This window comes from Mesocricetus auratus, unplaced genomic scaffold, assembly GCF_017639785.1.
Source record: "Mesocricetus auratus isolate SY011 unplaced genomic scaffold, BCM_Maur_2.0 Super-Scaffold_6730, whole genome shotgun sequence".
Lineage (NCBI taxonomy): Eukaryota > Metazoa > Chordata > Mammalia > Rodentia > Cricetidae > Mesocricetus > Mesocricetus auratus.
In genome coordinates, this window is record NW_024429184.1 from 39,344,398 (window position 1) to 39,416,486 (window position 72,089).

The following is a 72,089-nucleotide window of genomic DNA, read 5'->3' on the forward strand; positions in this document are numbered from 1 at the left end:
TGTATGCATGTATGTATGTATGTATGTATGTATGTATGTATGTATCAAGCTAAACTACAGTGTTGGGCCTAATAGGAAACATGTGTCATCAGAATTTCTAAGAAGGAAAGCTTAATCGCTATTTCTTTTGATAATAGAGACTATGGAACAAAGTCTCAAGACAAGAATATCTAGTCCACAACTGACCCTAACACTTCTCTCTCATCTCTCCCAAAGCCCAAACAAGTCAATCATTCTTTACAAGAAATACATTCTTTAAAAAAAAAGTCCCCTTTCCTAGTATCTTGTGATAGGCTACTATTCATTTCAGAGCTTCACCCACACAGCCTAATACTGTAGCAAAATATATTCTGCAGCATCAAGAAGGAGAAGAAGAAAAAGGCCAAACACTTACTCACTAGTCATTTTGAGAGTGGCTCCCACATCACAGATGACCTGCATTCCAGGAGTCTGTGCCGAGGACATCGGCACAGTGAAGCAATGCCCTGAGATGGTAATGAAGTGCAGCCAAAATACAGATAATTATTTTAATTAATGGTAATGATTTTAACGGTTGAACATTTTAACTAATTAATTATGATTGATTGCTTGCTCCTAATCAAGGAATATGATTCAAAGTTGTAATTGAAAACCAGGAGAAATAGGTTCCACCGAGAGCATATCACGACGCTACTGAGAATAGGGGCATTATTTTTCTCTCAAAAATTATATTCTAGATCATCCCAGTACTTCCCCCAACCCCATGAATAACTTAAGGTAAACTGGTAGAGCTAGTTTCTTCTGGGTATTTGGGATCCTTTATGCTAATGTGAAATGAAAGCATATTCAAATAAATGTATGCTGTCTTTATAGTTCTAACTTTTAGTAGTGTATTATTCTTTAGAGTGTATCCTTGTTCACCTACAAGTCTAAGATTCTGGTCTTCAAGTAAAGACGTTGGGTATAAGAAGTCATTCCAATAAATTGCCTAGACAATGTTAAACTTATTTTAGTAAGCATATTAACTGAGATTTTGGCTTCCACGTGATTTATATGTAGCATTTTGGACATTGGTTGGTTAAGACTTTTAAATTATGACAAATTAAAAATACTACACAGGGAATGCTCAAGACTGAGAAACGCATGGCTTTACTCTGTATCCTATTACAATATGTTTATGCATGAAAGCAAGTCAGGATTTCAGTAAGACCTGGGACAGAAGAAATAGCAGATCAATATTAGGACACGATCAGTTTGGAGAAAAGGGGAACAATGTATCTATAGTACAGGCTGTGAAGATATGGCGGTGGTAAGAAATGAGGCTGAGGTAGGTGCAGGTTGACTTCAAACTGTAACGTCTCCTATTACCACACTAAAGAAACAACTGCACGAGAGAAGGACTAGAGCTGAAGAGACTCTTGAAACAGCTTACGGAAGACCCACTGTGGACCAAGTGTTGGAAGACTGATAGAACAAAGGGAAAAAACCGGAGGCTGTTCCTGCTGTGCAGGTGACAAGCCTGGACAAGGCCAGTGTCAGAGGGCATTTCCTGCATAAGATTATCTTATTTGATTAAAAATTAAGGAGAGGAAGGTAGAGGCTATCAGGCAGGCACAATCTGCTGGGGTCTCTGGGGAACAAAGGAAAGATGGACAACAGCTGTCAAAATAAATATCCATTTCCAAAAGCAAAGCAAAACCAGAAACTTCACAAAGCAAAACCGAAAAGTCCACAGTCCATCCCAAGGGAATCGGTGTGGTCTGGGCAGCTCTCTCCTCCCAGTGACAGGGAAAGCAACAACAGATTGCCTGGCTTAAGCCAGAAAGCCTCAGAAAATCTGTACAGTACTTTGAGCAACAGACATTTTAACAAACAGAAAAGGAGGGGAAAGAACCCAAAAGTGAGACATAGCAACATGCATATTTAGAAGACAGTTCAAATGTCTGATTTATTAAAATAATAGTTTTCCTATAGGCCTTGGAGCTCCCTAACTATGGGATTTTTTAATAGATTTATAGTACCAGACATACATTTACTCCCATGGAGCAGAATTTAAATCCAATAAGAAAATAGAGATTAGTAGTTTTTGGAGAAGTTGTGTTGTCTTGACCTGTTGTATTTCCTGAGTGTTTCCACTGGGATGTGTGCATCAGGGGTTAGGTTGTTGGTTAAATTGTTTTGTCCATGCCCTGATGCCTTATTTAAGGTTTCTATGCCTGTGACAAAACACCATGACCAAAAAAGCAAGATGGGAGAAAAGGGTTTATTTGTTGTACACTTCCACATCACAGTTCATCAACAAATAAAGTCAGAACAGGAAGTAAATGGCAGGAACCTGAGGCAGGAGCTGATGCAGAAACCATGGACGTGTGCTGTGCTCCTTACCGGCTTGCTCCACATGGTTTGCCTTCTTATACAACACAGGACCACCATTTCGGGGGTGTCCTACAAAATGGGATGGGCCCTCTCACATCAACTGCTAATTAACAAAATGCCCTACAGTCTTGCCTATGGCCAAATCTTTTTTTTTCTTTTTTTTTTTAATGGAGGCTTTTTCTCAATTGAAGCTCCCTCCTCTCCAATGATTCTGGCTTGTGTCAAACTGGCACAAACTGACAGTGAAACCAGTATTTATCCCTAACGCACGAATGGGCTTTGGGATTCAATTTCCTATGGAGGGATACTCTCTCAGTCTAGATACAGGGAGCAGAGCCTAGGTCCTGCCCCAAATGATGTGACAGACTTTGATAATCCCCCATGGGAGGCCTCATGCTCCCTGAGGATTGGATGGTGGTGGGATGGGGAGATGGTTGGGAGAGTGGGAGGGCAAGAGGAAGAGGGAACTGGGATTGGTATGTAAAATAGGATTATTTAATTTTAATTTAAGAGTTAATAAAAAATATATCCAAAAGATGCTTCATCATGACCAAATCTTCCCAGTTTACAAACTAAGGATAATTCAATACATGCAAATCAATAAACACAGAATGCTATGAACTGAACTAAACAGCAGAAACCATGAGATCATTTCAAATGACACAGAAAAGCTTTTGACAAAATATCACAGCCCTTCATGATAAAAGTCCTGCAGAAAATAGAAATATAAGAAAAATCCCTCTACACAATATACACTATAGACCAAAGACCAATAGCTAACACAATGCTGAAGAGAGGGCAAATTCAATGCATTTCCACTAAATTCATGATCAAGACAATTGAGTCAATATCTCCATTCTTACTCAATACACTGCTTGAAGTCTAAGCTTTAGCAATAAGACAAGAGAAGGAAATAAAAACAATATAAATAGCAATTAAGAAAGTCAATGCATCTTTATTTGCAGAAAATATGGCTAAGATTCTGTACGTATGAGACATTAGAAAGCCTCATTAGAAAAATTAGATATAATAAACATGTTCAGCTAAATAGCAAGACACAAAACAAGAATAAAAACCTGAGCTCTCCTATCCAAGTAACAAGCATGTTGAGAAAATCCAGAAAAGCAATCCTAGTCACAATTTCTACCTAGTTTTTGACAAAGATGCAAAAAAATATTTACTAAAGAAAAGACAAGTGAACAAATAGTGCTGAGAAAACTGGATATTACATGTAGAAAAATAAAATAAGATCCATATCTCATGGGTAAAAAGCCACTCCAAATAGACATGAGCCTGAATATAAGATCTGAAACATTAATGTTGCTTGAGGAAAAGTACACCTTTCAAGATAAAGGCATAGTTAAGGACTTTCTAATAGGACCAAGTTTGCTCAAGAAAAAGGCCAATAATTGGCAAATGGGAGATTAGGAAACTTTAGAGTTTATGTATAGCAAAGGCAAATGTTAACTGAGCAAAGAGAACAGGAGAAATTCTATCTCAACTATATATCTGAAAATAGATTAATATTTACGACATATAGAACTCACAAAACTAAACATTAAGAAGACAAACAATCCAATTATAAATGGGCTTTAGAACTGGGAGGGGATAGAGAGGAAGTTCTAATAAATATTTTTAAAGTGTTCAATACAGATGAAGATGGGAGGAGGGTCAAGGGAAGCAGAATACAAATGATAAAAAAGAAATGGGAAAGGGGGGCTCTTTAGGGAAATGGTAGGAAGGTAAGTACAGAAGAAGGAGAGAGATGGATAAAACAACAATAAAGATGACTGAGAAAAACACACAGGGAATCATTCTATTCATATATGCAAAAAATATAATACACTGAATTTTGTGTATTAATATGTATATAAATATACTTATATGTTAATATAATATTAATACAATCTATAACTGTGCCGTTTATGTTATATAATAAGTAATAATATTATTATATAACAATCTATTAATATAGCTATACAGATTAAAGAAATTTTTATCTTCTGGACTGATAGTGCTCCCTCCAAAAGTCAAAGACCATCTAGCAAAAACATGTGAAGTCCTTTTTTGAGTTGTTGGCCATGGCTATCCAGGAGACTCTAAAAACATACAACCATTGCTGTTGCCCTTGGGTACTCCATGGAGGTGGAAGGTAAGTCCCTATTGCTGAAGGCACCATGCCTTTCAGATACTGGGCCCAAAGACACCTGATCTGAAAATGACCGGAATGTTCCATCCATTGTGATTAGGTTTCATGACACCAGAAGGCACTATGCAAGCTTTCAAAGGAAGGAGGCAATCAGCAGGACTACGCAGCTATGATGCCTATGAACCACATCAAAGAATAGCATGGTACAATGAAGGCGGGGTTGAAATGAATTCACCAGACCAAAGATAAATGATAAATAGGTGTTTTATTAGGGAAGAATTTATACAGATAAGAGTAAATAACCACCGTGGCTTTCCTGCTCCAAAAGATGCAGTCTCTTCCCTTCCAATGCTCTCTGCAACCCAAGGGAGTGCAAACACTCAACTCCTCTACCTTAAAAGGGTCACATATTCACCTGAAAACATGCCCAAAGGATGTGACCCCCTACCACAAGTACACTGGCAAGGCAAGATGCCACTATCGTACAATAACTTTACAGATGTGGTAGTGACACCCATACCTTCTTGATCCCAATTGCTCTGTAACTGGACTTGAGACACACTCAATAAGAGGAAACAATTCCCAGAATTGAAAACCCAACTACTCAATGTAAGTGAAGTCATGAATATTGGAGGAGAATATATACTACCAATTTACTAAATCAGCATAATTCTTAACAACAGTCTGTAATCATTTGTCCTTATACCCACAGACAAATGTAATCTTCACCCCTTTTCAAGGAAACTTCTCTTTGCAACACCTGGAGACCACTACAGAAAATCACAACTAATCAAAATACAGAGTTGGGGATCCCAGTCCCAAAGGACACATCTACAAAAAATTTCCACCCTAAGACTCAAGGAACATTGTGGAATAAGAGATGGAAAGATTGTAAGATCCAGAGGATCAGGAAGTTTGCTGCAAGATTGTGTAGCCTAGGAATATCAGAAGCCATGGCCATAAACTCTCACCATCATGGCTGCACAAACATGAGCTGAACAAGGATGACACCAACTTAGCATGCCAAACTGGATGGAGAAAAGACCACAAGACCTCAAGTCTACACATAAACCATAGTCAAGTGAGAAAAATTGGGAATGGAAAAGATGGCCTTCCCTATGGAAGAATACACAAATTGGTTGTCTAATGCCAATTGGTCAGTCATGAAAACATACATACAAGTAATATTGAATAAACTGACAGGTTGTTGTTAAGAATGTATGTATGTATGTATGTACATATATACACATATATGTGTATTCAATCAACCTTTAGCAATAAAAAAGGCCAGGAATCTGAAGAAGAGTGAGGAAGGGTATACAGGAAGATATAGATGGAGGAACAGAAGGGATAAATGTTGCAATTAAACTCTAATCCCAAGGAGGAGACTGTCAACATCTTCAGTCATCAGAGGAAGGCAAATAAAAACTAGTTTGGGATCCCACCTCACCACAATCAAAATGGCTATTATGTTTTAAAATATGAGAGCAAATGCTTGCAAGGATGATAGAAAATGAGAATGCCTAATATACTGTTGGTGGGATACACTGATATAACTACTACCGAAATCATTGTGGAAGTTTCTCAAAAAGCTAAAAATAGAGTTGGCCATATGTCTCCTGCCATATCAGGCCTGAATACTTGCAGCCATGGTCATTGTTTCTTTCTTCACATTAGCCAAGAATTGCAAAACCTATATGTCAATCAAGTAATATGCCAGGCAGTTATAGTACACATCTTTAATCCCAGCACTAGGGAGACAGAGGCAAGCTGGATCTCTGTGAGTTCAAGGCCAGCATTATCTACAGGGGGAGTTCCAGGACATGAAGCTACAGAGAAACCCTGTCTTGCAAAACAAGCAAACAACAACAAAAAGAAACCAATTAACTGATGAACAATGAAATGGTGTTACATAAACACAATAGAATTTTATTCATCTGTAAAGAAAGTGAAGTTACAAAATTTAGAGGAAAATGGGTGATACTGGAAAAAACAAAATGAGAAAGGTAACACAGAGACACATACAAAGACTACATATTCTCTCATGTAGAAACCTTAGGTTCAAGTAGTTAAGATGTTTAATTAGGCAGGCCCCAACAACAACCAGAGCTACAAGGCCCACCTGTACTAACTAGAGGAAGAAATGGGTAGATGGAAGTGTAAGAATGCATCAACAACACAAAAAGCAATATGGCACCACCAGAAACCAGTGGACTTACATCAGCAAGATCTGAACATCCCGATGCAGATGAAGCAGAAGGAAACGATCTTAAAAACAACTTTATGAAAATGATAGAGGCCCTTCAAGAAGAAATGAAAAATTCCCTTAAAGAAATGAAGGAAAATACAAATAAAAATTGGAAGAAATCAATAAATCCCTTAAAGAAAGCCAAGAAAAAGCAATCAAACCAGTCGAAAAGTTGGAAATTGAAATAGAGACAAAAATGAAAACACAAACCAAGGGAATTCTGGAAATGGAAAAGTTGGGTAAATGAACAGTAACTACAGATGCAAGCATAACCAACAGGCTGCAAGAGATAGAATAGAGAATCTCAGGTATTGGAGATACAATAGAGGAAATCGATTCATTGGTCAAAGAAAATGTTAAATCTAACAATTTTAACGTGCAGGAAGTCTGGGTCACAATGGAAAGACAAAGCCTAAGAACGATAGGGATAGAAGAAGGTGAGGTCCAACTCAAAGGCACAGAAAATATATTCAACAAAATCCTAAAAGAAAACTTTCTCAACCTAAAGAAGGACATGCCTATGAAAGTACAAGAAACTTATAGAACACCACATAAGCTGGACCAAAAAAAAAAGGTCCTTCATATAAAAATCAAAACATTAAACATACAGAATAAATAAAGAATACTAACAGTTGCAAAGGAAAAGGCCAAGTAACATGTAAAGCCAGACCTATCAGAATTATACCCTACTTCTCAATGGAAACTCTGAAAGCAAGAAGGTCCTTGATAGATGTTCAACAGACACTAAGAGACCACAGATGCTATCCCAGACTATACCCAGAAAAGCTTTCAATCACTAAAGATGGAGAAAAGAAGATATTCCATGATAAAAATCAGATTTAAACAGTATCTATCCACAAATCCAGCCTTATAGAAGGTACTAGAAGGAACATTCCATATCAAGGAATTTAGCTGCACCCACGAAAGCACAGGCATTAGATGATCCCACACAAGCAAATCCCTAAGAGAAAGGCAGGAACACTACCACCATCATCATCAACAAGATCAATTATAACAGGAATTAACAATCACTGATCATTAATATCTCTTAATACCAGTGGTTTCAATTCATCTATTAAAAAGACATAAGCTATAAGAATGGATAAGAAAACAAGATACATCCTTCTGCTGCATACAAGAAAGACACTTCAACCTCAAATAAAGATATTACCTCAGAGTAAAGGGTTGAGAAAACATTTTCCAATCAAATGGACCTAAGAAACAAGCATGTGTAGCTATCTTAATATCTAAAAAAATAGACTTCAAACTAAAATTAATCAAAAGAGATGGAGAAGGTCATTTCATATTCATCACAGAGAAATTCATCAAAATGAAGTCTAAACATCTATGCCCCAAATACAAAGGCACCCACTTTTGTAAAAGAAACATTCCTAAAGCTTAACTTACACATCAAACCCCACACATTAATAGTGGAAAGCTTTAACACCCCACTCTTACTACTAGACAGGTGTGTCCAACAGAAACTTAACAGAGAAGTAAAGGCAAAAGCAGATTTATGACACAAATGAACTTAACAGTCATCTATTGAACATTTCACCCAAACACAAAAGTATATAACTTCTTTTCAGTACCTCATGGTACCTCCTCTAAAACTGACCACATAACCACATACTCAGTAACAAATTAAACCTCAACAGATACAAAAAAAATGGAATAACCCCCTGAATCCTATTAATTCACCATGGCTTAAAGTTAGAAATTCAACAACAACACTAAATGCAAAAAACCTAGAAACTCATGGAAATTGAACAAGGCTCAACTGAATCATCACTGGGTCAAGGAAGAAATAAAGAAATTAAAGACTTGCTAAAATTCAACAAAAGTGAAAGCACAATATACAACAATTTATGGGACACTGTGAATGCAGTTTTAATAGGAAAGTTCATAGCACTAAGTGCCTTTATAAAAACCGTGAAGCAATCTCACAGCACACATGCAAGCACTAGAACAAAACGAAGCAAACCCACCCAGGAGGAATAGAAATCAAACTGGGCATTAAAATCAATAAAACAGATACAAAGAGAACAATGTAAAGAATCGATAAAAGAAAGAGTTGGTTCTTTGAGAACATCAACAGGATAGATAAACCCTTAGCCAAACTAACCAAAACGCAGAGAGAGAATATCTGAATTAACAAAATTAGAAATGAAAAGGGGGACATAGCAATAGACATTGAGGAAATCCAGAGAATCATTAGATCATACTTCAAAAACCTACAATTCACAAAATTGGAAATTTTTCCAGATAGGTACCACATACCAGACAAACAATTTAAATAGACCTATAACCCTCAAGGAAATATAACTACTCATCAAAAGTCTCCCAACCAAGTAAAGGCCAGGGTCAGATGGTTTCAGTGAAGAATTCTAAAAAATTTCAAAGAAGACTTAATATCAACACTCCTAAAAGTATTCCATACAACCGGGAGGTGGTGGCACACGCCTTTAATACCAGCACTCGGGAGGCAGAAGCAGGTGGATCTCTATGAGTTTGAGGCCAGGCTGGACCGACAGCCTCCAAAACAATACAGAGAAACCCTGTCTCGAAAAACCAAAAAATAAAAAAATAAAAAAAGTATTCCATACAATAGAAACAGAAGGATCATTGCCAAACTCTTTTTACGAGGCTACCATTACCTTGATACCCAAACCACACAAAGACTCAGCTAAGAAAAAAAAATTACAATCTCCCTCATGAACATTGATGCAAAAATGTTCAATAAAACATTGGCAAACTGGATCAATAAAAAGTATCCACTATGACCAAGTAGTCTTCATCTCAGACATGTAGGGATAGTTCAACATATGAAAATCTGTCTATATAATCTACCACATCAATAAACTGAAAGAAAAAAACCCACATGTTCATCTCATTAGATACTGAAAGAATTTTTGACAAAATCAAACACCCCTTTATAATAAAGGTCTTGAAGATATCAGGGCTACAAGAAATATACCTAAACAAGATAATGCAAGCCAACAGCTAACATAAAACTTAATAGAGAGAAATTCAAAGTGATCCTGCTAAAATCAGGAAAAGACAAGACTGCCCACTCTCTCCATATCTCCATATCTACTCAATCAAGACAACAAAAAGAGATCAAGAGGATACAAAGTCAAAGGGAATAAATCAAACTTTCACTATTTGCAGGTGATATGATAATATACATAAGTGACCCCAAAAATTCTATCATGGAACTCCTACATGTGATTAATACCTTCAACAATGTGGCAGGATACAGGACTAACTAAAAAAAAATCAGTAGTCCTCCTATATACAAGTAACAAACAGGTTAAAAACAAATCAGATAAGTAACACCCTTTACAATGGCCACAAATAACATAAAAATATCTTGGGGTAAATCAAACCAAACATGTGAAAGACCTGTATGACAAGAACTTTAAGTCTTTAAAGAAAGAAATTGAAGAAGATATCAGAATGTGGAAAGATCTCCCATGCTCTTGGATAAGTAGGATCAACATAATAAAAATGGCAATCTTACCAAATGGAATCTACTGATTCAATGAAATTCCCATGAAAATCTCAACATAATACTTCACAGACCTTGAAAGAACAATACTCGACTTCAAATGGAAAAATGACAAGACAGGATAGCCAAAACAATCTTGTACAATAAGGGAATGTCTGTAGGCATCACCATCCCCAACTTCAAGCTTTTCTATAGAGCTACAATAATAAAAGTTGCTTGGTATAGGCATAAAAACAGACATGTGGGTGAATGGAATCAAATTGAAGACACTGATACTAATCCACACACAGATGAACACCTGATTTTTGACAAAGAAGCCAAAATTAAAAATGGAAAAAAGAAAGCATCTTTAAAAAAAGTGCTGGCATAACTGGAAGTCAACATATAGAAGAATGCAAATGGTTCCATATCTATCTCCCTGCACAAAACTCAAGTCCAAGTAGATCAAAGACCTCGGCATAATCTAGATACACTTTACATAATAGAAGAGAAAAAAAGGAACCCTGAGCACATTGGCAGGCCTGGCAGTGGTGACACGGTGACACACACCTTTAATCCCAGCACTAAGGAGGCAGAGACAGGTGGGACTCTGTGAGTTCAAAGCCATCCTGCTCTACTGAGAGAGTTCCAGGACAGCCTCCAAAGCTAAACCTTGTCTCAGAAAAAAAAAATGATGTCATGAAATTTGTAGGCAAATAGATGCACTAGGAAAGAAATCATCCTGAGTGAGGTAACCCAGACCCAGAAAGACAAACATGGCATACATTCACTTATACATGGATATTAGCTGTTAAATAAATGCTAATCTTGAGCTATAGTCCACAGACTAAGAGAGGTTAGGTAAAGAGGAGGCTTCTAGGAGGTACATGTGGACCTCCTTGGGAAGGAGAAATCCAATAAACTTTTGTGTGTAGACTGGGGATGCATGGGGACAGGAGATGGAATGATCAGGTGGCGGGGGAGGGATGGAAGGAGAGAGTTCAGGGAGAAATAGCTGGAATTGGGGAGCATTGGTGGGAGGTAGGAGTGGCAACAGTATAGTGGAAATTTCCTAGAATCTATGAGGGTGACCCTGGTGAGGACTACTAGTAATGGAGGATATAGAGTCTGAACTGGCCATTGCTGCTAGCCAGGCAAGAATTGTATTTGGTTGAGATGTTGGTCAAAGAGGTCTCTTAGAGATTCCTAAACAATCCAGGCTAATACTAGGACAGGGGGTCACTCTCTGAAAACTTGCAGCAGGGCCCTATTGCTGATAACAATATCCACACAGCTGATAGTAGAGAGGTAGAGCAGGTGTCCACTTGGAGCCTTCATCCCTTTGTTCAAGTTTCTTTGGCATGACATGGTACTCTGAATTCACAGAAAGAAATCTGGACAACAACCCAGCCTTACAAAATGTGATGGTTCACTAGTGGTGCAGAGTTTGTGGTAGTAGCCAACCAGTGTTTGGTTTAACTTGAGACCCATGCCATAAGAGGGAGCCCATGCCATACACTGCCTGGATGACCAGATACAGAAGACTGGACAATCCAGAGACCTAGGGTAGAACCAAACATGATTTGATTAGCAAAAAAAGCAATGAATGACTTCTAATGATATTCTGCTATAAACACAGATAGGTGCCTTTTCCAGTCGCTATAGGCCAGTCACAACTGATTCATGTTTGGGGAGTAAATGACTATTGAGTACTCCACCCAAAACAAGACATCTATATCATCCCTTCCCACAAAGAAGAAGCAGAATGAATAGGAGCCAGAGAAGTTGGGGGTGGAGATGCTGTGAGTGTCTTCTGGACATGGTCCAGCATTGCAGTCATGAACCCACTGCAGCTGTGGTACTTGCACAAGACTGGCACCATCAACATTTCATCATGCGTTGGGGAGGAGCTGATCAGACTCCACTCCTCATTTATTGTCTATGGGTGAAAATAAAAACTGACAAAGTAGGAGGTGGTTGTTGTTGTGAAGTTCTACAGCTGTCTGGCTGAGTCTGATAACCTAACTGGCAGCAAGTGGACATTAAGAAGGACAAACACAAAGTGATCAGAGTACATGACTTGCATGTTGGATGGAATGAATACTCGGTGTGTTTATCGCACACAGGGAAAACAAGAAATGGCCAGTTAATCTCACTAGGGGATTTCAGAAGGGGAACATGATCATGCAGTATTCTGCAAGCAAGGAAACTACCCTTCGAGAATTCTCCACTTAAGTTATCTTGTTAAAGGTCAGTTGTTATGCAAACATCTTCCTTCAGCAAACATCTCAGTCTTGAGCATGGAGAAGGCCATGTCATTTCCTTAGCCCTGAGACCCTTTATGGCTCTGTTCAGATCAAGAATGCACAGTCACACAGAGGCAATTCACTCCCTACAAAGAAGACGGGTTTCAATAGCAGAGAGGAATGAGAGGCTATAATACAGAGTGAAAATGTCCAAAACTCAATATGCATATGTTTTTAATTGTCAAAGTTATTTTAAATAACTTGGAATAAACCTAACTAAGGAAGTGAAGAACTCTACAATGGAAACTTCATAATATGAAAAAGAAACTGAAGAGGACAGTGAAAGATAGAAGCATCCCATGCCCATACATAGAAAGAATCTACAGTCCTGAAAACATATACAAGTTATTAAAATTTTATGGACTGAGAATGTTGTATTTATATATTTAGGAAAAATATACATATATATATATATATACATACATGTATATATATATGTATGTATACAATCAACAATTAAAGAAAAAGAGGCCATGAATTTTAAAGAGGCAAGACAGGGTTCATGAGGGGGATTAGATGGAGGGAAAGGAGATATGATGGAATTCTATTACAGTTTTAAAAAATGAACATCATAAGGAAGCACAATAAACTTTAGATAGCCAAAGCAGTCGTGACTAAAAAGACAGTGCTGCAAGTGTCACCACACTGTTGTACCTCAAGTTGTACTATAGAGACACAGCAGTGAAAACATGGAACCAGCATGAAAACAGACATATAGGTCAACAGAATACAAGTTCCAATTACAAACCCACACACCTACAGCCACTTGATTCTTTAAAAGGACATGTCAAAAATCTACTGTGATGATTAACGTTGGTTATCCATTTGACAAGACCTAGAATCACCTAGGAGACGGGCTTCTGTCTGCGATTGATTACCCAGATCAGTTAATTGAGGCAGGAAGGCCCACCCTGAAAGTAGGCATCACCATTCCCCGACTTGGGGTCACAGTGTGTATAAAAGCAAAAACAACCAAAGCACTGGATTTCTGCCCCTGTACTTCCCTACTTGACTGTGGAGGCACTGTGAAGAGCAATGTGAACATGCTGGCATCTGCAGCCAGCATGATGGATTTTATCCTGGAACTGTGAACAAAAATCCTTGCTTCCTTAAATTGCTTCCATAGGTATCTTGCTACCACAAGACAAATAACTAGTGCATATGCACCAGAGAAACATAAGCCTCTTCACTGAATGATACCGGAAATCTGTATTCACATGCAGGGAAATAAAACTGATTTTCCACATTCACTCTGTACAAAGTGAACTACAAATGTACCCAGGATCTGAAATTCTAAAACCAGTTGGAGGGAAAACATGTCAAAATAATGGCATAGTCTTGGATTTTCGGGGGAAAAAAGGATTCCAGGTGTTGAAGAAATAATGCAAACAATTGACAAATGGGACCTCATGAAATTATAAAGCTTCTGCATGGCAAAGGAAAGAATGTAGTGAAGAGAGTCTGGTCCAAGGGTTCAAATCTTCCATAGCTATCTGATATCTAACAGGATATTAATATATAGACTATACATGAACTAAAAAAAAAGGAGCAAGGAATCAAATATTCCAATAAAATGAGCTAACAGAATTAACAGACAGTTCTCAAAAGATTAAATACAAATGACCATCAAAGATATGCAAATTAAAAAAACATTGAGACTCATTTTCACCCCAGTCAGAATGAAGGAAATACCAACAAATGCTAGGAAGTTGATAGAGGGGGAAACTTACACACGTTTAGTGAGAATGCAAACTAGTCCAACTACTATGGAAATCAATACTGATGTTCCTCAAATCCCAAATAAGATCTACCTCATGACCAAACTACCCCACTCCTGGGCATCTGCCCAAGACAGTACAGATACAGGCACATCAGTCTTTAGTGTAGCACCAGTCACAAAAGTAAGTCACGGGACCAGTTTAGGTATCCCACAACAGAGTGGTTAGGAGGTTATGGTGTATATGCACAATGGAATTTTTTCACCTATAAAAAAGAATGCAGTTATGTTGTTTTGGGGAAATTGGTGCAACTCGAGATGATAATATTAAGAAAATTAGGAAGGTGTTGGTGGTGCATGACTTTAATCCTGGCACTCTGGAGGCAGAGGCAGGACGATCTCTAAATTCAAGGCCAGCCTGGTCTACAGAGCAAGTCCTGGGACATCCAGGGCTACACAGAGAAACTCTGTCTCAATAAACCAAACCACCCTCCCCAATGAAATAAAAGAAAAAGGAAATTAAGTCAGGCTCAGAAACACGAATATCACATCTTCCCTCATTCGTGGTTTGTATATGTCATACAACTCCACAAGATATGCATGTGTATATGACAATAGAGCAGCAACAAAGCAGGAAGAGGTTAGGAAGGGAAGGAGAGGGAATATGGGGTGGAACATGTTCAAACTGCATGCCTACATGAAAATGTGCTTATGAAACCAGGTACCATGTACAGTGAACACACACTCTAATGACATTTGCCAATATGTCTCCCTTACAAAATCTTGTACTAAACTCCAAAAAGAAACAATGTCTTTGTTCTTGTCATATGCTAGCAAGGTAATGGCACTGTGTCTGTGTTTCAGCCAAGACACTGCTTAATAAAGTCAAGGAGAACGTGGACAGAGTTGATAGAATAATGACACCCAGATCATCCCTTTTTTAAGCATCTTGCTGCAAATTGTCCACTCAGGAGTTTACCCTTGAACATGTTTAATCTCAGGTCACACTTCCTTCTGCCATTTGGCATCCTCCCAGGCATCGTCTCTTTCCATCAGCCAGTGGAAACATTCGCCAAGCATAATTAGGAAAGTAAATCTGCCGGAGAAATTGTCATGTTTTCATTTAGATTTAGCCAATGTTAAACAATGGATAGTTGGTTCATTTTCCTTCCCTGGAAATTTAAAAACAAACAACTAACCAATCATCTGGACACATCTGAACTGGGTATGGGCTGAGGCTCTGAGGATTGCTTTGCTAACTATACATTCATGTATGGTTATGACCTAGTCTGTACAGAACTTCCAAGACTAAGCCACAGTCTGCCATGTAGGAAGACAGACGCAGCACAGACACTGAAGAGAAATGTAGGGGATGGAGAGTCATGGAGATCACTGTGCATCACTGACTGACATGTAATCTAGCATTCAGGTATGGAAGAAAACTTACTACCTATACTGACTTGCAGAATTCATTCTGTTTTTCCGGAATGACCAGCATTAAAGATCAGCATCTCACTGCTAAGCTGTGGGTCACCATCTCACTGCTCAGCTGTGTGTGTCACCATCTCACTGCTCAGCTGTGCGTCACCATCTCACTGCTTAGCTGTGGGTTAGGCTACGGCCATAGAGGAGGCTTGTGAATAACACTTCTCAGAGCGTGGGATGTGCCTCCCTGATCTACTTCCTCAGGTCAGACAACCTCTCATGATTGGTACCACTCACAGTGGGCCAGACCCTCCCACATAAATCATTAACAAAGAAAATGCCCCCACAAACTTACCTACAGGCCTGTCTGATGGAGGAATTTCTCAGTTGACGGCACCTAGCCTGTGCCTAGCTGACAAAAACTTAACCAGTGCAGAATCTACACAAGTATTTTCCTACTTGATCATGTTAAAAATACATTACTTTGAGACATATATTAAATTATCTACTGAAGAGATTCCTCCCAGATCTGTGCCAGTACATTTGGATAATAATCATTAGGAGACAATGTAATTAATTTTCTTCCTAGATATTATGTACCTCTGTATCCCTCAAGTAGCAGGATGTGTGTTTCAAATCAGTATGCTGTGCGGAATCAAAAGCAAGCAGTTTACATTCAGAAAACACAAGACCATCTTTACCAGTTGCCACTTTAGCTTTCATTAGACGTATAAGGGAACTGATAATAAAATTTTCCTCACATGCCTCACATGAGTTTTGAATGACACAGGAATATGAGAGCAATGTATAAGTTGCATGCTAAGAAAAAAAATCAACTCAATGTATGTGGCTTATAAGTCACACATTTCACGGTTTTTAAATGAAAAATTCAATATAATACTAAGATATTTTATATGATAAACAAATTCTTATAAATAATTTGAAAATTATACTTAACATTCATTTTATCATAGGTTTTATGCGGCTTTTCTAACTGAGACACTGTTCCTATAGTATTTTCACAGTATATCTTCAATTAAAAACTGTAGCAAAAGTAATATGTTAAATGTAATAAAAATAAATATACTAAGCTCATACAATACATATAATAAAAAGGAAATAAAACTAGATGCTAGTGGCAGGCTTTATATTTTAAAGAATGTCATTTTATTCTTAGTCAAATAATATAGACATTGAAATGTAAGTTTCAGAAAGACAGAAGTATTCAGCTCAAAACAGTATTATCAACATTAAACTATTAACAAAATCCTTTAACTAAGGTTAAGTAAATACTAATATCTAAATTATAAGACTGAACATAAAATAAAACAAAATGCTAAATAATTTAATTGGTAGATGATGTTCAAATTTAAAATGCCATAAAGCCTTGATATCCAAAGTGTGTCTTATGGGTCAACAGCAGTGATGTCTCCCAAGCTTTTGTATCAAATCTTAAGCTATTTTATTTGTCCTTTCATTCTTCTCTAATAATTTCAATTTAACTGCAGTTTCCTCTTCCTCTATCTCTCCCACTTCTTCTTCCCTCACCCATTGCTTCTCTGCTTCCATTCAAAACAGAAAGAAAAAAACAGGGATGTCAACCAAATATGGCATAGCAAGTTACAATAAGACTAGACACAAACCCTCATATCAAGAGTGGATAAGGCAACCCAGTAGGAGAAAAAGGGACCCAAGCTCAGAGAAACGAATCAGAAACATCCCCGTCTGATTCTTGGCCATTCATGCAGTATCTGGCATGGACTCCCTCTCCTGGAATGTGCCTCAATTTGGACCAGTCATGGGTTGGCCACTCGCACAAATTCTGCATCACCATACTCCAGCACATCTTGCAGGTAGGACAGATTGTAGGTCAAGGTTTTGTTCCAATCCCACTACTAGGAGTCTTGTCTAGTTAATAGAAAATGGACAGTTTGGTCTCCATATCCCCAATTACTAGGAGACTCTTCTATGTTCACCCTCATAGCTTCTAGGGAGTTCCTATTGCACTAGGTTCCTACATCACTCCAAATGCCCTGAACTCCAATCATCTCTCCTGGTACTTTCTCCCTCCATCCTTCCCACCTCCCTCCTGTTTCCCATCCCCACTCACCCCAAGTTCACCTGCAAAATCTATTCTATTTCACCTTCCAAGAACGATCCATATGTTACCCTCCTTGAGCCCTCCGCATTACTTAGCCTTTCTGGGTCTGTGGATTGTAGTATGATTGACCTTTATTTAACACTTAATGTCCACTTATAAGTGAGTAAATACCGTATTTGTCTGTCTGAGTCTGGGTTGCCTCACTCAGGATGATCTTTTCTAGCTCCATCCATTTGTCTTCAAATTTCATGTTGTAACTGATTTTAACAGCTGAGTAATACTTCATTGTGTAAATGTTCCACATTTTCTTTATCAATTCTTCAGTTGAGGGACATCTAGGTTGTCTCCAGTTTCTGACTATTATAAACAAAGCTGCAATGAATGTAGTTGAGCAAGTATCCTTGTGATAGGATGAGGTGTGCTTCAGATAGCTACCCAAGAGTGGAACCACTGGGTCTTGAGGAAAATTGATTCCCAGTTTTCTGAGGAACCACCATACTGATTTCCATGGTGGCTGTACAAGTTTTTCACTCCCACCAGCAATGGAGGAATGTTGCCTCTTGCTCCACAACTTCTCCAGCATGAGCTGTTACTTGAGTTATTGATCTTAGGCATTTTGACAGGTGTAAAGCAGAATCCCAAAGTAGTTTTGATTTGCATTTCCTTGATGGCTAAGCATGTTGAACATTTCAGTTTTTCTCAGGCATTTGAGATTCCTCTGTTGAGAATTATCTGTTTAGATGTGTACCACAATTTCAATTGGATTATTTGGTTTGTTGATGTCTAGTTTCATGAGTTCTTAATTTATTCACCCTCTGTTGAGTATGCAGTTGTTGAAAATCTTTTCCATTATGCATGCCATTTTTTGTCCTATTTTATTTTTAAAGATGTATTTATTTATTATGTATACAGTGTTCTTCCTGATATATGCCTGCAGGTCAGAAGAGGTCATGATATCGCATTACAGATGATGGTGAGCTACCATGTGGTTGTTGAAATTTGAACGCAGGACCTCTGGAAGAGCAGCCAGTATCCTTAACAGCTGGGCCATCTCTCCAGCAGTGCCTTTGCCTTACAGAAGCCTCTCAGTTTCATGAGGTCCCATTTATTGACTGTTACTCTTAGTCCCTGCACTGTTGGTCTTCTGTTCAGGATGTGATCTCCTGTGAAAATGCTTTCAAGGTTATTTTCCACTTTGTAGTGGCATCTTGCTTTTCCAGTGAAGTGGTGGTGATGGCCACACCATATAGGCATGGCTTTGGCTGTTCAGACGTGACCCCTTATGATGTAGAGGAGGGGCTGGCTTGTGCTCTTGGGTTTAGGTAAGAGCACTAGAAGGGCAGACACTGTATCTTCTGAAGCAGGAAGACCACAGTGGTTATTTACTATTATTTGTGTAACTGCTTCCCTAATAAATACCTATTTATCATTTATCTTGGATCTGGTGGACTCATTTAAATGCTGTCTTCAATTGGTGCCCACGTGGGTTGATTCCCACAATCAGCCCACAACCCGGAGCCAATCGCACCAGCCTCCCTGTGCTCACTAGGTAAGACAAGCCAGCCTTTCCTCTACCCTATAAGGGGGTCACATCTGAACACCTGAAGCCACGCCCATAAGTTGTGGCCACCACCACAAGTTCACTGGCAAAGCAAGATGCCACTATAAAGTGGAAGATAACCTTGAAAGCATTTGCACAGGAGATCACATCCTGAACACTTCTATCACGTTCAGTGAGTGTATCTGCATTTATGTTGAGGTCTTTGAACCACTTGGACTTGAGTTTTGCGCAGTGTGATAAATATGGATTTATTTGCATTATTCTATATGCTGATACCCAATTAGACCAGCACCATTGATTCTTTCTTTTTTCTGTTGTGTTTTTCTGGATTCTTTGTCAAAAATCAGGTGTCCATAAGTATGACAATTTACAACTGGGTCTTTGATTTGATTCCAGTGATCAACCTATGTTTTTATGCCAACAGCATGTGGTTTTTATTACTATGGCTCTGTAGTAGTGCTTCAAATCAGGATGTTCTTTTATTGTACAGGATTGTGTTAGTCATCCTGGTTTTTTAATTTTTCCATATGAAGCTGAGTATTGTCCTTTCAAGGTCTGTAAAGAATTGTGTTGGAATTTTGATAGGGATTGCATTGAATCTGTAGATTGCTTTTGGTAGGATGGCCATTTTTACTATGTTAATCCTACCAATCCATATCCATGGGAGATCTTTCCATCTTCCAATGTCTTCTTCAATTTCTTTCTTCAAAGACTTGAAGATTTTGTCATATAAGTCTTTCACTTGCTTAGTTAGAGTTACACCAAGATATTTTACAGTATTTGTGACTATGTGATATGCTGTTTACCTCACTTGCTTCCCATCCCGATTATCATTTGTGTATAAAAGGACAACTGATTTTATTTTTAGTTAAGCTTGTATTCAGCTGCTTTACTAATGGCTATGGCTGGTGACACTTAAGAACGGTTGTACAGAGTTGGGGAGATGGTTCAGTAGATAAAAGCACTTGCTACATGGGGCCTGAGTTTGTAACCCCAGTACCCACATTTAAAAATATATATAGATATAGCCACTTCTACTCATACCCTCAGCACTGTGGCAGGGATTGGGAGCAGTGTCAGGCAGATCCTGGCATAAAACTATGGCCAACCAGAATCACTAAAAGAACAGAATACCCGATGATGTTCCCCTTTGCATGCATGCCCAGGTACGTGCAACTGTCACACATACACACACACACACACACACTCACACACATACACTCACACTCACACATACTCACATGTACATACACACACACTCACACACACCCTCTCACACACACACGCATACAAAGGAAAGGAAAACACTATGCAGTGTTTTCCTATGTATGCAGTGGCACTCCTTAGACAGACAGGACTGCAAAGAGGCCAGTGCAACTGAGACACTGAAATTTTTCATTTCCTTTTACTTTAATTAGCTCCAAGAGCCTAGTGGCAAGCATCTTGGTGAACCCAGCTCTAAAGAGTCACTCCTCACTGCGGTCTCAGAACCCAGCACTGCTGAGGTGACCAAGAACCAGAATCTAGATAACCCAAAGACCTAGGGTAAAACCAAATATTACTGGTCTAAAAGAAAAAAAGAAAATGACTCATAGTGTATTCTGCTATACTCATACATTGGTGCCTTATTCAGCCATCATCAGAGAGGCTTCCTCCTGCAGCAGACGGGAGCAAATACAAAGACCCACAGTCAAACATTGCACAGAGAGACAGAACTCTAACCAAGATGTCACCCTCAAAGGAGAAAGCAGAATGGGTTGGAGGACACTGAGAGAACAAGGCCCTCTAACACAACATAGCAAAGCTCACATGAACTCACAGAAGCTGAAGCACCGTATACGAGGCCAACAAGGGTCTGCACCAGGGCCTCTGCACACGCTGTAGCTCTCACCTGATTGTGTGAATGAGTGGGTCTCTGATTCTTCTGCGTCTCTTGAAGCTCTTCTATTTCTCTGATGGCTTATCTTGATATGATGGTTTCCATTTTATCTTGTATTTTATTTTGTTTTGTTTTACTGATATCTCTTAGAAACCTGTTCTTTTCCAATGAAAGATAGAAAGGAAGTGGATTCAGATGTGAGAGAGGGGAGGGCAGAAGCTGTGAGTAATAGAGGGAAGGGAAACTGTATTCAGCTTATATTGTATGAGAAAAGAATCTATGGTTAATGAATGGGGAAATAGTAAGGTAAATTAAATTTAAAAAATAAAGTCTAAAAAATATAAAGTTTATAATATATGATCATGGAAGACCAGGTTGAGAAGAAATAGGAGATGATTCTTAAATGGAGTGCAGGCTTAGCAACAAAGAATAATTCACAAAGCTTCAAGTGGTGTGCTATGACAAAGTCTAGCACAGGTTCCCAGATGAGCTGGAAAGCAAGACAGGTGCCAAGACACCAATATCGTGCTTGTCCATCATGATGAGGACTCTGGATGGTACCTCACAGGCAAGGAGAACCCGCCAAAGCAGATTTGTAACCAGATTCTCATCTTTTAAAAGGCAACTTGCAAGACAGACACGGAAGAAGTAAAGCAGAAAGTTTGAAGATTGTCTTCAATGTGCTCACTCAGGAATGGAAGAAATCAATGTAATCACATATGTAAGTCCAAGCCAGAAAGCCTGGTACTAAACGCTATACCCTCACCTTTCTCTTTCAGCCATCATTTATGATTATTTGTGGCAGTTTATAGAGGCGATCTGAAACCACCTCTCCTCTATAAAACTGTATTGTGGTCATTTCCTAGGGAGATCTGGATATTAGCGTGGCAGATATCAAACTAACCCTAACACAACCACCTTTGCTTTCCCTGCTTTCTCTCATCCACCACATCCCCACTCCACAGGACCACTCAACTTCTTCCATAGGCAGACTCATAGGAAATTATACCATAGTTTACTCCCAGCCAAAGAGATGTCTATTTAAAGGCATTCTATATTTTTGTAGCATGTTTCCTGAATATAAAAGTAATATATTTCCTAGTCAGAAACTTAAAAAATTATTTTCTAAAAGTTCTGATGCAAATCTTTAATCTATTTTATCTCTAAGAATGAACATTTCTGAAAGTATAATTGTAGCACAATTTTAATTTATCAATTATGCTTTAATAAAAAATATTATTACACTCTAAATGCTTCATATTTCACATGAGTTTTTAAATTTAATATACTAGAGAATTACTTTGTACAATTTTTAAGACAGGGTCTCACTCTGTAGTCCAGCCTGACCTGGAACTTCCTATCAGTCTGGCCTCTAACTCAGATCTGCCTGCCTCTGCTTCTCAAGTGCCACTGGGGTGAAAAGTCACTAGGGTAAATGTTAATTATCATTTATACTTGCTGAGAGAGGGAAAATAAATCTCTCCAACAGAGTGATGTAACGGTCTTACCATGATTCCTGTTAGCAAAGGGACAGAAAGAACAAAGCACGTAACAGAAGTCTTAGGGATTTTGTAGTCCAGAGAAGGGCCAGTGTCCCAGAAGTGTCTCTCATGGGGCAGCCACTAGGTTGAGCCTTAAAACAGAGTTACAGCAAAGGAGATCCACATTCTCCTTCCCAGAATTCACAGTCCAACCATGTAGAAGTACTTACAGAAAGTGCAGAGAAGAGTTAGTGCTGGGCCAAAGGAAAATTTGTATCTACATGTGACTTAGAAAGGGTAACTGACTCTTAACCCTGGTTGGATATCTATTAGTTATTAACCTACAGAAATTTTAATAACAGATATCACCACATTTACAGTTTCTTTCATTAGCTTCTACCAAGACCCTAGTGCATCAGAAAACACACTGCCTTCATCAAGAATATAATGCCACATCCTTAACTTTGAAAACTTGTCTCTTTCTTCACCAGAAGGCCATCCAAGATCTATTCTACATCTCTGTTTCGATTAGTTCAATGTTTGAGTCACATGGGTATTAATCCTCCATTTAGCATTTCCCAGAAAAACAGTGATGGAATGTGTCTTCTAAAGGTTCCCAAATTCATGAGTCTTGATCTACAACACACCACGGACTGACTGAATGGTTCTCCTTGAAGACTCTCTGTGCTTCTCTCCTCTGTTCACACAAACATGGGCACCTGGTAATCCAGCACCTGAAGGGAATGGCGGAAAACCAAATGGGAAGGACAAGTGGAGGGTGTGAACTTCTCCGAAGAATGTGCTAAACTCTCCCACTGTTAAATGGATAGGAATGGATGCTGCTGTTCAGCCAGACCCCATCTCTGAAATATCTAATTAAAACTGATGTGCTTATCTAGCTCCCAATTCATCACAGGTGGGCCCACATTAATGCGAAAATGAGACTAAATTACCAGCATTTGGCAATCTCGCTGAATGTCATTCACATTATTAGCTCAAAGCTCAAAATGCATTTTAAAATGCAGTTCACAGGTAGGGCATGCAAACAAAACCCCTCATGGCAGGCTCGTGGAATTATGCTTTTTTTTGGGATTGCCAATAACACAAGTACCCCCACCCATGACACCTGGCCTGTGATGAACAGAAGATGCATACAGAGAAGGCAGAGGGTGATCTCATCTTCCAAGATGTTCATGTCTCCTGGGAATGACTGTTTAGTTTGACCCAACTCTTCACTACCTTGTCAATCAGAACTCCATGAAACTTTGAATTCATTTAACTTCCCATGGAGAGTCTCTTCTGAGAATCCTCAAAAAGCACCCAAAAAAGTACAGCAGATTCAGTTCCATCCCCACAGGGAGTCATAGCCCTGTGGCAATTGGGCCCAGGCCTTCACATACAATCTGCAAAATGTAAGTTCATCTCCCTTCTAATTAATCTTTGGAAATCTCTGTGCAGCAATGTGCAGAAATATATTCCAGAATAGCACAACTTAGAGTTTTTGCTCACAATGTACACAGTGGTCCACAGTATCTCAAAATGACTTCTCCTCGGGTGTTTCTAAATAATCTCTTCCATTTTATGTCACCTATTGTTACAGAATTCTTCCATGTTTGTTTTTTTTTGAGACAGACACCATATAGCCAGCCCAGATTGGTCTCAAACTTATTATGTAGCTGACAATAATTCACTCTTCTTATTTATTAATCTGAAGAAATGTCAAGGTGGAAGAATTGTCACTATCAATCTTATTTAACTTTGGACCTGACATACTACACTAGTGATCTGCTAAGCAAGGTGTGCATGTTGGTACAATAGAGACAAGGCTGTTTCAGGGTAGCCAACCACATTCTGGTTGGAGGGAATTCATGTTTGGTATTCTAAACCTCGCCAAATGCCCATGGCTATAAGAGAAATACTCCCTACTGAGGAAGCTACTGGAGCAATATTGTTGAATGAACATGATGTATCCATCAAATCACCTTTGAAATATTTGTGTTTATGCCAATAGAATAGTGCTGCCACCAGATTTGGTCAAAGAAGCTTCTTTGTGCTGTGGAAAGTAAATTACTACAGAATCTCCTAACTGTTGGAAGTGGTGAGATTAAGTGATTAATGAATACTCAGTCCTGAATGGGACATCCATAGCATCCCTTCAAATACTTAGGGAGCATCAAGAAGATTGGGGAAAAGATTATAAGAGCTGAAGGTAAGTTAGAGTGTGTGGAATGATGCCTTCTGGGCAGAATAGGACCATTGCTTCCTGCATTGCACTGAGTTGATTGCTCTGAACTCTCAGCATCTCTGATTGCCTGTACAAGGCCCACATACATTAGACCCATCAATATCCCATCATGGAAAAAGGGTTTTAAGTCCCTATCCATAACTGTAGATCTATAGGAAATTGATGACTACTGGGGAGAAGAGATGTGTCCTTCAGAAGTGTAGTTCCTGGTAAGTCACCCATACTTCTATAAATGGCCTTTCCATCATGCACCTGTAAGGAGTCCTAATTAAGCTCATAGTATCACAAAAAGGAACATGAGAAAAGAAAAAAAGAAATTGTTCAGTAGGAGGGGAGAAAAGAAAGGAGGGTAATGGAGAGTGAATACGATCAGAATATATTATGGCCATGTAGAAATTGTCATGATGAATTCAATTATTATGTATAATTAATATATGCTAATAAAATTTTAAATCTCAACTTCATGACTGTGTGAATGTGAATAAATGCGTATTTCTATAGAGCATTTTTCCTTACTTAAAAGTGATTTTGTGGTAATTAAATCAGATGTATGAGTGGACACAGAAGAATGTGTTGGTGTTCCTCACCTCAGAGGTAAATTTCAGAGTTTCCGCCCCTCAGCATCATGTAGATAACAAACAATCACAATGAACAATGGCTCCTTGTACGTAACAGACACTAAAAACTGGTATTAACTTATTTCCTTTCCCAATTAACAAGCTAGTTTTGAGTGTTTAATATGAACTCAGTACTGTGCTTTCCTAGCTAGGAAGGGATGATTTTGACACTCAGGAAAAATGAAGATTTTTCAGGATTCCATTATTTTTTTCTGCTGAATAGTATTCCATTGTGTAAATGTACCACATTTTCTCTATTCACTCTTTGGTTAAGGGGCATCTAGGTTGCTTCCAGGTTCTGGCTATTACAAATAGTGCTGCTATAAACATAGTGGAACAGATGTCCTTGTTGTATGAATGTGCATCTTTTGGGTATATGCCTAAGAGTGAAATTGCTGGGTATTGTGGAAGACTGATTCCCATTTTCCTGAGGAATCTCCATACTGATTTCCATAGTGGCTGTACAAGTTGGCACTCTCACCAGCAGTGGAGGAGTGTTCTCCTTTCTCCACATCCTCTCCAGCATGAACTGTCATTAGTGTTTTAGATTTTAGCCATTCTGACAGGAGTAAGATGGTATCTCAGAGTTGTTTTGATTTGCATTTCCCTGATTGCTAGGGACATTGAGCACTTTCTTAAGTGTCTCTCAGCCATTTTAGTCTCCTCTATTGAGAATTCTCTATTTAGTTCTGTAGCCAACTTTTAATTGGATCCTTTGGTGGTTTGGAGACTTGCTTCTTGAGCTCTTGTAGATTTTGGAGATCAGCTCTCTGTCAGATGTACGGTTAGTGAATATCTTTTCCCATTCTGTGGGCTGCCTTTTTGTCTTGTTGACTGTGTCCTTTGCCTTGCAGAAGCTTCTCAGCTTCAGCAGGTCCAATGAAATTTGCAGGCAAATGGATGGCTCTAGAAGAAACCATCCTGAGTGAGGTAACCCAGTCACAAAAAGACAAACATGGTATGTACTCACTCATATACGTATTTTAAATATGAATCATGGGAGTGCCTGTCTACAATCCCACTGCCAGACAGGCAGGGAAACAGGACCCTATGAGAGATATACATGGTACCCCAGAGAAGGTGGAATAAGGCAAGATCTCCTGAGCAGATTGGGAGCACAGGGTGGGGGAGGGGAAAGGGAGCCAGGAAAAAGAGAGGGAGACAAGAAGAGAGAGGAGTACATGGGGATGCAGGAAAGTTGAGTTGGGGGAAGAATAGAGGAGAGCAGGATGAGAGATACCATAATAGAGGGAGCCATTCTAGGTTTGAGGGGAGATCTAATACTAGTGAGAACTCCAGAGATGTACAAGGATGACACCAACTGGCAAACTGAGTAGTAGTGGAGAGACTATTTTAAATGCCCCTCCCTAATAATGATTTTGATGACTATCTTACATACTATCCTAGAATCTCCATCCAGTGACAGATGGAAGCAGAAGCAGACACCCACAGCTAAACACTGAACTGAACTCTTGGAATCCAGTGACAGAGAGAGAGGGAGTGATGAGCAAAGGTGTCAAGAGTGGGCTAGTGAAACCCAGAGAAACAGATGACCTGAACAAGGGGGGAGAGCTTGGATCCCAGACTGATGACTGAGAGGCCAGCATGGGACTGATCCAGGCCCCCTGGATGTGGGTGTCAGTGAGGAGACTCAGGCAATCTATGGGGCTTTGGGTAGTAGATCAGTATTTATCCCTGGCACACAATGGACTTTGGGGACCCATCCCACAATGAGGGATGCTTTCTCAATTTGGACACTTTGGGGAGGGCCTGGACCATCTCCAGAATGAAATGACAGACTCTAGAGATTCTCCATGGAGGGCATTACCCTCCCTGGGGAATGGAGTAGGAATTGGGTGGAGGGCTTGGGGAGGGGAGGAGGGAGTGGGAGTGGAGGGGAGGGAGAGGGAGCTGGGACTGACATGGGAAGCAAGCTTGTTTCTAATTTAAATATATAATTAAAAAGTTTAAAAATGAAAAATTTGTATGCAAAAGAAGTATAACCGGTTTTTCTGGTTCACAGTCATTCTTATGATCCGCGTTCATCTATCAGTAAACAGAAAATTCAAAAACAAAGCGAAACTGTCAAGTTCACAGCTGTTTTGACTCTGTGACTTCTATAGCAAGTGTCACCAAAATATCCAGCAGGAAAGCCAGCAAAGGAGGAGCTGGAGGCTGAAGTTCACTGCTGATGGCTGAGAAGGACCACTCCCAGCTCAGCACAAGTCTGTGTTGGAGGTGACACTAGCCACCATATATAGGGACAGGCAGCACCCAGGGAGGGGTGTGTGTAGATCTTATTGTATGTGTAAAGGTATCAAGAAATCTGAAACAGGTGCATTTGATACAAGCTCCTCTTGTCATTTTACTTATCTGCCCTTAGCACACAGACGATAGCTCATTGTCACAGATAACCACGGGGATCCTCACTAGCATACCTATGTTTCTTCTGGGGAAGAAAAAGAAGCAGGGTGCCCACCTGTTAAAGTGTGTCTGGAACTAACTTGATTTTAGGATTCGAAGTCCCGTGTTTTAAAGATCTCTTATAGTCAAGGCTGGTATTCGTGGTCAACCAAAAGGAAAAGGTAAAAATCAAACTTCCCTCTGACTCCAACCCCCCATTTTAAAGATACCACCGAGCTATCTAATAAATTTCATATCTCGTTGTCTAGAATTTAGTCACATGGCACGTGTTGACAGAGGAGGCTGAAGAATTGTCATGGTTACCTCAAAAACATGATGTCCCCGTAGGAAAAGACTGAGTAGGCAGTCTCTGGTACTCAGAGAGCCTGAGCAACACAGTCTACAGAGAGTAGCCAGCATGGATCCTTAGCCCTGAAAACCACACTAAGCCCATTTGAACACAGAGTTATAAGTATCCACCACTGACAGTGGGGACAATGACTTGAGAATTTGTTAAAAAAAAAAGGGGGGGTCCATTGTTAAACTGGCTTGAGGCTCCCCCCTGGGCTCCAGCATCAGGTAAAACAGCCCAGAAGAGGCTAAGGCAGGGTTTCCCAGGCCAGTACTCAGGGGAGTGTGCTTCCCTGCCTGTGTCTAAACTCCAGCAAGCAAGCAGGAGGAAGAAAGATGCACGCCCTGCCAGCACTGACAGGGCCCTGAATAGGGATTAAGCTTTTTCCAATCCCATCTCCACCCAACCACACAGTGTCGTTTTGAAGAATCGTTTGTGGTAAATGAGGGGAGAGGAGTTATAAGGGCAAGGAATTGGTGGGAAATAATAGGAAAGAAGTACTATCACTTGATGAGGGTAATAACCTTTCTAAACCAGTGTCCTCCTGCATTAGATTTTCCATGAAATTATTTAAAACAGCAGGGAATCCGACATCCCCACATTATTAACCTCTAGTGTGTGCTTACTGAAGAAAATCCAAAGGATATTTATGTGTCTCTCGTACAGGACGAACCACAATGTCCCAGACCGAGGCAACGGAGCTACACGGGAGCAGAGTCCTGCATTGTCTTTTGTCCATCTGCGGAAACACAGCTCTTCTTCTTGCGCGAGTAAAGTCACTCATTCCTCACCTTACTATGATACACAGAAGGTCAGGCATGGCTTTCTAGCTTTTGACCGTTGGTTCCTAAAAGGACAGTCTTCTTTGCAGCTAGCCCTCACTCCTCACTGAGTCCTGGTTACGACAAATGCAAAAGCCAAAACTTGATACACAAAGCAGTGTATCGCTTTACAACCCTTTCTGGAGAGAAAGTGCAACGGCTGGAAGCCGGGCCCCACAGCGGGATATTACAGCAGGCACTAACCACACATATTCAGGAGGATATCTTGCCACAGCTTGTCACATCCCTGGGAGTAAATCTGTCACAACCTGAGTCGTTGTAGAAGCACTGCGGTCAAACATGCTGAATTACAGTCAGATTTTTGCATTAATTATAATAATTATCTCATAACCATCATTCTATCATGAAAACTACTTCACTGTGACATTCTGTTCTTGGTTCTAGGACTTTCAAAATTCCCAAATTGCAATAGGAGCTTAAAAATAATTTCTGATCAAGGTTACAAAGTGTAAGCTTTTACAGATTGATGTTTTTTTTAAACAGTATTCAAATAAATGATAATTAATATATAGAAATTCTTGCTACTGCTGACTGGATTCCACACTCCCTAGAAGTTAGAAGGATTTATTTTTTGCATTTTGAAGAGATATACATGTATAAATTATAGGTGGTTGTGACTTCCAAAGTTATAAATATACCGGAGGACCCTGGTGGTATCATACCGAACAGCTGTTTGTAGAGAATATGCCTCTTGAGTGCCCTGAGAAAAGCTCGGGAACATTGACATGTTGGCTAAACGTTCAAATTGTTCAAACAATGAATATTTCTGAAAACAAGTGGGAATTAGGAGTAACATTCATTCCTGGGCTTGGAGCTTGGTTTAGAGAAGCTCTGTCAAAATCATTTCCAGTCTTCTGTCTTTTTTCTTCTTTTCTCTTCCCTTTAACTTCCAAAGCAATTTAATTCAAAAGCTAGAACTAAGCCAAGTAGGCAGGACACTGGGGGGAAGGTGTCAGTTGGCCACTGTGGCCAAGCACTGGTGTCGGAACTCCAGAGGGGTAGAGAGGTATTCGTGGAGACAGTGTCCTCTAATTCAGGACATTGGAGACCAGGTAGAGTAAAGAGAAGGCAGGACAACATCCCAGCAGCAGAGGGAGGTGGGAAGGAATATCATGTGTATGGGAACTTACAGACCTCTTTTTGATAATGAGAAATATGATGGCCGTTATCTTTAATGCACACACGTATGTGACCATCCCTCTGTCAATAATAACCAAATGCCCAATACTTCTGCTGCTACCCCCTCCACCCCTCTTATATAAACATGTTGACCCATTCCCAGCAACGTGCTGCTGGATGTCATATCTTTCAGCTGTGTCTCAGATATCAGAACCTTTCCCTTCGTATAATCCCTTCAACCCACCAGGTCTCCACAATTCCAAGCTACTCCACTACCATTTTATCCTACCCCACAGATTTTCCCCAAGCCTGACTCAGACAGGCTAACTATATACTTTTCTGTAGGTACAGCTTCCAGCTCCTACTTGACCTTGGACACCTTCAGTTGGGCCAACCCTTGTGTTGCATAACCTTGTCATAGCATTTCAGTCCTGACATCCAACAATGATTATCACCACTATTCCTTCTAGACTTTTATTATAATAACCCTCCCTACAGCTATGGTAGATGCATTTGACTACCTACCCTTTGGCCTGGAAGCTTAATCTATGCTTAGCCTGCCACATCCCTGCGGTACTATCTGGTCCTCATTTGGATACCCATCTCATCCTTTTGAGTGTCTCTCACACCACTGGAATGCATGTCGTGTGTGTGTGTGTGTGTGTGTGTGTGTGTGTGTGTGTGTGTGTGTGTGTGTGAATTTCATGGAATTCCCATCACCCTGCAGTCCATCACCCCATGGTGGGCTGTTCGCATGCTTGCAGGAAATTCTTCTTCACCTGGATCAAAGTCACTCCCTATCAGATCCTTGGCTTTCCTTCATTCCCCACCTAAATGCCTTGACCTCACTGAGCTTCCCCGCCTCATGTGGGATAACTTGGTCTTGTCTGGAGGTTTTCCTCTAAGAGCTCAAGCATAAACTCTTCATGCTCAGGGACCCTTCCCTAGAGTGCCTACTTGCTGCTATAGTTCTCTGCCTCCAAAGTAGGGCCACTGCAGACATCAGTTCCCTGAATGAAAGCTTTGACAAGACTCTCAGGTTCCCACCCCTTGTATGCGGCTGTCCCCATTCTCTCCTGCTGGGACTGGGACTGGACTACCTCTCTGCATGGAACACCTTCTGACATAGCACTTCATGTTGCATGCCAGCGAAGGCTGCCTGCTGTCCACTTATTTTACCTATGTGAATTCTGCCGCAAATATATTTAGACAGCTATGGACTCCCATATAGAGGCAAATGTGTCTGGATGTAGGAATACCTACATATGTAACCCAATTCACCCTGATGAAGACATCTGAGAGCAAAACCACTCAACAATTTTCTGCATATCTAGTGTGATCCTAGTTTCTAAATACAACTTTCCTATACACATGAACCGGGATTCTAGGCAGAAGCAATTGATTGATTCACTGGGACATGACACTGCAATGAGCTGAAGCATCTTTTAGTGTCAGAAAGGAAGTGCTCAAAAAAATGTTAGGGACATGTCAAAAAGACACAGTGCCAACTTGACAGGGTTCCCGCTGATCAAACTGGGAATGACTTGAGCACCAAAACAGGCAAGAATAGTAACAAAGCTGTCAGTTAGCTCAATAACACAGAAATCCACAGTCCATTTTATATGAATAAAATAGATGCATAATAAACAAACTAACAATGTGATGAAGACTAATATTTACACAGTCTAAAAGCACCTCCCCTCAAAGCACATATTCATTATAGTGAACAGGAAGAGAGTCACCTTGTAGTGTAGATGTTTGGAGGCACCTTCTTAACGGTAGTCAAAATGAACACTATCAGCACTAGGATAAAACTTTCATGGGTAAAATTCCACAAGCTATGAGGCATTGATTCTAAGATGCCCAGTCTGAATCTAATCATGGAGGTGCAGCAGTCAAATTCCAGCTGAAGAATATCTGACAGAAGGAATAGCCTATGATCCTCACAAGTAACATAGTCTTGGAGGTCATAGGACAGAGGAAATGAAATGTTCCTGACTGGAAAAGACTGAGGAAGACATGACCCTTGATGCAATTCGGATTTAGATGGAACTTTTCTGTTTACAAAGGATATCACTGGATGAGCTCCATGGAATGAATAGAGTCTGAGAACCAGACAGGAACAACATGTTATTTTCTTGATTCTGGTTTCCCTGACATAGCTCCATAAAATGTCTCACTTCGTGGGAAATGCAGTAAATATTGACAGTGATAACACAGTCTATCAGAAATCTACCCTCACAAAATGCTAGGCAAACAATAGAAAGCACTGCTAACCCTTTGTTCCTCTACTTAATACTGCTGCAGGCCAGTGTATGCCTTCGCAGTGCGTGTCTGTGATTCCAGCACTCAGGAGGTGGAGTTAAGAGGGTCATCATGAATGTGAGGACATCTTAGGACATCATATACTTCAGGTCAGCCAGGCTAAGAATGTATCCAAAAGCAGCAATAGTAGTAAAAGAAAGATCATTACTAACACACTTCAAAGTACAAAATATTTCACTCTTAGTCTGATTGTTTCATCAGAAAAATTATCTGTACAACAAAAACAAACAGAATTTAGCTTGAAAAGAGACAAAAATATTAAAATTGACTATAACTGCTTAAGAGTTTGAAGACATCAAGTGGGGAAAAGGCTAGAAAGCTTCACAGTGCAAGTTCCCATTATCAAAAAAGAGGAAACATACTTTCTCAAGTCCTCCCTGTTAAAAGAACCAGACATCATGACCTACTCCTAATGGTAAAAGGATGGGCAACTGTGACTTTAGTAAACACTCATCAGTGGTCCTATGACTTAACATAGATCAACTACAGTCAAAGATAATAAAGGAACATTTCCCCCTTTTGCTTAGAAAACCAGGCACACACACCAGGAGAAGTTGAAGACCCCTGTTTTTCACAAACTGTATTTTACAAACCCATCTTAATACCACAGCTGAAAAGAGCCAGACTAGCCAGGCTTACTAAACTGGAAGAGGAAGGTGCTAAGTCGTCCTTCCTCACGATGGTCCTTAAAAGCAAATGACATTAGTCCCCACATGTACTTTTCAGATTAAGAGAATTGACCTTAAAGAAGTAAGTTAGAGGCAAGGGGCAGATAGTTGGTAAAGAGCTTGCCTTTCAAACATGAGGAACTAAGTTCCATCCTCAAGAGCCACATAAAAGCCAGGCATGGTGGAGTAATCATGCACTGGAGAGGCAGAGGCTGGCAGATCTCTGGGGCCTACCAGCTTAGCCAGTCCATCCCAGGAGATCCTGTCTCAAAAAAAGTGGATGGATCCTGAAGAATGACATCTGACATTGTTCTCTGACTTCCATAGTACATGCATACATATCTCATGAACTTTCATCTACACACATACAAATACCCACACACACACAAATAAAAGAAATGATGTAACCAAAATCTCATGACACAACTAGAAAAACAGGTTTTCAAACTCAGGCTTCTTTATTCCTATGATGAACACTACAGTTAAGTATAATCATATCTAATGGAATAATTATCTCCATGGAGCCCATTTCAATTAATTCATGTCAACTTGGAAAGAGGTCTCTAATCATGGGCCAATTACACCCAGTGAAAATTAGAGAACATTAGTTAAATGTTTAAATTGTTGGTTATCTGCCCAGACTGAGCAAGGTTAATGGAATTAAGACTCAGGTGTACAACAGTGAAGGACTACACAAAGGTAAGGGCATTAGGACAAAGCAAGGAAAAATGGGAGTAAGACATGGTTCTTACCTTTCAGGAGTTTACAGACAATAATAAGAGCAAAATTGTGAGCCAGTCGAAAAGGGAACAGGGAACAGAAAATGCAAAGAGAAAGAGCAGGTATAGGCACTGTGGTGTTGTGAAAGAAAATTGCCCCCAAAGGGAGTGGACTATTAGGAGGTGTGGCCTTGTTGGATCAGATTTGACCTTGTTGGAGGAAGTGTCACTGTGGAAGCAGACTTTGAGGTCTCATATATGCTCAAGCCACACCCAGTGTCTCAGACCACTTCCTGTTGCCTGTAAGGCAAGATCTAAGACACTGACCTACTTCTCCATGTCTGCAGCACCATATGTGCCTGCACTCCATCATGTCACACCATGATGGTAATGAACTAAACCTCATTTAGCCACCCCAGTTAAATGCTTTGCCTTTATAAGAGTTTCTGTGGTCATGGTGTCCCTTCACAGCAACAGAAACTAACGCAGGGGCCAAGAAAGCATCTTTGACAAAGATGGCTTTACAAGTGGACCATCAAAACTGGCTAGGATTTTACAGATGCACAGGAGAACGGCATGTATATTAACAAAAGATCCATATCAAAGCAAGAGGAGAAGCCATGAATGAACAGAATACAAATGTTATATAAAAAGGCGGAAAGGAGGAAACTAGACAAAACTGGACCCATCTCAGATGTATAGACTTTTGTTCAGGAGCTGCTTTAAATGCTGAATTGTGAGAAAGTCAAGTATACTAATACACAGTTCTAGTGGAAATGTAAATTGATATAGCCACCATCAAAGTCAGTGTAGAGGCTCCTCAAAAGTCTAAAAATAGAACTATCATATGACTAATCCATACCACTCCTGTATATATGTTCAGAGGAGCCTAAGCCAGCATAATGCAGAGATTCATGTAAGTAGGAAGGGGCCTATGAGGGGAAAGAAGAGATTTCAGGAAAGGGGATGGAGGAACAGAGAGGGAGATGGAATGTGTGTGAGCTAGAAAGGGAACTACATGGAAGTAGGAAGGAAACCAGCAGGGGAGATGCAGAAGTATAGGGAGGGCAGCGTGAAAAGGAGATATGATTTGTACATTAACTTAAAACAAATAAATAAGATTGAAAGGAACAAAGGAGACAATGTATCTGTAAATCACTGATTGAATAATTGGCAACACTTTTTAGGAGAGATGAGGAAGGGTCTACAGCAGAAGCAAAGGAGGATTGAAGATACTGAATGGAATCTGCTGTTCATCCTCCTTATGGACCTACAGACACAAGTCTAAACTATAAGGGAGTTTCTTCAAAAGTGCCATACTAACCAAAGAGTCTGACTGAAATTTCTGAACCTCTCAGAGCTGAAAGTAGGTTGCTTGTTAAGCTACGTGATGGTGCATGCTATAAGTGGAGCTCAGAGTTCCTCGTAGAGCAACTCCTGTTGAAAGACTCAGAAAGAACAAACTTGGCACTGGAGATTTGGAGTTCAGAAAGAAGATGAGCTCAGAGTGTGTGGGACAGCTTCACAGGTGGCTAGAAACTAGGTTACAATGAGTATAGCACAAGGCTAGAAAGAAAGCAAAGCAGAGTCAACCAGAGCAGACAAAGACCTAGGCAGGAGACTGCGGGAGAAGGTTATAGTGCAGAGGTCCAACTGAGATACCAGAGGAGGCCTCTAATCTATGAGAAACTCGACCTCCGTACCTCTGAGTAGGCATCACATCCTTTGCATTTTATTTTTCTGACTTTATTCAGTAACTTTTATACCTAGCTGTTAAAACTCTGCTAAGGTGAAACAGATTGTGGTGTAACCCTGTTGCGATCAAATGCAGAACCACTTTCACACCTTGCTACAGGGCAGCAAGACTTCTCTCATGCTACCCTGCACAGGCATGTGACCCTTTGTTACCACAGTACTGTTCCTAACTCCTGGCAGCTGCATCTGTTCTATTATTTATATTTTATTATCTGAAAGGCATTACGTAAATCTACAATATGTGACTGGCTTTGTCACCCAGGGTATTGCCACAGAGATCTATCCAGGTTGTTGCATGAATCAGGAAGTCATTCCTTCGCTCTTCTCAGTGTATTCACACAGTGGATGTACCATGGTTGAACGTGTCAGGGGAAGATGTTATTCCTGTTTTGCGTATTACAAATACAACTGATTTGAACATTTGAGTACAGAGAAAGAATTATAAAAGGATTCTCTAATATGGACAAATATCTATAACAACCACTATTAGAAAAATTGACAATATTTGAATGTAGATCATGGAATAGATACTAATATTTTACCAATGTGAAATATCCTGATTTTGAGCATTTTATTGTGATTATGTCAAAATTTCCTTTACTTTCAGAATACTAACACTGATAATTATGAATAGAGAGGCACTTTACCACTTACTTTCACATGATTTTAGAGCAAGAAGGAGGAAAAGAGATTAAAGGGAAGTCAGGAGGGAAAAAATACAATTGAGGCATGGAATAAGTGTTCATAAATGTGAGCAAACGTATACAACATTTCTTATGACTATCCTTAATAGATTTCTTTGTGTCAAAAAAAATTATTAAAATAAAAGATTTTAAACTCAAGTCCCAGGAGAATGATAATCTTCTTTGCATCTTTTAAAGAAGCGCGGGAGTTTGAAAAGAGTATGAGAAATGCAGGTGCATAGGATTCCATAGGCACTATAAATTATTTCTCTTGTACTTTTTCCTTACACAGGGCCTAGAGCAACCAACACAAGGGCTATATCACTGAGATACATCCTAGCCCAGAGCATCTCAGACAAGGGCTATACCACCGAGATACACCCCAGCCAGGAGCATCTCAGACAAGGGCTATACCACTGAAATATGCCCCAGCCACTTTCAGCCTTCTGCATCACTACTACTTAGAAAAGACAACGATCAAACATGATTTCAGGTTGATACAGATGAAAGACTAGTAGAGACTCCATCAGTGCCATCTCTGATGACAGTTCCTTCAAAAGGACCAGATGGCCAAGAGGAAGAGGCTTAAGAGTATATAGCCTTTAGAATTACACAAGCTGAGTTCGAGTCCTACTTCTGCCACTTTATAGCTGTGTTTCCCCACATAAATCTGCCAACCTTCCTGTGCCTCAGTTTCTGAACTACAGAAACAGTGTCTACTTGTGGGAATCTCTTGTGCTTTAAATTTGTTCTGTTTAGCTGGGCAGTGGTGGTGCACACCTTTAATCCCAGCACTCAGGATGCAGAGGCAGGCGGATCTCTATGAGTTTGAGGACAGCCTGGTCTACAAGAGCTAGTACCAGGACAGCCTCCAAAGCCACAGAGAAGCCCTGTCTCCAAACCCCCACCCCCATCCCCCATAAAAAAAATGTTCAGTTTAAAGTACTTAGAGGAGTGTATGGATTGCCTTGAGGGATGCACAGGGGTATGGCGTGGCTGAAAGAATTCAAAGCAAGTCCCCAGATACACACAAGCACCAGGCTTCCTTCTCCTTAGCTATCGCTCCTTTGCCTCATACTATCCATCCAATTTGTCTACACCCCATCCTCTCTTAGAGTATTTTTATTTTCCTGCTCTTTGACAAAATGTTTCTTACCCTTCAGCAGTAATACATCAATATGGAGTGACAGTTTGACAATATGGTTCTCACTTTTCATAGTATAAATTCAAAGACAAATTGTGAACAAGTCAAGTGCAACTTGTAATTCACAGCTGTGAGGTCACACTAGTGAGTCTGATGCTTCTCGTTATGTCAGAACTGTGAATTGCAGAGATGTCTGCCTCTCTTTCCTGTCAAATAATTTATTAGCCACCCCTCTATCACAGATTCTGTAGCATAGCATAACACAAGCATATAAAGAGGGAGCTTTGGTGTCTGCAGACAGAACAATGAGAACTCAGACATGGAGAAGGCAGCCATGACTGGAGAAGTCAGAATCCCTGAATTGGAGATGCTGCATTCAAACTGGACAAAACTGATCTGTCTTCACCTCCACAAGTTTCCCAAACCCTCAACTCCCAAAGGTGTTATCATAAAATATTTTAAAGAGCAGATGCATTCTCCTTGATGTTGGCATCAGTATTATTTCTGCTTCCACAGGATTCTAACCTGAGTGTCTGTGTTGTGTCAGATCCCTGCTCAACTACAAGGCCAATTCGTAGTCAAAAATTTCAGGGAAATCCCAGAGGCCAGTGCAAAATCATGCTGCCGCTGCTGTTTCTAAGTATTCATCACATACTCTGATTCCAAATGCAGATGCTCTCTGCTGTACACTAATTCTCTCCCTATGATATTCATATGGCATGCAACTCTGATGAATCTCGGCACTCATAGGGTCTACTCTCTGTTCCATGTCACATGTGAAGATTTTTTTTATCCATCCACTTCTCCCAGACCTTCTCTGTCCCTTACCAAGATCCAATGCTTCCACATTTTCTTCAGAAAAAAAGCAGGCCTCCCAGTGATATCAACCAGACACAGCATAAGAAGATGTGATAAGACTAGGCATAAACCCTCATATCAGGGCTGGATGAGGCAATCCAGTATGAGGAAAAGGTTCCCAAGACCAGACAAAAGAGTCAGATCTCCCCCTGTCCCAATGTCCCACAAACATCTCAAGTTAAGCGATCACAGCATGTATACAAAGGACCTAGTGCAGATCCATGCAGGCTCCCTGATTGTCGCTTCAGTCTCTATGAGCTCCATGAGCCCTGCTTAGTTAATTCTATGGGCAGTATTCTCCTAGTGTCCTTGACTCCTCGGACTCCTACAATCCTTTCCCCACTCTTCCATGGGGCTCCCTGAGCTCTACCTAACATTTGGATGTATATCTCTGCATCTGCTCCCCTCAACTTCCAGGGGAAGCCTCTCTGATTACAATTGGAGTAGGCACTGATCTATGAAATGGATAGCAGAATATTGTTAAGAATCATTTCACTCATGTGTGCTCGGTTCTATCCTAGGTCTCTAAGTTCTCGTTCATTGCCTTCCATAGTCTTAAAAAATTCCAATGCTTTAAAAGTCCAAATTCACTTTAAAATTCTGAAGTCTATAGAAATCTAGTTTCCTAACTGTGGAAATAAATAAAACCAAGTTACAGATCTCCCTCCCTCTGGGTCTAACCAGATCCCAGTCTGTTACCTACCAGGGACTCTGCATTTGCCCCATATAGCCTAGAGACCCATGTCGGAAATTACTGCTCCCCCACACTCAATTCTGATCACCCCAAGACCCATTGCTATCTATCTGTGATCATTACCTCCTCACAGATCTTCTCCCTTTCTTCTGGATTCCCAGAGAAAAGGCAACCTTCTGCCAGGGACACTCTAGTTGTCTCAGACAGCTTTGAAACCCAGGACAAGTCCACACTGCCAGGGTAAACTTTCAGCAAATACCTTGACAAGCTTCTTCAGTACTAGATAGTACTAGACAGTAGCCAAATGCAGAAGATTTGGGAAGTGCCAGGAGCCCTCAACACCAGAAAAACAGAGAAAACCAACACCTCAACCCTACTATGAGTTAATCTCTTCCTGAACAATGCAAATACCTCTGCTGAGGGGAACGTGACTTGAACAAAGAGAGGAAAGGAAATCTTAACCAATTAACTTAATGCCAGATGCACAATTCCCAGCACAGAAACAAAATCAACATGAAAAATTAAGTTAACACATCTCCTCCAAAAATTACAAATTCTATAGCAATGGTCCCTAATGAAAATGACTTGGAAGAAACTCCAGACAAAGAATTCAAAAGAATGATTATAAATATATTAAAAACAACTCTATGAATTTACTCCAAGAGAATAGAAACAAAGAGACAGAGAAATAAAGAAGCCAACCCAAGACATGGGAATATAATTCAACAGAGGAATGTTGAAAAGAAAACAAACTTAATGATGCTGGAAACTCAGTAAGACAAATAAACTTTATCACAATGATAAATCCAGAAAAATATATGAATAGAACACTCATTGGAGGGCTCTGGGACACCACAGAAAGCCCTAGCCTTCAGATCATGGGCATAAAAGAAGGAAAATACTATAGAAAAGACTACCATAAACACATAGAATATATTTTCAATAAAATCATAGAAGAAAAATTTCTAAACCTAGAGAAAGAGATGTGCATCCAAGTATAAGAGGCCTACAGGACACCAAACAGAACCGGAAAAAGAAACTCTCAAGAGCATTTTTTAGCTAAAACATTAAAAGCACAGACAAAAGAAGAGGTATTAAAAGCTTGCAGGAGAGAAAGATCAAATTCCTTATAAAGTCAGGCCCATCAGAATAACACCTGATTATTTGACAGAAACTTCTAATGACAGATGGGCCTGGAAAGATGCATAACCACATTTTGAAAGATCACAGCTGTCAATCCAGAGAACTGTACCCAGCAAAACTATCTACTAAAGCCTATGGGTAAATAACTAGTTTCCATGATAAAAACAGGTGAAAGGAATTCTGACCACTAAGCCAAATCCATGCAGAATATTGGAAGGGAAATTTCAGGACAAAGAGAGGAATAAACACAACCAAGATGTCACAAGGAATATATAAACAACATATCAATCAAAAGATATCTAAAACACATCACAAAAATCATCAAAATGACAGGAATTAAGATACATCTTCCATTAATTCTGGATGCTAACAGTTTCATTTCCCCCAACAAAAAGACATAAACAAGCAGATTGAACTAGAATAGAGGGCCAACTTTTTTCTGCCTCTAAGAAACACGTCTGACAATCAATGATAGGCATCACCTCAGATAAAAAGGTGTGAAAGGGTGCTCCAAACAAGTCAGTATAGCTAGTTTATTCTCTGTTAGAATACATTAGGAAAACTGTAGGGGGAAACTTTGGACTCCGCCATTAGCCATGTGGCCCTCTAAAGATGCATACAGATGTGGTAAGGAAAGGGCAGAACCGCGCTGCTAACCACACCCACTTTAGGCATGACTAGACGACTAGACACAGAGCGGCGGAACTAGGCCACTAGCCAGGCCCACTTTTGGGCATGGCTAGGGGCTTGTACGGAGGAAGGAATAAAAGGCTGAACAAACAGTCCTCGCCCTTTTTCGGCTTCCAGTTCAGTGGCGGAAAACTACTCGACTCGTCTGGGTTACTCGTTTTTCTCTTGTGAGTAATTTCTACAATAAACAGTTACCTATACCCTCAATAACTGTGCCATTTATCGTTGCAGTATCAAAAAACCGTGTCAAAGTTATTAAAAGAATGATAAACCATAGGAAAATTACAACTATAAACATATATGTATCAAACAAAGGTATAACCTATTTCACAAAAAACACACTACTGGATCTAAAATTATAGACTAATCCCAACACATTAATAGTGGGTGATTTCAGTACCCCAAAGAAACACTGTGCTTAGATGACATCACAAATCAAACGGACCTAGCAGAGATCAAACAACATTCCACCCAAACACTAAAGTATACACATTTTTCTTAGCATCCCATAGAACCTTCTCCAAAATCAGCCACATATTAGTGTAAGCATCAGTGCTTATTACCAAACCAGAGTTCCCTGATATGGTTGCTTATAGTAGCATCTCGCCTTGCCAGTGAATTTGTGTTAGTGGCCACACTCCTTTGGGCATGGCTTCAGTTTCAGACATGACCAGAAGGAACACCACAGCGGCTCTTTACTATTATCTGTGTAAGTTGTTCCCCAATAAAACACCCATTTATCATTTATCTTGGGTCTAGTGAACTCATTAACATCCTACATTCAGTTGCTGGGAATTAAAACCAGGCTAAGTTGGATGTGTCTCAGCAAGACTGAGGATAAGACAAGTTTATTGTAAGCAATCAGACTTTTATACCTGTATGAAAAACAGACTACAATGGCAGTTTCCAGGAAGAATACAATGGTAGTTGCCAGGATACAATGGTGTTTGCAATCTATACAGGGTACACAAGATTAATGCATAAGACTAATTATTCTACCAAACTTCTATATGCTTTGCTAACTTCTAGGGGGTGCAGAGATACACAGGTGGCCTGAATACTAATATGCCTGAGGGAGTTTTTCAGTTACATCCATTTACTCAGAGATTTCATTTTTCTTTATAAAACTTATACTGAGATCCACCCAGGCCTAAAATAATACAGCCACTTGTTCTCTCTCAGGCCAGGGTTTTAGCTTCTGACATTTTGTGTGTTTAATGTGGATCACATGTAAAAGCTGGGAAAGACATAGGCACTGGTGGCTGGGTATGCCTTTAAGGAAGAAAGATAGTAGAGCTTAGGTAAAATCCAAGTAGGGAAGGAAATATTGAAAGTGGAAGGGGTAATAGTGAAAGGAGAGAGGGCATAAAGGTTCAGGTAGGTAGTAGGGTGATGGGGATGGGAAAATAAGGGACCAGGGGAAGGCTCAACCCAAGTGTGCATGAAGAAGCTACTTTGGAACTATGATCTCCTACTTGTCTTCCAAATAGAAATATAATGAGTGGATAGTATAAAACATGTAATACAAAGAAGGCAGGAAGATAATACTGGGAGCTATAGGTTTACATGGAATAGAGATGGTGACTGAGTGAAAGAAGCAGCAAGGGTTGGGTTGATCACAACTTGGGATGTATGAAGAAGTTTTACGAAACCTCACTAGTTTGTAAGCTACTTGAAAGTGTATTTCTAAAGGCAAACAAGCGGCCTTATACTGCATTAGAGAACAATGCTGCTCACAGAAGACTTGGGTCATTACATTAAAATCTCTGCATTATTTGTCAGAACAGACCCCTAGAGGTAACAGGAAAAAGCAATACAGGCTATCGCCTTTGTGTTGCACACTTCCCCATGGGGGTCTGCTGAACAGCTTGTGACTAAGAGCTTCTAGCAAAACACCTCTTGTCCCCTCCTTCCAGTTAAGCCTGAACGCAAGTTCCTGTTTTCTGTCCATCCTTATTGTATAAATGCTAATTCCTGTTATCAGCCTATCCTTTGCCAGAGGGTCCTGGGAATGTGAGCTCCTAGCCTTGGTAGACCTTCGTAGATCTCCACCATGCCTACTATTGGTATATAATGCTCCGCTCTTGTTAAAATAAATGTCATTCTCCTCGTAAGAATGAGCTGCTGTCTTTGTCTTCATTTACATCGTTAGCCCTTCGCTAGGATCTCTGTGTTGTAGCCTCGTAACCGCCAACAGCTCGCTATACCTTTGCTCCTAGTTGCCTACCTTAACCAGATGATAAGAGCCCATTGCTGAAGACATCACATGCTTGGTTGTAGGACACAGAGATACCAGTCTTGAACTGATCAAAAAACTCTCCTACTGGTTGATGTTCACAGCTGGGTGGTGGTGCTATGCAGGCTGCTAGAGCAGACAGGCATCAGAGCTCTTACTCAGCACCAGACCCTACACGCTACAATACTGACCTGCTGCACATATGTGCCACTTGTGCAGTAGCAGCAAGTCTGCTTACAATGATAACCAACCACTCTCCGGTTTTGTTGTAAACTGGACAAGACTACCCTTCAAATGTGAATGTAAGCAGACCATGGGACTTGCTTCAAATGTGAAGATGTTGATCAAGTAGGAAAAGGAGGAGTCAATAGTGGTAATTAAAACATCAATTGGCATCTGTTCTATCAGTCAATTGCTTCCAAAGGCATCTTTGGTGTCAACCTGAGTCTCTGGACAAGATCTGAGGGGAAAGTGCCACCTCCCTTCAGTGAAACATCCATAAGGGTTCACCCATGGAAAACACTTTCCCTCTCAGAGGATCTATCCCACAACCTCAAGTGACTTCCCCTGGTGGATTTCCTACTTTCATTTATCATGTTCTTTTACTTTTCAAAATACTCACTAAGCAAATATTTAAGTGCCATGTCATGTGACCCTGTATGTTTTAGAAAGCCTCCTTCTGACCTCTTTGTGCCCAAATCCTCCACAACCAATCTATCACAGGCGGCATACCACCACAATTTTCTTCTAGCCAACCATCCATGATTCACTGTAATGCTTACCTGAACCTCTGACGTTGCCTACAGCTTTCAACTGTCTGTAGTTATATAGTTCAACTTTTGAAAAACAGACAGGGAGCAAGGAAGTAGGGGAGATATACAGAACTGAGACTCAAAGTGGGAAATACAGCCAACCACTGATGTAAAATGATTAGTGGTGTTCCCAGTGTGGTCAGTGTCATTCCACAGGATGACTGTGGAAAATGTAAGCCACAGCTTTTGTCTCTGGGGGGAAAGCAGTATAATCATGTTAGGCATGATTTATGAAGAACACCAACTTAATTGAGCCACGTCTAGAATTCATAGACTTGGAGTGTTTAAATATGTTATAGTATATGCTCCAACTTGGTATTTTTAAACTGGGCAGTGCTGACTTTGGAGAGGTTTCTCCGAGTTTTCAAAATAGTCAATGCTGAAATAGTACCATCAAAATGTGTCCTGTGAGTTGTAACAAGCCTGTCCTAGATACGAGAAAACTAATTGTGGAGTCTGTTCTTCTCTCCTTTCTATAAATACATGATAAACAAAGGACCGTGTGTTCATTAAATAAACATTAATACAGTCTGTAAATTAAAAGATAAGATTTCACTTTCTTGGCAGAATCACAACAATGGATTTAATCTTGTTTAAAATATGAACTTTAGTGACACTGGGATTTCTTCACTTAATTTATGTTCATTTTGGTACACATACTAGCATATAAATATATGTAATACATTTGTATAATCAGAATTCATATGTTTATTATTGAAGAACATTCAAAATTTCACTAGCTATTTTGAGGTATTCTATTAATTGTTGCCAGTTTCTTGACTGTGCTATAAAATATTGGCAATTATTCTTTCTAGGCATGGTGACATGAGCCCATAATTTGAGGACTCAGAAAAATGTAAATAAGTGAAAAGCAATCTTTCTATAAAACTGACTTTCCAAACCCATTAACTGTCCTTTCTCATCCATCCCACTCCCACACACTTCCCAGGTTCTAGTAATGGCCGCTCCAGTCTCTCGGTCTTTAAAATGAACATTTTATCTTCCACATAAAAGTGAAAGCATGCAAGTACTGCAACCAACTCCTTTCACCCAACATATTGTCCAGTTTCGTATGTGTTGCTGAAAATGACAATTTCATTTTTAATACATGAATAATATTCTGTGTTGTTCATATCTTGTGAGGGGGCTATGTGCATCTCTGTGTGTATATTGCGCTGGTATATATGTATATGAGTGTGTCTCTGTATGTGTTTGGGTGATGTGTGTGTGTATTTCTGTATATATGACATGATATGTGTATGTTGTGTACACGTGTGGTGTGTGTTGTATGTGAAGTGTATATATATGTATGAGTGTGGTCTGTACGTGTATGATTGTGTTTCTATGTGTATATATGGTATGTGGTATGCATTTGTATTTGTGTATGTATGTGTCTATATGTGTGTAAGATATATGGTAGCTATGTAAGAAGAGGGTGATGCATGTTTGTATGTGGTGGGTCTGTATTACGTGTGATGTGTAACTGTCTGTATGTACCTGTAGTGTATTGTAGTGTTCATGTATGTGATGAGTGTTTATATATGATGTGTATGTGCCTCTATGTGTTATGAAGTATGTGTTATGTGTGTTTATGTGATATGTATATGTGTGTGAGGTATATGAATACATATGCTCATTATACAGAAAGAATGGAAGGTCTATCAGTAGACACAAAATTTCTACTGTTACCATTTTCTTATAGCTGTAGTCATATTTCAGAGAATAAGAAAGGAATAGCAAGATGGGTGAGGAGAGCTACTGGAGACTGAGTTTTCTGAGTCTAAACTGTAGGGGTTGAAAGGTGGGTATGGTAGAGATTACATCTAAGAGAAGAACTCTCTGTAGCTGCAGTGTGATGACAGCAGTCCTCCAGAGGAAGCACTGAGTGCTGAACCTAGGAAGAGCATGAGGTCATTTCCGACAGGAAGGCAAAGACTAGAATTATAAGAATAACGTGGCTCTAAGACGAAACCAGAACAGGCAACCATTGTACATGGTCACTGTGGCAATCAAAGCAGATCTGCTTCTCAACTCAAACAGACTAGCCTGCTCCGACTTCAAACTGAGGCCGTTTAGTATGGAGAAAGCTTTCCAGTGGAATCACATGTTGAGGATAAGCTAGAAATTTACTCATTTAAAATAAAATAATATCCTGATTATTTTAATCCTTTAAGAAAGAATACCAATCCACTAAGAGAAAGGAAATAACCTTATCAATTTCACTAGAGAAATGGCAAGATCGGTGCTCAGATATAATGTTTCAAGGACCACTAAACACTTCACAAGCCAAGCACAGGCCCCCCTTGACTGAACCTTCATTCCAATGATCTCTGCTTTTGATCAGCCTTGGGAAATAGAAGAAGTGTCTCCCACCAAAGGAGAGGAGGCAGACTAACTGTGCGTTAGAAGAGATTATGGTTCCTTCACTGCACTATAGTGCATGTGTGGATCAGCTGGCCCTGTGGTCCTGAGGCTCAGACTTGTATATGGAGAAACACAGAGGCATAGATGGGGGAAGGAAGGTGGGAGGGAAGGAGGGAGGGAGGGAGGGAGGGAGGGAGGAGGGGAAGGAGGAAGAGAGAGAGAGACAGACAGACAGAGAATGTCTCAAAAAAAGTTCTCAGCAGACTATGAACAGAAAATAACTGGAAAATGTCCTTAAGAAGATCTAAGGTTACTTAAAACATCTGCTCCACAGTGGCCCATTTGGCAGTTGTGGTTGGTTCTGTAGTTAATATTTTAATCCATGAGTAAAACAGGGCTCATGTCAGACGCTCTAAGAACACAGACAGAGCATTTAACATCTGAAATATATACTTCATCTCTACCAAAACCTAACCCACCAGAATACCGAAAATCCCAGGAAACTCCTTGGTTCACCAATGTCCATTTGTATAGAACCGTTTTAGTTTGTCATTGTGGATAGATGTCTGTTCACATTGCCTCGGGAAAAACACAATGATGAGTCACTGAGCCCAATAAACATCAGTTCTTCTATGTGTTTCAAAGACTACAGAGGGCTGGGACATCCTCCAAGCAGTCCTGTGGGCTGAGAAAGGGACATCTGGAGAAGGGTGGAACTTAGTAGGTGGTGTTGATATACTACTTACCTCTGGGTCAGTAAGAATGATATTGTAGTTATGCCTTTTTAAAACACACGTTGGCAGGAGGTCTGTGTGTTTAAAAAGGGTGTGGGTCAGTGATTGAGATTAGAAATGCTGCTCATTTGTGACAAGGAAAAGAGTGCAGAATATCACACTTGAGGAATTATGCAGTCAGTGGCCAAGGTTAGAGGAGCAGGCAGTGTGGATCTCAGACAGCAGGAGACAGGATATAAAATCTGCCTATGGACCCATGAAGTGAGATCGATATTTGGCCATTACTATAAGTGAAGACACCAAGTTTTTTTCTGCCTCAGATTTCTGGAACCAAGAGGGTTCCCATTTAGCAAGGATGACTATTGCAGGTTACCCTCCTCGGACAGGAGGAGATGAGAAGATGCAGCACCAATGACTCAGGCACTGTTAGTCAGTGAGTAGCACAGTGTGCTACAGACTCGTTTATTCAGGAAGTTAGACCTGCCTTTATAACCCCTGCCAAGGTCCTATTGGCTCAGGCAGCTGACTCTGCTGTCATTGGTGTCTCTGGGTCAGGCGTCTCTCTCAGTGTCTCTAGGCATTGAGGCAGGCTTGGCAGCTTGGCTGCTTGGCTCAGGGAGGAAGTGTCGGCTGTGCATGCGCATGTACACTGGCCTGGGCACCTGGGACAGGGCCACTGCGTCTTGGGTAGGCTGGCCTCAGTTTCTCCTACAGATGATAGCAGTGGAGATGCCACTGGTTAAGTCCCATAATTCTGAGCATGAACTTGGATACTGGAGGAGGGGGTGGTGCTTACTTCTGAACCTCAGGAAGGTTCCTTTTCCCATGTCAGCAGAGCAGAATCAGTAGCCACACCAAATTTGTGGGGGAAACTTTCTTAACTCAGGGATTCATAGGCACTTAGGCTCTGAGTCCCACTCATGTAGAGCCTGTAACAGTTCCAGATTCTCATGATGTTCAGTAGAAACTGACACACCAATAACCTATTACAAAAGGTAATGAAAAATAGACATGGAGATGAACCTCTTGGGCAGCCAGCAAGTATCATGTTTGGTCTACAAGCTCCAAAATGTTCCTCAGGGTCCCCAACCTCACCTCCGATGCTGATACTCATTACACCAAAACTCAGTACCTCATGGCCAGCTGCATCAGGTGCATCTCTATCAGGGTCTCTATGTGCAGGTGATAGACTTATAGGTAACCTCATATATTGTTCAGAAGAATCAGACATGCAATATGTGCTGGCAACAGGATCCAAAATGATCTTTCTGCGTTTCTGAAGAGCTTTGAAGAGAAGACATAATTTGACTGTATCCTCACAGGATACCTGACAATGTCCAGGGTAATCATGCCAGTGACAGAGCCAGAACCTTACAAGGGGCAAGAGTCCAAACTCTGCATTGAAGATGAACAATCAGAGTGATGGATTTTGGAAATGTACCTCAAAACCAGAGCCAGGACAGCCACGCCACAACTTTGCAGAAGAAACACAGTCACTCAACCATAACAGCCCAGTGAAAGCTGAAACCACACATAGCTTTCAACAATCCCAAATATCTATTAAGCAATTGAAAGGCCCAAGATTATCACATTAACAGGGTCTTCTTTAATAAGACACTTAAATATAGGGGACACTAAAACAATTGCCTAGACTTCTTTTCTGTTTCATTCACTAGTCATTATCTAGCCCTGACAATAGCTGGTTCCCAATCATTATTTATCCAAAAAAATCTCAAAGCACAGGCATACAATGCCGTGCCATTTAGTCACTTTTGATTAACTATCACTCTGCTTTACCAGGAATTTCCAATTTGCTGGTTGTCCTAGCCGTAGGCATTGCTGTAACAAAAAAAACCAATTTAATAATCTATAACAAAGAGAATTATTTGCATATCCCTCCAAGCTGGGAAGTATGAGGTTAAGAGGCCTCTTTGTGTCATCATATTTCACTGCAGAACACAGAGAAAACAGGTGCCTGCTCATGAGATAAGATTAATCCATTCACCTAGGACCTAAGCACCTCTTCATGGTCCCTCCTCTAAGCTCTGCACAGCCCAGGTCCAGTCCTCATTTAACTAAAGCTGCTCCTTAGGCTCCTGTATTCATCAAGTGATTCCAACATCACCGTATCACACACATGCTTGCAGTGGCACCAGTGTAAATAAGCTCGCTGCCTTCAATACCAGTCACATGAAAGTAGAGAATGCACAGCTACTCATGGGCAATGGGCAAGGATCAGAGATGGATACCAACTGACAACTTCACTAGCCTATGCTCTGTATCATTTTACAGTGCATGCCTAATTATTAAAAAATTAACTGTAAGTTAAGCGCTCTTAGGGGGAAAAGCAAAAGTTTGAAATATTACAATGAAAGTTACCATAACTTAAAATTAATTTATTCCTGAGAAGCTTTCAATCTTGTGAATTCAGTGCAGCCTAAACACAAGATGTTGCTAAAACTTACAGTGGCATACAAGGCCTTTGTGTGTACCAAGAGCTTGTTCCCTGACCTACTCAAAGTCATTTCCCTTCCTGAAAATGCCATGTGTAGGTGTCCTCAGTTTCATCTTTTATGCCACATTTTAACTGTACCTTTCTGTATTTGGATACACACATACTTATCACTGTGTTAGAATTGCCTAAGGATTCAGTTCCGTAGAAGACTGTGCAGTTTGGAGTCCAGAAGCTACAGAGCCTAGACTGTCCCTGTGTCATCAAACTACAGTCTAGAGAGAGCTGCATTGTGCAGAATGTATAAGCTCTGATGACCACAGCGATGGCATCATCTAACAACACAGTTCTCAGAAAACGCTCCCAGCATTCAATGAGAAGTGACTACATAAATTTTATCTAAGAAGCCAGATTAACTCCTACTCTGATATAAATTGCCCTCACCTTCATGCCGCTCAGTTAACACTGCCATAAATTATGAATGTCCCCTGACGTGCTTTGACATTTCCTTTTTCATGCTTCTGGAGTTTTTTGGTTGAGTTAATAAATGATTCAAGAGAAGCACATGAAGATACACACCGCCCTTAACCTCACACAGCCTGGCTTTGCCCAGTAGCCAGATGACAGTGGTGCACATCTGACTACCTTCACAATCCCAATCCAGACTGCTCATGCCTGCTGCAGGAGCTCCGGGAGTCTAGTGGTTCAGTGGGTTGCAACAGACCATCTCTTGTCTGCCAGAACCCTTGCTAATCCACAAGCCTGTATGTCACCCAACAATCAAAACTCTCTCCCTGCTGTGCAATGGACACTACTTGTGGCTTTTTGTTTTAAAAATCTGATCCAACATCTCTTCCTTAGACTTCATCACTCAGATCCTAGAACTTGAGTGGGTGAAGTTTTACACTTGACTGTAAACATCCCCACTCTACTTAATCCCTGACCCTTATTCTGTGTGTGTGTGATGTGTTTTGTTCGTTTGTTGTTTGTTTGTTGCCTTTAGTATGCATGGTATTGCTAGTTCTTCTTCTTTCTTGATATGGTTTAAATTTAAAATGTCTTCTTACAAGTTCATATGTTTGAAAATTTGGTCTCCAGCTGTTAATAATATTTTGGGAGGCTTTGGAAACTTTAGTAGGTAGGGCCTTGCTGGAGAAAGGGGCCAGTCCTTAGAGATGTATTATCGCCAGCTCCTTCTTATCATACTCTCTTCTTTCTGATCCACAGGTGTAGGGAGAGATCTTAGATGTCTGTGCCTCTGACCACACCTGCTTTGGGTGTGGCTACAGGTGCATACGGACATGGGAAATAAAGGGCTGTGCAGAGGAGATGCTCTCTCTCTTTTCGGCGTTTCAGTCAGGTCTAGGTAGCCACTGAGACCAACCTGAGTTGCTGGTTTCTCTTGTAAGTGCTTTCCCACAATAAATAACCACCTTTATCCTCACTCAGTGTGCGATTTATACTTCTCTAGACACAGAGATGTGGAGAACCTCTACCAAACAGTCCTGTTGCCATGAGTTCCACTGTACCTTCCTTGTCGTGAAGTGGGGTAACACATTCCTAAGGTTTCCTCTCTACTGGAACCTTGCCCAAATACTGCAGGGTCTTACCATACCTGAAAAGCTCACCAATGATGGGTACTGGTGCTGTGATAATTGGTATTCGTGTAAGTTTAACAGAAGCCCTTACACTAATGCTCAGTGTACTTTCCCCCAAGGGAATTCCCAAATAACCTAATACATAAGATTTTCCCAGTCCTTATTTAAACTCAATATCAAAGGCCACATAGAGGCTGGTAAAGCAACTGATACACAAGAATGAAGATCTGAGTTCAGATCCCTAGCACCCACGTACGCCCTGGCTATAATGGCACATTTGTCCACAACCCCAGGGCTGAAGTTACAGGGGAAGGCAGATCCCTGAAGCTCAATGGTCTATCAGCATAGCCTAATTAGAGAGCTCCTGGTTCTGCTAAAAACTCTGTTTCAAAAAAAAGTAAGGTAGATAGCTGGATAAGTTATTCAGCAAGTAAGAACACTTGTTTCACAAGTCTGGGGGCCTGATTCCAAATACCTAAACACACACACAAAAGTCAGAGGTGCTTGCTTGTGTGCCTGCAATCCTGGTGATGTAATGGAGGACAGAGGCAAGAGGATCACTGGGCTTCCTAGTTACCATCAGAGCTCCAAGTACAGTGAGAAATCCTGCACCAAGGAAATAAGATGGAGAGCCATAGACCAAGGCAACCAACCTCCTCCTCTGTCCTCTAAGTATGCACTGCACATGTGTGAGTGAATCACACACATACACCACATGCAGACACACACACACACACAAACATACGTGTGCGCACACAAAGTGGAAAGCTATCTAAGACACCGTACATCAACCTCTGGCCATCCACATGCATGTGAACACATATACACATGCACATATGCACATGAACACACATAATTCTTTCAATCTCCTGAGAGTCTGCTTCCTACACTACTCCACACAAAGCCCCAGCCTTCTATGGCTGAATTTGGTGATCCTTCTAGAACTTTCTCCATCCTACTCTATGCCATGCTATATTGTAATTTCCATTATCCGTTTGCACTTTTGCTAGACCCTGAGACCTTGGACAGGGGCTCTCACTGCTAAAGTGTACCTTAGTCACTGTCCCAGCACAAAGTAGGGTTATAGTAACCTGTTCTGGCTGTTATAATAAAGTGTCACAGACTAAGAAATGTACACATCAGGAAATTTATTCCTTAGAATCACAGGGGCTAGGAGAGTAAAGACCAAAGTCCCAAGCAATTCAGTTTCTAGTGAGAACTTGTTACCTGCCATGTATTTAACCGTAACCTCACAGGACCGTTGTCTGCACACTCACAGAGAGAACACTAGTGTTTCTTCCACTTACTAGGGACACCAGCCTATTGGATGAGGGACCTGTCCTAACACCCTAATTTACACTTTACCCTGCATCACAATGTCTCCTCCTAATGAAGTCACAGGGGGTAAGGGCTTAACACATGAAACTGAGGAGAAACATTCATCCAGCCGCACAATATTTAGTTTGTAGAGTAGCTGTAGGAATACAAATAATAACCAATGTATCTTTAATGTGAGCCAGACTTTCAGGATTCTATACAGGCACGGTGGCAAATTCCTGTTGTCCCAGAACATAGGAAGTGAGGTCAAGAAAATCAAGAATTCCAGTTCATTTTCAATGACAAACTGATTCTGAAGCCAGAGTAAGCACAGCAGGAGAGTTTGCCTAAAACAAAATCAGGATCCTAAGAAGTTATTGGTGTATTTAACTGTCTAAGAGGCCTCAGGAATTGTTGCTTTTAGTAATGGAAAGAAAAGTATATAATCTACTTAGTTGTAAAGCATCATTCAGTTTTATAGATGATAAGAAGCATCTTGAGTTGTTCCTCTTGCTCATAATTGCATCTCTTAATCTAACTACTATGATGGGCAGCCCTGTAAAGCATCCCCTATTATCTCCACTAACTGGTGTTCATTCCTTGTATGCCCCTCCCCTTGAAGATAGCAAAAGCAATACACTTTTCATATTTTAAAATATTTACTAATTTATGAGTACCCATTTCCCACACTCATCTTAGCAGCAATAGACTGACTGTTCCACAAATCTTTGATTTCTATTGTATTTTCACTAAAGAACCATGTGTTGAGTAACTCAATCTAATTTTTCAAGGTATGTCATCTTTGCTGCTCTATAAGCTATTTGAGATACAAATTCAAAATCTCAGCTTCCCTAAGGAGCAACCTGCTTAGAAAATGCACTGTATTAGGTACAAGGCTTGATGAGATCCCCAAGTTAGGATACAGAGTATGTCAATCAACCAACCCAGAAACAACTGACATTCTCCTGTCATTCTAGTGTCAAATTAGTGAAATTATCATATCTGTTCTTGTCCATATTCAACATGATGCTGTTGAGATTTGTCAATATCACTGCATAGAAAGGCTAAGGGATGCTACCTTCAAACATTTAAGCAAAATTACCTTGTGACTTTATTAGGACATATTAACCACACAGAGTAAATGGCGTTGTTATATCTTAGCCTTACTACACATGCATGCAATGTACTTATCACATTCATCCTATCTATTATCCTTTCTTAATCTCCCTTCCAACCCCTTCCACACCCCTAACAATCTGGATTTCACTTTCATTACTTGTTTTAAACACTAGATTTCACATAGAAGATAAAACGGGAGTAACTTGCCTTTGTAAGTCTAGCATATTCTACCTAATATAATCATCTCTAGCTTTATCCATTTTCCTGAAAGTGATGGGACTTTGTTCTTCTTTGCATACAAATAAAATTCCATTGTGAATATTCACCACATTTTCACCATTCATCCATCTGTTGATGGACACCAAGGCTAATCATCTAGTGTGATAGCTGCAAATAGTATAGCACTATATACAAGTGTGGCAGGGTCTCTAGTATGTGTTAATTTTGATTCTTCTAGATATATATACAGATATGATACAGCTGCATCATATAAAACTCCTACTTTTCATGTGCCGAGGAATCTCCTCGTTTTCCATTGCCATAGTGGCTTAAACCAGCATGTGTTTGTTGTATTGGGGTTCTGGGAGGGTCAGAAGTCCTAAATAGTTCTCTCTAGGTTAAAGTTCAGGTGTTCCTCCTGGAAGCTCTAGAGGGCAACCTCTTTCTTGGTCTTCACTAGATTCCAAAGGTTGGGGCATTACTGGGTCATAGCCCTGTCCATCTCTACAGCCATTAGACCACTCAAGACTTCTGTAGATCCAATCACTTTGACCCTGATTCATCTGCTTCCCACAGTGAAATGACCCAGGTAGTCCAGCATCTTTTCTATTTTAAGGTCAGTACTCAGTGATCTTGATTCTAGCTACTAACTTTATTGCCCTCTGTAACCTGGTACATTACTGGTCAGGACATTAGGATGTGGACATCAAGACTGAAGAGTGTAAAACAAATAAAAGTATTCTGCTTATCCCAGACTAACTCGCACTTCTGAAATTATATTAAAAAAACAAGTTACGTTTATCTCACTTATAATCTCCATGCTGGCACTCTCAAGTGCTAACCTTACTGAATCAATTGTTCCCTCTTGTGATGGAAGACTACCTTTAAAGTTCACATAGAAAACAATCATTAAAATATGCATACAGGAATAGAAAATTGACATGTGAAGAAGACATGTTGATATAAGCTCTGGGTACATCAGTGTGTGGAAATGCCCATGGAAACCTGGGCCATCTCTGCATACCACACAACCTTATAATCATGATGTGATTATGCTTTATTACATTATAGTATTAACTTAATATAACTTTTTATTTTAGACATTAAAAACTGTGATTCTTTTGTAAAAACTGTATAAAATGCAAATGTGCAGCTATGAAAAAAGAAAACAATTATTAAGTTAACATAATTTATAAAAATAACCTTCAAAAATAAAGATTCCAGGCATGACAGTTTATCACTGTAATCACAGTCTGGGGGAGGCTGAGACAGGAGGATCAGGAAGAGTTCAAGTGTCTCCTGGGCTATACATAAGACCTTATTTCAAGTCCATGCCTAAAATGTTATATTAAAAAAAGATACTGCTTAGATAAAACACAAAACAAATTTCAACAGTAGATTTGAGTTATAGGGGAACCTAAAAAAGCAAACCAACATATAAAGAAATTTTCAGGTCCTAGGAAAATTCCACCAGATGGGAGCCTGGGATCTATATGAAGGCATATGATGTCACACATATGGTAAATGTGTAGGTAAATGTAAAGATCTATATTTTTCTCTTTATTTTTTCCTTAAAGGATAGCATACTGCTTAGAACAAACAATAACATAATAATGTGGAGATTGTAGCATATGTAAAACAAAACACACAGAAACAGTTGAGAAAAAATAGAAGAGGTTAATTTGACTGACAATGTTAAAGGCTCTCAGAGTTTGTATCAAGTGGTTTTGTACTAACTCTCAATTGACTATGGCCTCATAAAAATGCATAGTGTAGTTCCTAGAGCAGCCACTAAACAATTATCAATAAAATAACTCAAGATAGCATAACTATTTCTGAAAAATTTACAGCAGATCATAAAAATAGAGCTATAGTTTTCTTCATTAAGGTTTCTATTGCTGTGATAAAACACCATGACCAAAAAGTAACTTGGGGAGGAAAGGGTTTATCTAGCTTACACTTCCACAGCACTTTTTATCATGGAAGGAAGTCAGAACAGGAACTCACACAAGGCAGGAACTTGGAGACAGGAGCTGGTGCAGAGGCCGTGGAAGGGTGTTACTCACTGGCTTGCTTCCATGACTTGCTCAACTGGCTTTGCTGTAGAACCTAGGACCGCCAGCCCAGGGTTGGAACCACCCACAATGGACAGGTCCTCCCCCTTTCAATCGCTAAGAAAATGTTCTACAGGCTGTCCCACAGCCCAATCTTATGGAAGTAACCGGATGGTTGGGTTTATTACCTCAATAACCTGATTCTTGGGTACCAATTTTCCATACCAAATGTCTGGCAGAAGCAAGTTAATGGAGAAATGGTTTCTTTTTGCTCAAGGTTTCAGGCAAGTTTTAGTCCATCATAGTGGGGAAGACATGGCAAACTGGCTTAGTCACAGTGGCAGAAATTTATTCACCTTTTAGTGAGGTACACGGAATTCATGCTGGAATCAAAGAAAGGAATAATTTTAAAAGTCCCACCGCTGGTTCCACCACTGACAGCCTCACCTAGCTACAGGAGACAGCCAGTTGAAATTCCCTGTTCCCTGTTTCTAGTTGGGATCACCTTCATAGATTCGGGAAGTTTCCAATGCACTGGGTTTCCACACCACCTCCCAAATGTCCCCCACCCAATTCCAGCCACCAATCCCTGCACTCTCTCCTGACTGTGAAAAGGAGGGAGTCTCTGATTCTTGTGCCTGCTTATAGGAACCTTTTCCTCCTGTTAGGTTGCCATGTTAAACCTTGATATAATAGTTTTTCCTTGCTCTTATTATGTTTTATTTGGTTGTTATCTCTGAAGCGTGTTTTTTCTAATGAGGCAGAATGAAATGGATCTGGCTGTGAGAGAAGATGGGGGAGAACAGGGAGGAATAAAGGGACGAAAATTATAATCAGAATATATTGCACGAGAAAAGAATCTGTTTTCAATAAAAATAATCTTAAAATAAAAAAAGGCCTACTGCTAGTATCATCCATCTGACAGACCCCACCTCTTTAAAAAATCCATAGCATTAAAAAACCAACACAAACTGGGAATCTAGAGTTCCAAATATAAGATTATGGGGAAAAATTTCAAGTTCAAACCATTATAACACTATATACCTCTATGTTAGTAGAAGTCAAAACAGCATTTAAACCAAGGTGGTAAAATAGGCTAATAAAAGAACAAGTATGACAAACTGTTGGGAATATTCTTTACATTGATTAGGGCTATGGTTACACATGTGTATGCATTTGTTCAGTCTCATCAAACATATCTCATCACATGTAGACTGTAAAACCTTAATTTTATTCTTATTGGTTCCTTGAGGATTTCATGCAATGTGTTCTGATAATATTTACACAGTCCCGAAGCTCAATCCCCTTCCCTATCCTCCAAACCTTGGAACCTTATTTAAAAATTGTCAAGTCCTATTTATGCTTCCCGAATAGCTTGGATGTGTGGCCTTCCCTAGAGCATGGTTGATTTATGAGGGGCTACACTTAACTAACTTTTCCTCTCCCAGAAGCCATAGGTAGGATTTTGTATCCACCTCCCCCTCCCATGCTCGAATTTGGTCCTGGACTGCACAGCTCTTGTACATGTTCCCACAACTGCTGTGAATTCATATGTGCACTACCCATCTGTGTCCAAAGAACATGGTTTCCTTTAGTCATCTACCACCTTTCTCTTAACCTCTTAGGGCCTTTATCACATACTCTTACAATCTTTCCATACCATCTTCTGTAATGATCCCTGAGCCTTGAGAGGAGGGTGTGTGGCAGATGTCTCATTTGGAGTTAAGCAATCTGCTGGCTCTTACTCTCTACACCCTGAGCAGTTATGGGCCTCAGTATTAAGCACCATCCATTGCAAATAGAATTTTCTCTGAAGAGAGTTAAACAAAGAATTAATCTATGAAAATAGCAATTAAGTCACTAAAAGCTGACTTAGTACTATGTCTAATTATCATTATAATAGTAGTAGATTCTTCCCTGGGGCCTATGCCCTGTCTGGCTATGGGTTGATTTTTAAAATTACAACATTATTGGTTTAATTAATTACAGCTTTTTGTGAAACCATTTGTAACATCACACAACTATGTATTTAGCTGTTATTCATTAAATGTCAGATAAAGGTAAAAGCATATCCAGGTGTTCTTCCAATGAATATTTATTCAACAACATGCATATGTAAACACAAAAATGAGCAGTGACATGATCGGATTAGCATTTAAAAAACTCTTGATCGCTTTCTAGAGAATGGACTGGGAAGGCTCAGAAAAGACACACAAGCATCATTTTTTTTTAAGGGCTCCAGAAATGTGGAAAAAGTTCATAAGAGAGTTGGTGGTTGACGGTATAGAGTAAAGAGAAATGGACAAATTTAAAAATGAATGGATAAATCTTATTTGACATATCAATTAGTCAAAAAACATTAATTGAAGTGTCCAAGTGAGAGAGTAATCAAAAGGGACATTCAGATATTTGTTAAGGAAACAAGAATGTAGAGAGAGCATTTTCTGGGGAAAAAAAACAAAAGGACCAGATTTCTTGGGAAAGAGGATGTCATGACTACTCTTGAACACATTGTGTTTCATGTGCCAATGAAGTACATCCATGGAAATATCAAGTGAAGAGTGATCTAAGAGCCTGTGGATAAATGATACATGGTATTATTGTGTCTGTGCGCTGGTTCATATTAACTGTCAACTTGACAGAATCTCGAACCATATGTTTAAGGCATGCCTGTGGAGGATTGTCTATCTGGTTGTGTTAATTGATGTGAGAAGACTCATCTTGATTAGGGAGGGGGTATGCACTGAGTAAGTGATCCAGGACTCTGTACGATGAAGACAGCTAGCTTAGCTTGCATTCTTCTCTCTCTGATTACTGGCTGTGGATGTAATGTGAGTTCTCTAAAGTTCCAGCACTATGACTTTCCATCATATGGACTATAATCTGAAACTGAGCTAAAATGAACCCTTCCTCTGTTGTGCTACCTTTGTTAGGACATTTTATCACAGAAACAGCAAAAGAGACTAAAATATAAATGGAATTTGCTTATGAATAAAATTAATTAGGAAGGAAAAATATAATACAAATAAGTAAGGTCTGATCCTGAAGAAATTCCAACACTGAGTGGCTAATTGTGAAAATATTAATCTGTAGAAAAGACTTAAAATGCATGGTTTCGAAGAAAGTAGGGAGATGGCATGATGGTGTGGTATCCAACAGCAAAGACTACTTTAAGAAGGCATGTACAACGAGAATCTCTGACTGAATGACACCAGATATGAGGATAGAAGAATGGTTTATACCTAAATGTGAATATTACACTTAGTAGTGTGGAAGATCTATTTTATCTTCATTTGAACCAAGGGGGCACAAACAAGGCCAGAGCAGATTGGTGACGATACATCACAACAATAAGAAAGATAACTAGCACAATTCAAAGTCACGGTATTTTAGTTCAAAAGCTGTCTCAGCAGCTGTGGTTGCCTATGCACTGTCAAGCCAGTCCACATTCACGTGTGGAACAGAAAGGGGTTTGTAAGCCCTGTTCCCTAAGTGAGGAGCTATGGACAACTCATGGCCTCTGGTGAAGGAAGAGTCTATTTTCTTTCAGATTATGACTCTTAGCCATAGATACAGAGTAATGAAATTGGTGGGTTACTAAAAATAAAAAGATGATGTGAGATTGGCAGAGAGGGAGGTATGGGTCTATCTGGAAGGAGTCAGGGGAGCAGTCCGAGATAAATATGAACAAAACACACTGTACAAAATTCTCAAAGAATTAAAGAAAATATTTTTCAAAACCTACCTCAGATAAGTCATGTTGTATTAGTTCCTTTTCTATTGCTGTGATAAAATACCATGACCAAGGCAACTTATAAAAGGAAGGGTGTATTTGATGTATGGTTCCAGGGTGGTAGGTAGAGTCCATGATGGCATAGCAAGGACACAGTCAAAGCAACAAGAAAGTCGGGACTCATATCTTGAACTTCAAGGACAAAGAGAGAATAAAACGGCACATGTCTTACGAAACTTCAAAGCCTACCCTCAGTGACATACTTCCTCCAGCAAGGCCACACACCTCCCAAGCCTACCTAACCAGTGCCACCGACTGGGAAACAAATGTTCTACCATATGAGTTTATGGAACTCATTCTCATTCAAACCACCATATACTTCAAAATCCATGATAGACCTCAAAGCATAAAAATTACATGGAGATCCAACACCTGCATGGGTAATTTAAAAAACTATCACAGTCACAAAACTAGTGTCACACTGTCATATGTACTCAAGTGAGTTTGTTCGTTCTTCTTGTTTTTATTAATTTAAATGATAATTTTTGATAACATGGATTGAATAGAAAGTGATGCCCAACCTCAGATTCATGTTTTGAATTCTTGGTCCTGGATTAGCAATAATATTTTGGAAGGTTTCAGAGACATTGGGGATGAAATAGGATCACTGGGTCCAATCCAAGGGGGTATCCATGACTATTTCCTGCCCTCTCTGCTTCCTGGATGGCCTTGAAGGGAACCGCTGTCTTTCAAGCGCATTTCCACTGATGCCTTGCTCAAGCACATGGGACCCAATGACCATGACAGACTCTGCAAACCAAAATAGACCTCTCCTTCCTTAAGTCACTTCTGTTAGGCAGTTTTGGTTATGATGGTGATAGAAATAACTAACATAGTTAATACACTACTTTGCCTTGGAAAACTGGCATAGAACCTTCCCCTATGGATTTCACCACACAGGGAGATGCTATGCAAATTCATTGCCTTGGCTACCCTCCAGGAATCCCTTCAAACCTACTGGCCTGCATCTGTGTCTTCATCCAGTCTTCCTGGGAGAGTTTTACCCAGCTTTTGTCAGCTTCACTAAGATGGCATCCCACAGCACTGCATGGTGGAAGTATGCCTTCCTAACTGGAAGTTATGTGTCTCCACAGGCATTCACCCAAGGATAACCAGAACCTCAGGGCTTCTCTTGGCCAATGAAAGATGTAAGTGATGGACAGCTCCTTGCTCCTTACTCCCACTGGAAGACAGTCCTGAGCCATGGCTTGCTTTCTTCTTCACTTCAGCTGCATAGGATCATGTTTTTAAAAACCACATACAAGTTTTCTATCACAGTCCCCTTTGCAATATTCTAGTTCAAACCTGAAAATGAGTGGATAAAGGCAAAACAAGATTTTCCAAATGCTGAATGGAAGGCAAGTTTTATGTATTTCTCACTGTCGCACCTGCTGTGCGGCCTGCATCTGAGAATGTAGCGAGGTGGTCGGGATAGATGACACAGAGACCGGTCGGTTGCTTTAAGAAAACTTTATGCTTCCCAAGTCAACTTAGGAGGAGACCCCAAGTCAGTTTTAGGAGAGAGAAGTCTCTCCAGGAAAAAAGAGCTTCCCTTTTTAAGGACTTCTGTCATCCATCTACATACAATTATTTCCAGACTTCTCACCCTCCTGGCTGGTGGTTTAATCTCCGGCCCCAGAATCAGGGAGACACAGCAGAGAAACAGGAAGAGACATCTAGCCATAGGGGGTGTCAAAGTCATGGTATTTCAGTGAGCAAGACCTTGTCTGAGCCCTATCAAGAGCTTTATAGCACTGAATTGTTTTCAGTAAACATTATCTCATAGCTGCCTGCTCCCAGGCCGAAGGGGAAGTGGGTTTCTGCTCAAGGTCTGGTGTCCCCACATCTCACTCAGTCAATATTCTCCAGAAATACAAACCAGTTCAATTGGGAAGGGAAGTCCAGTTACTCCAAGCTAACAATTTGGACTCAGACAGCTTCAGTTGGTGCGGTTTCTATGCCCATATTGTCTCCTCTGATATCTGCCTTTAACTGGTGTCTAAATACATTTTTGGAGGTAAATAGTTATGACAGCAATGTCAACTATTACATGTTGGTCCCTTATCAAGGCAGATAATTGGCTAGCTTCTTAACAGTTAATCCTCACTATGATTCTACAAGCTCTCATTATGTCCATTTTATTCCAGTGAAAGTGGAGGTTAACTTTTTCAAGGTCCCTGGGCTGATGAAATGATAGCTAGCATTTGTGTTTGTTTTGTATCCCTAGCAACTTTGATCACATTTAATCCTGGTACCCATTCCCAGCAGGTTCTGATGAGCACAACAGTGCCGAGCAGCTGCTCCAAAATCTATGGGTGTGCTGCCACTCATTATAGGAAAGAAAAAATGGAAGGAAACAGGACCATAAAAGGTCATCTACTACAATCACTTCTGCACCAACAGTTTGAGGACTTTTTTTGATAATAGCACCATTCATATTAGGAGCTAAGCAGTTCTCTGAGGTGTGATGGTGCTATATATCCCTGGATGGTTAGGTGCATCCCTGGGCCTCTAGTACCAGCACCATCAACACTTCTCAACTATCACAGCAAAGAGCATTTTCTGATTTCTCCACAAGTGGTCCCAGCTGACTACTACTGGTTATTGTAGTTACAACAAATATTTTCAGTTCTGATATTAAACAAAGCATATAAGGATGATAGATAATATAGTGTCCAGGAGTTCTTTCAAAAATCTGGTTGTAGATCTATGAGCAAGGTTTTAATTCAGCTTTCCCATCTTCTCTCTTCTTCATCATCTTTCCTCCTACAGATCCTACTCAGAGGTACACTTCACTCAATGAGAGCACTGTCCCCAAGTCATGGGGCCCCTCACCACTGTCACACACTTCTCCTTCGAGTCTTCTGTCTATCTAGCCCTGATTAGCGTGTCATCTCCAAACCCAGAACAAAACCTGTGTAATTGGCTCTGCATCTGAATGACAGCCACACCATGTTAAGAACATCATTTCTATATTTACAAATCCAAGACATGATTGGAAGTGTCACGCTCTCCGTGTAGCAAGGGTACTCTCATAATCAAACATCCAAAGCAAATTGTATGATTGTTTGTATTACCCAACATTTCAAGGCTCCAATTCAAGTCAGAAAAGCTGAGTAGAAGCATGCCACTTGATTAGCATTCTATTTTCTTCATCATATGAAACAGAACTAGGCATTGTGTTATTTTGTCCAAATTTTTAATGTGAATTTTCCTAAGCATTCTAAGTGTATAGATTATAAGCAATTAACACCGAGTCAAACTTACATGAATAAAACAAAAAGCAACCTGGAAGATTCTGAAATATTCTTATAAATAAATTTTTATACACCAGTTCTTTTCATCATAAATAACACAAACAGTATAAAATAAAAGTAAATATAAGACCACAAATTTTGTAGGTGCATAGTTTCTTAGACCTGGCAAAATAATTTCTTCTGCAAACCTACTGTCCCGGTAAGTTCCATTCCTCTGTTGTGTCTCGTTAATAAATTTATTCAGTAACTAAGCTGCATAAACTAAAAAGCACATTAGAATTTGCCAGTAATGAAGCCTATCAATTTAGGAATATTTTAATCTCTGCTCAGAGGTAGAGTTTTCCACTTCTAGACACAATCTTTCTTTCCTAAGTTGTTTATTCCAAAACATGTGTTTGAAAGATTGGTAGCCACAAATCACTCACCTGGGACCTCCTAATGGAACAGGTTTTTATCACACTTTAATGCAATGAAAAATGTGTTTCCAACATAAAAATCTTCTATATTCATGGATAATTGCAAACATTCAACAAGAGAGATGATTGCACAAGACAGACAATTGTGACTTAATAAAAGTTAAGAAATAATTAACCTGAACTAAATATAACTGAGCTCTGAGACATTATTCTTCTGTCCCAATAACATTCTAAATTCGATGACAAAGAAAATTAATTAATTAACATATACAAACTCCATGGAGGAAATCAGCACTGTGCATATACCAATATGTATTAATAAGTAAATAGCTATATAAATTTAAAATATATTTTTGCTCTAAAAGAAAAATCATTTCCTGAGAGAGTAGCAGAGAGAAATAAAATCACAGAAGTAAAATTGTAAGCCTTAGTATGCTGTATAAAATGTGGGATTTCTGTTTGTTGAACTACCTAAAACTTCTCTAAGTATCAGCTAAATGAATACACCAGAGACATGTGCCAACAATTTATTGCCCATCCCTGCTATGACTATGAGAATATCTCAGACTTAGAAGAATTGCTTTACTACATGAATGTTTTATATTCTTGAGTGAAAATAAAAAGAATAACTCACCAGGTTGTGGTGGCACCTGCCTTTAATCCTTGCACTCAGGAGGCAGAGACAGGTGGATCTCAGTGAGTTCAGGGAGAACAGCCTGTTCCACATAGTGAGTTACAGGACAAGCTACAGAGAAACTCTGCCCCAAGAAAAAAAACTCCTGCAAATAAGTGGCTAAATTATAACAAACACCAAAAACACTAATTCCTTAATTGCATGTCTTCAAACTTGGAAAAAATTGTGCCAAGTTGAGAAAACCTTAATTCTGCAATTGCTCTCTCTCTCTCTCTCTCTCTCTCTCTCTCTCTCTCTCTCTCTCTCTCTCTGTGTGTGTGTCTGTGTATGTGTCACTCTGTGTCTGTCTGTCTGTCTCTCTGTCTCTCTCACACACACACACACACACACACACACCCCTTTAATGCAGGACTCAAAAACTGACTTCTTCCTAATTCCTTAAAAGAATTTATTTTTAGTATTTTAACTATTATTTTTAATTATAGGCTCCTGTGTCTTTGTGTATTTGGCATGTGAGTGTGGGTGCCCATAGGAGTCAGAGGTGTCATGTCAGGTGCCCTGGGGCTGGAGTTACAGATGGTTGTGAGTCAGCTGACAACTAAACTCAGGACCTCTGGAAGAGCAACGAGTGCTCTTAACCACTGAGGCATCTCTCCAGCCCCCAGAAACCCAACTCAACCTACCTGCAGGGGTATTTGTTCTACTTCTCAGCTATAAGAGTCAGTTTGGAGGTGCCCTTCCACTTGAACCCAGTTCTTCCTCTGTCCTCTTCTCATAGCCGTGAAGTATTACTGAAAGCATGGAGGAGATTTCCTAATCTCCACCCCAAACCCGTTCAAGCTCTGGCACATGTGCTGGCCACTCCCTGGCTAATTAGGCTAAATTGCTGAAGACGCTATTTTCGAGGAAACTACACATGGAGTGGGCAGGGTCAGATCTCCCAGACTCTGCACCTGAAGCATGAATTTAATAGAGATGGGAACTCTGCCAGTGCTAACAATGAAGACCTGTTGACTACTTCCTTCTACTTGAGGATGCTTGTTCTGCGTTACACCACCCAATAGACACTTTGTACACTGCCATGTAGGTCCTTTTGTTCATTTCTATATGAAGACTCCTATCATCAAGTTACTACATGGAATAAGACACAAATGGTATTCTCTCCATTGAGCCTGAAACTTCTCCAGGTCAGTTTTGTGCATCTGAAGACTGAATGCCAGTCTTATGTACAAGCAAAGTATGAACAAAAATGTTTTCACTGTGAAGAAGGCGAAATCAAGTAAGCATATAACATGAATGATGGTGATAATATTTAACATCTGAAACTTCAGCACTTAGTCTGTATGTAGAATATGCTAAATGTTTTACAGGTAGAAAATACTAGCCTATGGTTAAGTACTGAGCTGAACTCAAGAAAGCCAGTAACTCAAGAAAGCCAGTAACAGAGAGGGAGGACTGATGATCAAAGGGATTAAGACTGGGCTGGTTTAACCCCCAGAAACAGCTGACTAGACAAAGGTTAACTCTTGAAACCCAGGCATCAGCCTGGGAATCCAGCATGGGACTGATCAATACCCCCTGAATTTGGGTGTCAGTGAGGAGGCCTAGGGAATCTATTGAGTCTTGGGCAGCAGATCAGTACCCATCCCAAGTATACACACGGACTTTGGACTCCCATAGAACAATGTGAGGTGTACTCTCACCCTGAACTCTTGGGGAAGGGTCTAGGCCCTGCCCTATATGAAATGACAGACTATGGACACCCCCATGGAGGGCCTTACCCTCCCTGGGGGAATGAGGGGATAACGGGAGGGGGGTTGGGGGGAGGGCACAGGAGGAGAGGAGGGAATGGGAGAGGGACCTGGAACTGACTTGTGAAGCAACCTCGTTTCTTATCTAAATTTAAACTGGAAAAATAAATAAATAAATAAAAATATTTCACTAATAAAAATAAAAATGTGTGTGGCTCCCAGGAACAACACCTGATGTTGACCTCAGGCCTCTACACACACACACACACACACACACACACACACACACACACAATGCATTCATATACACTTGCACACACAAAAGACTCAGATGGTCATTTAATCAGTCTATATAATATGGTCAGGTTACAGGGAAAATTACATAGGTGCACAGGAGTTGATAAGAAAGAAATAAAGCTTATTAGTATGTTCTCATATTAATGATCATTCAGGGAGATTGAGAGTGGGGACAATACTATCGTGGAAGCAGAAAAATCCCACGATCTACTGTCCACGGCTTCGGAACCGAAAAGCTGCCACTATAGTTCAGTCCAAGTCTGAAGGTCTGAGTACCATAACCAGAATTCTGCATTAAAGAGGGTGTGTCTTCTTCATCCAGTCTACTAACTCATCTACTGATGTCTTCTAGAACACCCCTCCCCGCCCCAACACTTGGTGTTTCACCAGCCTCACCAGCCAAGTTCACACATGAAATTAACTATCACAGGCGATAGGACAAATATGAAAAAAGATTTGACTGTGGAAAATGGAGAGTTACCAAGTTTTTGTCCTAGGTAGCCCCCTAAGCTTGTTTAAATCATAATGTAATAGGAATAGTGTGATAACTTTAAATGTCAACTTGATTCAACCTAGAGTTACCAGGGAAGAGAGTCTTAGATGAGAGACCGTCTAGATCAGGCTGGACTGTGGGCATGTCTACCGAGGACTATGGATGTGTCTGTGGAGGACTGTGGTGATGCAGCTAATTGAGATATGAAGAGACACACCCATTTGGGGGGCACCATCCCCTGGCTTAGCACCCCAACTTTATTAGGGCAGAGATGGTTAGCTGAGTATTAAGCATACATAGTAACTTTTCTCTGCTTTTGAATGTAACCTGCCTTGATTTCCTTGCTATCATGGACTCTAACCTGGTATTGTAGACTAAATAAACCCATTCCTTTCCTATGTTGCCTTTTGTTTGGGTATTTGTCATAGCAAAACAAAGGAAACTAGAACACTTTATTAATATAATAGCTATAATATTTAGAACATTATTTTAAACAGAGGTTTGATAAATTTTATGCCACCTTTATAGTAATTAGTACTTCAAGTTTCTGGGAAGTTGATAATGCATAGGATCATCAATGGCTTTTACGTTAGAGAAAGCAGTGCTTTCCACAAGCATAAGTGTAAGCACAATAACACTTCATTGTGTTTGTCTGAAACAGAAATAATACAATGTATCATCTTTCCTGGATACTAAGTAGAGTAACAAGAGACCCCTTGTTTGAATCCCAAAGAGATACTCATCCCCAACATTGTCCCTCCTAGTCTTAGATAGCCAGTTATAGATTAATATCATCATTAATTCATTAATTGGGATGCACATACATATATACATAAACACTCCCTGGTATTAGTACATTCTAAGACTAATTACTCATTGCTGTCTTATAATCAGTACCAATAACTTTGTCCTGAAATTCAACTGACCAGAAAAGTAATTGACCTCCTATGAAGCTTAATGGCTATTGGCCTAGTGTTTTAAATAGTGGTTTCTGGTCAAACATAAGGTGCAGCCTAGCCTTCTCCATTCATAGGAGCCCTTCATTTCCAGTCCTGAAATTGTATGTGGTGAATTGTGTCACTGCATTTTCACCACAGAGAGCTGAGGTCCCTCATAGGGACAGGGCTGATGTTACTCCAAACGCAGAACCAAGCTGTCAGGAAAGACTAGAGCCAAAGTTCTGCCACTCTGTGAGCCCTGTATCCCAGGAAGAGCACAGTGCTCATCTAATCAAGCAGCTTAAAAGGCCCATAGCCTAAGGGTCAGAGGCCCTTTCCTGGAGTCTAACATCTGTACTCGCTAAATCTCTGTGTACTGCCCGGCAATGCAATGAGCAACAGGGGAATTGTTATTGCTCCAGTCTCTGTGAGTTTTCCCCCATAAACACCACTCCAGCCGGCCTGAGCATGTGCAGCTTGGCCATTTGCCCTTGACACACAAGCACCAACCATCAATCAGACACTGGAGACACAGAAGTAAACATAACAGAAAGTCCCTGCCCTCAAGCTTACATCCTCCTGGGAAGCCAGTGAGAGCCAATAAACAAACAAATGGATAATGTACCAAGTGGCAACAAAGGACAAAAAGAATAATCAAGCCATGAAAGGAGATAGCGTGATCGTCAACTTGCTCTAGGGAGTCAGCAGCCCCTGCTCTTTCAGGGCAGAGTCTGAGCAGTGACCTGAAAGAAGCTAGGAACTCGGCTGTGCGTTCGTGTGTGCAAGCACTCTTGGCAACAGGGCTGAGTTCAGAGCCTGAGGCAGCAAAGTGCTCAGTGCACTTGAAGATGAAAATGGCTGTTCCAGGAGAGACCGAGAGTGACAGGGTGGAGCTGTCCAGACCTCAGCAGAGTCTTTGAATGTGTCTTCAACCGAGATGGAAAGCCACTGGAAGGGGCTGCCTCAGTTTCCAGACACCATGGGCACTATAAGAACAAGCATCAGATAAATCAGAGAAGCAGGGGGTGGCTACGAGATAGTGGTAGGTAATTTTGGCAAGACAATTGATGGTTTAGAGTAGGATAGTAGATAATCAGTATCATGAGAAGTTGGTTTGAGGCATATTTTCAAGATAGAGCCAACACAACATATAACAGACAGGCTTCTTATTTTTGTTTTGTTTTGTTTTACGAGACAGGGTTTCTCTGATTGTTTTGGAGGCTGTCGGTCCAGCCTGGTCTCAAACTCACAGAGATCTGCCTGCCTCTGCCTCCCGAGTGCTGGGATTAAAGGCGTACGCCACCACCGCCGGGCCAGGATTCTTATTTTTAGGGTTTATTTTGTTTTTGTTCGCTTGGTTCAAACAACTGGAAGTGGTTTACTGACACAGGAAGCTATATAGTAGGATGAGAGCCAATTGAGTTTAAATAGGAACGTATTAAGTCTGAAGTACCTTTCAGACCAAGGATCCTACAGACATGTAAATCTGACTAATGTAAATCTGACACATGTAAATCTGACTAAGAATTGTTTGCTAAGACAGACACTTTGGGAATCACTGGCATGTCACTCCATGGCACCAACGAGACCCACCAAGGACACATGTATGTGAAATGTGGACTAGAATTTCTACAGCTTATCAAGGAGGCCCTACTAATATTATGTCCATGCTAGTGTTGAGATAACATTTGGCTTTTTCTTGCATTCCCTCACAGTTGCACAGTGACATTTTGAGGGACTACAAGATGTGTGTTATGGCAACAGCTTGGTACAGAGGCAGATATGAGAATGCGGCTTATGTCACCCTCTTCCCTGGTGGCTAGTTGTTCACAGCTGGAAAGTTCTATCTATGCATACCACTGAGGGAGAAAAACCATTAGCATCTTGACCATATGCCCTACAATACTAACCTGCCAGACAAAAGGGGTTCCACTAATGCAGCATAGGCATGAATGTTCACAGGGTAACCAGCCACTTTCGGGTTAGATTTAAGGTCCATAACATGGGCATCCTGGCAAAATAAACCTGTTCAAGAGTCTATGACGGAGATCGCAGAGTCAATCAGCAATTGTACTACTGTTTGGCAAAATGGACCTGTCCATCAAGCTTCCTTCTAAATATTTATGTTAATATCCATATATTAGTGCTTCTTTCAGCCTAGATGAGTGACAGTTTTGTAGTAACAGTTAAAGCAGAAATTCAGAAATGGTCTAAGTTCTGGGAATAAGTGTCTGTGGTGATACCTTGCTTGTACAAATGAAGTGCGTCTGAAAATAAGAGGGTGGAGCTTGCCACTAACTAACCATAGAGGTCTGGAGGACTGTACAGACAAAAAGGAAGTGAAATGGCTGGCTAAAGAAAGGAATGTAGATTGGAGGAAACAGGAACACAGTCTCTTTTCCGTTGGGAAGCTGGTGAAGAAAAGGAGGCGGTGGCTTGCTCCTTCTTCTCTCTATCTCTCAGCATTTTCCCCTATGTATGAATCCAGACTTTTATTATTAAGACCTATGAGAACTCACATTACTAGTGTCTTTTGAATATTCACTGTAAATGTGATGTCTCTATCGCTACCTCTAAAGCCCAGTAACCAGTGCAGAAGAGGGAGTAGAAAGACTGGAAGAGCCAGAGGATGGGAAGAACATGGTGAAACGCTGTCTTCTACACATGCCATGACCATTACAATCACAGAAAAGACAAGACAAGCAAGAAGTAGGGTGTCCAGTTGGAAGAGTGGTCCAGCAGGAGTGAGAGAGAGATAGGAGAGAGTAATAGGTGGTGAATATGGTCATAATTCATTACACACATGTATGACATTGCCAACATTAAAAAATAACAAGAAAATGTATTCTTTATAGGAACATCAGTATTCATATGTAATAAGTTTGCTATTTTAAATGAGTTAATAATTTTTTAATTTTTCAGTTTTTATTTTAATACAGTGATAACAGAAATAATCAGGTATACCTCAAGATCATTACTAAGCATCAACAATAAGAGGAATTCTAAGACCAAAGTTTGAGAATTGCAAGTAAGTTCACAACAGGTTGAGAAAGAAGGCAAACCTAAGAAATAAAGTGAAGTAGTTGGGAAGGAACCAAAAAGGAGACTGAGGAGGAGCTGTCAAGGTCATGCCACAGGTCAAGGGAGACAAGCCTTCCCAGAAAAGAGCTGTCAACTCCATCACATGCTTCAGAGACTGAAGAAAGTAAAAACCAGTCCTTGGATTTGACAATACAGAGGTCACCAGTAATCTAATGAGACTGTTTTGTAGAAATGGCAAAGACACAAGCCTGCCTGGAAAGAGTTCAAGGGACAATTGGAGGAACAGGAAGAAGGAAGTATAACGATATGCAAGCTGAGGTGACATCTAGAGAAGAAGCAGCATCAGGAGAGGGCTTTGCAGAGGAAGGCTGTAACGATGCATTTAAATTTGGTAGGAGTCCTCTCAAAATGACAAAGTGGTGGGACTTCATGCTGAAAGACAGAGGGGTGCAATGGAAGTCACATGAGACAGAGGGAAGAGACCCCGTACATTGAACAGCTGCATGTTTGTTCTTTCATTGTCACGCCCCAAAAAGAATACGCACATTTACAACTGATAGCTGTGGAAACAGAGATGTATAGAAGCTTCTTTTAGATTGTTTCTATTTTCTAAGTACAAAGTGGAACATTAGTAGCTCAGAGTAAATACAGTAGAGATTTGAGTGCAAAGGAAAAGGTATGAAAAAGATCATATAGGAAAGCAAGAAGATGAGCTGGGGTTGGTGGCACAGGCCTGTAATCCCAGCTACTCAGGAGCCTCGGGTGAGAGGGTAACAAGCTCAAGGCCTGCCCAGACTACAGAGAGTTCGAGACTGACCTCCACAACTTAGTGAGATCCTGTCTCAAAGCAAAAAGTAAGAGACTGAAATGTCGCTTAGTGGTGGAATGCCTAGCAGGCACGTAGGAGGCCTGTTCCTGAATACCAAAAAAAAAAAAAAAAGGGAGAGTAAAATGACTAGGAGGATGTAGGTATGTGCATTCCCGGAAGAGACTGAAACCATCTGGGGGATGGGTGATACCTTAGTCAGCTCAATGATGACCACTCATCTCCAATCATCAACCTGAGTTTGCTGTGAGATTGCTGTGGACACACTATTCCATGTGCTGGATGATTCTCTGCCTTTCTTCTTCTTCGTTTTCTAAAGCAGCCTACATTTTTCTCCACCCACAGCATGGCCACGTTTGGGTTTAAACAGCCAAACGGTGACACTGCGCCTCTGCCCTTGAACAACTGACTTGATAAGGAACATAACCTAAACACTATTAACAAGTTGTGCTCCACAGTTCTAAAAGGATAAAGTATCAATATCCCAATTTTGCTAGGACATCCCCTTCTCTCCCACAACCCCACCACCACCGAAGCAAATGTGTGTGGAACCAAACAATGCACCATCAACACTGTAACCACAGGCACTTTTGCCCCAGCTTAGTCACTTGCTCTGTCTTCTGGGTGTTGTGTACAGCAATGACGATAATTAGAACAACAAAGGTCACATCTATATCCTCTCCGCTCACAGACATCCAGTTTATTACCATAATTGACAGCTTTTGCCAGAAGCACACTTGTTAAATGGAATCTGAATGCTGTAATGCT